General features: G+C 44.1%; 1 protein-coding gene across 1 annotated transcript; it reads right to left on the bottom strand.

The window, feature by feature from the left end:
* Positions 1-1,835: 1,835 nt before the first annotated feature.
* LOC147098067 (dickkopf-related protein 4-like) lies at positions 1,836-31,868 on the bottom strand. Its single transcript, XM_085970811.1, has 4 exons — positions 31,746-31,868; positions 18,985-19,135; positions 6,981-7,139; positions 1,836-2,958 (listed from the first exon to the last, which is right to left on the bottom strand). Exons 1-4 carry the CDS (start codon positions 31,866-31,868, stop codon positions 2,705-2,707), a joined length of 687 nt encoding a protein of 228 aa, XP_085826937.1. The 3' UTR covers positions 1,836-2,704.
* Between the last annotated feature and the right edge of the window lie 29,080 nt (positions 31,869-60,948).

The following is a 60,948-nucleotide window of genomic DNA, read 5'->3' as shown; positions in this document are numbered from 1 at the left end:
GTTTGTGTAGGGAGGAGGGTCTCGAATTTCATTGAAACTGACTGGAATAACTGAATAATTATGAGTTTGGGTGGCGAACTCCAGTAAACTTCTAGATTGTTGGTATACTGATAATTGCTTTGGTTTAAGTAGTTATTTGTCAGCACTTCTATAGAATTTGCCAAACTGGCTAGCTGGTAACCCAGTAATTTACTTGTATCTTTTACAGGCTTGTACACATTTTATCTCGCTTATAATATATACAGAAGTTTGTTCATACGAATCCAAACTTTCTCAAACATTTTAGAAATTAATGCAAAATGGTATGAAGAGGAGCTAGCCGGTGGGGAGAAGACTGTCCGTTATTACAGGAGATTGCTGCAAGACTTCCTTGGAGGTGGGACTAAATTGTATCTGTGCTAGTTTGAAATACAGAATGCTGACCTTGGCAAAGGTTAAAGGTTATACAATATTGGGACTGATCTGATGTCTGATGGATGGTTCATGTCCAGCATGGCAGTGGAGTTGGCACTTGAAATGGGAAAAGCTATTCTGTTTGTTGAGGTGTTTACTGCCTGCAGTCTCTAAACACAACCTAGCATTGCCTAACGTGTGCTGTTTTACTGCTGAGTCCAGAACTTTCACTGAGCTCTGTTTGCTTGTGTAGAAGATAAAACATCAACACTGCCTGCTGGTGCCGAATGGCCTCTTCCTATGTTGTAACATCCATGTACTTCTATGTTTAAGGTCCTCTACCTGTGTAATATACAGCTTATATAATGCGTGTTACGACCATTTTGAAACATGTTACATATAATGTCATTCTACAATTAACAGGATATCGGATGATGTTGATGGTGGGGATTCTGTGCAAGTATTCTTACAAAAGGCTGCAACTTTCTGATTTTTAATTTTTAAATAGCATCTAACCTGTAAACCATGCAGGTCCCGCTCCTATCTGTTGCTGACTATTGCACTAAACAACCAAATCAAGAAATGTTGTTCCTGGAGCCTGCATAATGCTGCTCAGAAGTCAACTGATATTGAAAGATGCACTTAATACTGAGCTTTATATGAAATGTTATTTTGAATAGTGGATCATTCTAAATGTACATGCGGTGTGATAGAGCAAGTTGGTTGCAGAAATAAGCCTCCATTTGCCACGTAGTGATGTTAGGGGTGGGGAGGGGGTAGACTGCCAAGCACAGACCATGGAAAGACAGAAAGTTACAGGGCAAGACTTCTCGAGCAGCTCCATTGCACCTGCTATGGCTGGCTGTCTGGCAGGGAATGTGCGTGGTACAAAGGGAAGAGCCTGAAAAGGAAAGAACTGCAATGACATGAATACCTCTTAGACACTACAGCATCACAGAGGCTTGGGAGCAGATCACCATGTTAGCTCAGGGCTGGAGAATGCGGCAGTAGAAGGGTGGCATGAATTTAAAGATGGGAGTATGGGGGCGAGACCCACCGTGAAGGAAAGAACCTTTCTTGGTGTAATTATCCCTAATTGTTTTTGCTGCTGATGTCAGTCAAACGTTGTTAATGGAGTTAAAAAAATTAATAAGACAGTGTAAATCTTTTCTAAGTGTTACTGAATTTACACAATTAGATTTTTTTAAATTGCTGTGGCCTGTTTTGCCTTTGATACGGTAGCTATACTAATGTGAAGTGGATGCTAAACATGGAGATGATGGCAGTAGAGCACTTTAACAGGCAATGGTCCAAAAAGCACAGTTAAAATCACATTCAGACCACCATGTGTTCCACAATCTCACTGTTTTCTCAATTGTAGAACACTTCCCAAAATAAACCTCAATTAAGTTTAATTTCTTACCAACAGGAGAATTTGCTCTGCTAGTTCATTTAGTTACTGAGATCTTGGTATGCCCAGCTTTAACCCTTTGTTTACTGCCTGTTTGGGAGCCTTGACTACACAGCTATCTATCGGCTCTCTTACAGTCGAGGAACGAAAAGCAGCCAGTGCTGGAGATGTGAAACACAGCAGGCCGGTGAACATCTGAAAGAGACTGGTTAATGCTTCACCTGTAGACCCTTCACCAATTCTGACAAAAATTAACGTGGCGTTTCTCAATGCAGATGCTGACTGACCTGCTGAATATTTCCAACAATTTCTGCTATTATTTTAACACTTGTAATTGAAAGCATTCTTTGCTCCCCCTCCCCTTCCCCAAGTTAGGTTTATTTTGTTCAGTCACAAGCCTGTGCCCATTTGTACTTTATCCTCGTGTTATTTGGTTCAAATTGCTTTCTGCAGACACAGCCCAAGTTTGGAATGGCACAATGTCGAATTGTACTACAGGATGTTTTTCACAGTTCAATTGGCCATAGTAAGAAACTTTCACGTACTCGCCATTACTGAAATCCAAGTGAGCAATACTGCATCCGTTGGTTCTGCCATAAACCTGTGTTCTCTGCTACTTGTTCGCGAGACTGCTGCCTACTGGGACACCATCTTTGGTCATCAAATACTTTCATCTATTGATTCAATTTGACACAATCAGCTAACATTTTTCACACACATTATGCTGCACTTCAAGTGCTTCACCTCACAGAGTTTGTTTTAATACTTTTTGTGTCCATTTTGATGCACAGGGTTTGGCATTTTCTGCTTTGTTTCATGATTTTATTTTATTTTAACTGGTGCAATAGCTGAACCTGTTAATTTTTGACGCGGTTAATGCAAGAATGCAGGCTGGGATCTCTAGGCACGTTGGCAGACCCGTAACCTGGAGTTAGGTTGTGAAGTGCCTTGGTTTTGGTTATGGCAGGCTAATCCTGGTCCACAGTCGCATCGTTGGAAGATCTCCGGCCCCTGCGGGCCCTCCTTACGTCCCCGTTTCGAGCAGACTTGTCCCTCTTTCAGGACAGGCCGACAGATCTTCGACCAGAAGTGACGAGCACAGCACAATCCAGTGGAACAGTCTGATGTTCGCAAGCATGTCTCTCCTTCCAGTCCTGCAACATATAGAGAGCATTTCTTATCTACTGTATATGCTGACTAAAATAAAACAATTCATTGTCACCTGATACAGTACGATAATTCTGTATCTGTATTGTGCAGACTGAGCAAAAGGGAATGAGTCTCAACCCCTCACATACTGTACGGGAGTGGGCCTTTGGCGTAGCGGTAGCATCCCCGCCGCTGGGCCAGAAGGCGTAGGGTTTCGAACCCCGCTCCAGACAGTCCCGGCAAGTGGAGTCGGAACTCCGGCTCAATTCTGGGTTGACATCCAGCGGGATACTTGCGTATGGGTTGTGGGAGCCCGTAAAACCCTCCCGCCATAGGACTAACCACCCTAATGGCTGGTACGAAGATGGTTACGGTCACGGAAGGAGCGTTAATCGCGGCCAGAAATCCTTCCACCACTTCATACAGTTCCCCAAAGGGAACAGTGTGAAGACACGTACGACGACGACATACTGTACAGCTCATATATCCATCAATGTTAGCTTCTATATATGTACAGTACACAACAGGATAAAGGAAATATTCATTTGGATATGGTATTGTATAGCTTGCGTGTGTCTGCACCAACTCCTGTATCAAGTAAACGAGAACAATTCGATGCTGCCTGGCCCCATTTGGCACATTTGTACATGCATATATGTGTTCCAGTGTCCGCTTCTGAATGTTTACAGTACCCCCTCTGAAGCCGAGGAATATTGATGTGTTAGCTCACTATTCTTTTTCTTGGAGTATGAATCTAGCCAACAAAGTCACCTCTCATGCTAAAGTATATTTTGTTGATCTATTTTGAGTGATACACAAGACAAAATGTCTTCCAATCCTCCCAGATGACACTCCCAATAGTTCACATTTCTCCGCTCCACTCCCACTCTGACCTCTTTCTCCTCGCCCTCTTACACTGTTCCAACAAAGCTCAATGGAAGCTCGAGGAACAGCACCTCATCTTTCTATTAGGCACTTTACAGCCTTCTGGACTTAACATTGAGTTCAACAATTTCAGATCATAACCTCTGCCCCTATTTTTTCAGATAGCAGCTGTTGATGATTCTGCTATACCCATTTACACCTCTTCTAAACTCATCTTTTGTTTTTTGTTTTTTACTTGTCCCATTACCATCTCCTTTTGCTTTGTATAATTGTACCATTTGTCATTTAATCACTCCTGCCTTCCACCCAATCACAGACCTTCCCATTTGTTCTTTCCTCCCCTCCCCACTTTCCCTGCCCCTGCACTTGTTTAAAATCTGTTACAACTCTAACTTTTTCCAGTTCTGACGAAGGGTCATCGACCTGAAACGTTAACTCTGTTTCTCTCTCCACAGACGCTGCCTGACCTGCTGAGTGTTTCCAGCATTTTCTGTTGTTGTTTCAGATTTCCTGGATCGGCAGTATTTTGCTATTTTTAAATTTTCGTCCTTGTTTTCAAATCCCTCCATGGCCTATCTTTGTAACCTCCTACAACCCTCTAAGATAGTGTTCCTCCAATTCAGGCCTCTTGTGCATCCCCGATTTCCTTTGTCCCACCATTGGCTGCCATGCCTTCAGCTATCTAGGCCCCACGCTCTGGAATTCCCTCCCTAAATCTCTCTACTCCTCTTCTCCTTTAAGACGCTCCTTAAAACTGACCTCTTTGACCAAGCTCCTGTCCTAATATCTCCTTCTGCACAGCATCAAATTACATCTGACAATGCTCCTGTGAAGTGCCTTGGGACATTTTACTATGTTAAAGGTTCTATATAAACACAAGTTATTGTTGGTAGGTGTGTACAATGCAGGTGCATCAAGCAGGGAATATATTGTGGAGCTTTATTGCTTCACAGTATTATTTAGCAGGCTCTATGCAACATTTCAGCAAAGCGTAACACAGAAAATATCTCCGCAATGTCCCAATTGTTTGTGACCATGATTGACCTACAAATTGGAGTATTACATATTGGAGAGTCTTAAATATCAACACTCGAGTTTCACATCTCTAGAATACTCTCAATAGCCCCATGGGCAGTGAAATTGCCTTTTACAAACCTTGAAATCATTGCTTTGTTCAAGCCAAGCATGCATTGCTTAGTAATAACATTGCCAAATGCTAATTGCAGGAATTATCTTTTATTTAGTCAACCAAAACATGCCAGATTGAGCCCAGTTGGCAATAAACTTTGTAACAGAGCAATGATGCAACTTGGACTTTATATAAAAACGTTTTTCCAACCTCTCTGGAAATTAACCAACTTTTGTTCACCTTGTAGTTCTATCTAACTTGGGACTGAGCCATTCTTACCCCCCAAAATCATCACAGGTTCTGTTTGTGCTGAGTTGGATGGAGAAAGAGAGGTGCTACAATTGGCCTAAATGCTCGTGTACTAGGGAGTGGCAGAATGAGGGTTCCCGTTAGTGATCATGATCCAGTGGCCGGTGCTGGGTGAGAACAGGATCAGACTTGGCCGTGGTGCCTCCTGCAGCGCGCTACTCTGCCGACATTGCAAATGGGCACTTGGATGAATACCAGAAGGCAACTGTTGCTCGTGAAACAGTACCTTAGCAAAAGACAGTAGAATTTCCACACAGGTACTTCCGATCTCCCGCTGTAACTTCAGCAGAAGATCAGAGGAAACCCGAGAAATGCCGCATGGAAACTTCCATGTGTAAATTCTTCCCTGTGTCTTCAGGAGGCGAGGGAAGAGAATTGGCTGTGATTTGGGGTGGGCAGGACAGGAAAGCTTTCTTTTAGAAAAAAAAGTATCTGATTCAGCCAAACAGAAACATTCCCACTTCTGGTTAAATGTACAAGAAGGTATTGGTCAGGATTGGCATTGATTCCCTATCTATAGCATGCCTTTACCTACCCAATATCTAGATAACCAATAGTGAGACCCAGGGATTGATCATAGAACTCTTGTCACTGTACACTGGTTTACTGGAATGTATTTGTCCACGAATCTGCACCATCACCAAGACTGCCTACTTCCACCTCCATAACATCGCCCGACACCGCCCCGCCTCAGCTCATATGCTGCTGAAACCCTCATCAATGCCTATATTAATTATAGACTTGACTATTCCAACACTCTCCAGGCTGGCCTCCCATCTTCAACCCTCCGACAGGACTGAGATCAATCCTTGCTGCAAAAACTGAAGCAAATGTGAATATAGGACAGTGTAACTTTCAATAATAACTAGGGATCAGTTGCACAGTTGGGCTCTGAACATGAAAGAGTGCGTGATTCAGTTAAAAGGACACAATCAACAATTTCTGGCATGAAACCCAAATTTCCGTTTAACTCCCATATTTTATCACAACTTTACCCCAAGCACTGAATGCTTGTTTATATCAAATTACTCAGTCCCCTATTTTAATGGAGATATTAAACTGTTTATCTTGAGCAGGATTATAGCACACCCCAGTGTGGCTACTGAAATGTGTCCAGATACAAGTGTCTGCTGTGGCTGAGTGGGTAGCACCCTCTGAGTCAGAAGTGGGTTCAAGTTCCACTCCAGGGACTTGAGCACAAAAATCTAGGCTGACACTCCAGTGCAGTACTGAGAGAGCACTGCACTGTCGGAGGTGCCGTCTTTCAGATGAGACGTTAAACCCAAGGCCCCGTCTGCTCTCCCAGGTGGATGTAAAAGATTCCATGGCACTATTTTGAAGAAGAGCAGGGGAGTTATCCCCAGTGTCCTGACCAATATTTATCCCTCAATCAACGTCACTTAAAAACAGATTATCTGGTCATTATCACATTGCTGTTTGTGGGAGCTTGCTGTGCGCAAATTGGCTGCCATGTTTCCTACATTACAACAGGGACTACACTTCAAAAAGTACTTAATTGGCTGTAAAGCGCTTTGGGACACCTGGTGGTAATGAAAGGAGCTTTATAAGTGCAAGTCTTTTTTTTTCCATGAGCTCCAATATAATATGATTATTGGTGCCGCAGTGTGAATCTAGTGTTGAAATGAAGGCAATGTGGATGTAGCACAAATCAGAAATGGGCAACGAGTTGGCAACACGTAATACCTTTTCTTGTTTGTGGCCTGTCGGGCTTTTCCTTTGGATTCTTCCGCCGTGTTTCCTTTATATTGGGTTTCTTGGTCTTCTTGCTACCCTTTGTTTTCCGTGACCCTGCAGCCTTGGCTGGCTTCTCCGCAGTCTGCCCTTCCGACCGTGTGCATACATCTAAAAGAGTGAGAACAAAACACACACCTGTCAGAAAGTGCCAACGGCCCCTCTTCCCAGCACTACAATTCACTCGCCTTCTCCAGGGATCAATCTTCTCAAATGATTTCAGTACTTTACCATGAATTGTGTTCACAAGATGGGAAGGCTTTTAAAATGAACTTTATTGTGTGAAACTTAACAACGGTAAGTGTAGATTTACGCCGGATGCAGCTGTATAAAAGCATTGCCTTGGGGTAGTTGAGAGTGAGGGGAGGGAGTTAAGATTAAAGATACTTTTCAAAGCTATGTTTCCAAGCAGATTTCTGATGAAATGTCAGTGGCGTTAAAGATTCTCAATTTATACAGGACTCAACTTCACAAGAGGAGACAGCCAATTTCCTGTTGGGTGAATAACCAGGTTTGCCGCAAAATTTGCATTGTTATCACAAGTGTTCACTCGCAATCATTTGCAGGAAGATCCTGTGCACATTTATTCATCAAGGGAGATTTTTCATGTTGAAGTGTTTTTTTTCCCTTGTTGCAGATCCATTTTTCAATACGTACTCTTCCCCCCCCAGTCAGAAAACAGCTGCCCTCTTCACAAACCTCAGTTAATATAGCCAATGGTAATTATGGTCATTGCTCCTCTGAATTTTCCTTTCTCGTTCATCCCAAGCTCTTAATAACTTAATCCTATAAACTCTTCCTCCTCCCTCTATCCTTCCTGTGCAAGACCCAAGCTCCATCCTCTTCTCTAAATCATTGGTTCCCAAGAGTTCCAGATTGTCAAACACCTTATCTGAGGAAGGATGTTCTTGCCATGGAGGGAGTGCAGTGAAGATTCACCAGACTGATACCTGGGATGGCAGGAATGATGTATGAGGAGAGATTGGGTCGATTGGGCTTACTCACTGGAGTTTAGAAGAATGAGAGGGGATCTCATTGAAACTTATAAAATTCTAACAGGACTAGACAGACTTGATGCAGGAAGGCTGTTCCCGATGGCGGGGAGTCCAGAACCAGGGGTCACAGTCTAAAGATAAGGGGTAAGCCATTTAGGACTGAGATGAGGAGGAATTTCTTCACCCAGAGAGTGGTGAACCTGTGGAATTCGCCACCACAGAAGGCAGTGGAGGCCAATTCATTAAATATATTCAAGAAGGAGTTAGATATATTTCTTAAGGCTAAAGGGATCAAGGGATATGGGGAGAAGGAAGGAACAGGGTACTGAATTTGGATGATCAGCCATGATCTCATTGAATGGCGGAGCAGGCTCGAGGGGCCGAATGGCCTACTCCTGCTCCTATCTTCTATGTTTAACTTCCTCACACCTTCCTTCCCCCAACAATAATTGGCTTCTCCAGCTTAGCCATGATTTTCACAGAGAAGCCTCTGATTTTATCTTGCTCCTTCTGGGGAAGCTGCGCTCTGTACCTTCCCCTAAAGGCACAGGTGTGACCGGGGACTTGCCATGTAATAATTAACCGCATGGCCCCTTGTTCTGCCAAATTCTGACACACTACTTTGCCATGCACTATACCATCTTTACTCGCAACTTGCTGCACTTTGTAGGAATATAGGAACAGGAGTAGGCCATTCAGTCCATCAAGCTTGTTCTGAATTGATCATGACTGATCTGAATTGTATAGAATTCTCAAACCAATTAACAACAGTAATCTCCATTTTGTAGTAGCTTTAACATAAAAACAAGACCAAACATGGAGGGACAGATTGGAGGAAATGAACCCCTGGCTGAAAAGATAGTTTTTGAGAGTGATTTTAAAAGAGGAGAGAGAAATGGAGGAGTTTAGCGAGGGGAGTCTAGGCAGCTGAAAGCTCTGCCAGCTATGGGGAGGTGAAATGAAGGCTTGACGCTCAAAAAAGGTCAGAGTCAGAGAACTGAATGGTGTGGGGATATGTGTAGTTGGAGGGGGTTGTGGAGCTAGTGTGGGGATATGTGTAGTTGGAGGGGGTTGTGGAGCTAGTGTGGGGATATGTGTAGTTGGAGGGGGTTGTGGAGCTAGTGTGGGGATATGTGTAGTTGGAGGGGGTTGTGGAGCTAGTGTGGGAAAGGCCATGGAAGGATTTGAAGGCACAAATGAGGAGTTTAAATTGGATACGCTGGGGGTCAGAGAGTCAGTGAGTATGGGGGTGACGCGGGAGTGGGACTTAGAGTAAGACAGGATACAGAGCGCTGTGCTTTGGATAAGAAGGAGTTTGTGGAGGGCAAAGGATGAGAGGCCAGGAAGGAAGGCATTGCAGTCATGAAGTCTAAAGGTGACAAAAGCACAGTTAAGGGTTTCAACATCAATGGGGCTAAGGTAAAAAGAGGCATTACCAAATTGTAAAGTTCCACCCAGTTAATTGTATCAATGGGACTCTGGGCAGCAAACCAAATTGAGAAGTAAATCAGTGGATGAGGACAATTCAGTAATGTTGGTTAGATTTTTAGAAGGCATGTGATAAAGTTCCATATGTAAGGCTTTTAATACACTCAAGACATATATGAAAGGAAAATTTGCTAGTCATATTAAAAAGCTGGTACAGTAGCAGAGGGTGACAATAAAAGGAAAATAGCTCTATCTGGGAGCAGTGACTAGTGAATTTTTTGAATTTTTCTGTTTCCCCTGTTGTTTCATAACAGATATGGAGATGAGTACTTATGATATGTTGGTGTGTACAGGTTGCTTAGTCAAGAATCTGACCCAGCATTGTCTCAGTAGATGGTAAGTCAAGACATACTAGATATGCTAGTAATTCAAAGCATAGTTTCAAAACCAAATGGTATGATTGGAAAAAAGAAATACCCTCTGCTGCATTGAGGCACAATACAATTTTTCAAGTAAAATTTTTAATAAACAACATTTCATATTTAATACCTTCTGTATGGTGCATGTAATGTATAGTAAGTGTAAAGCAGCCTGTCTGATTGCTCAAACACCACATTGTCCTAGAGGCTGGCAAATTCTCACTGATTGGAGTTTCTAACCATGCTCCCAATGGCATCTGCTTGAGGTTTTTAGCACTGTAATTTGATGTGTGTGTGTGTGGACACGCATAATTGATTCGAAGTGTAGGGAATCCCCAACTGCAGGTGCAAATAAGGGTACTGCATCACCCAGTGCATTTTTTCCTTGCTTTCAGGAACACAACTACAGGGTACAAGGGTCCAACATTATTGTATCTGGGGAATGGCTTGGTGGAACAACATGGAGCACCATGAGGGTTACAAGAATTTGAGATCCCACAGTTCTTGATTTTGGCTAGTTTGCCTGGGAGGCCTGTAACTTTCTCAAGGGGAGGTCCTGCTGTATCTGGCTAGTTGCTTGGATGGGAAGATTTTCATAGCTTGAAGTTGGGAGAAGGGAAGAAAGAGTCAAAATAACTAAAGAATGGGAAAATAAGATGATAAATATGCTCACAAGTGTAACTAGCTTATTATCCTGGAATTATAGGTTAACACCACAAGGCACTGCTGATTTAATGTTCCCTCTGAAAGTGGATGTGGTTCTTTACTACATGAACTTTCAGTGTTGTGAGTTATTTTTTGTGCAAAAGGCAATAAAACTGAGAAATTCCTCAAGATATGGGTGGGATCAGTGGTGGGAAATAAACTATCTGCATGATTCAACTATAATAGTTTTTAAAGTCCAAATTTGATGATTGCCAAAATCCCAGGCAAAGTGCACCAGCAGAAATGGAGAAACCAGCAATACTGCAAGGTAAATCAGCATCTTGTAATTACACCCCTACTAGAGGTGGTGGTGCTGCAATGCCTCCATTGGCAGGAGTATAATTGTGATAAGTTTACATAGGCATTTTCCATTATAGATATGGATCTAGGAATTTATAATGGAAAAGTTGCCAAGGAGTGTGTGCAGATGTAAGATTTTCAATATATTACAGATATATGACTCTCATCCCCCAATATATATGTTAAATATGCTTAGAAGTTTCAAAATGCACGCAGTTAATACATTTTGCATGATATCTTTGCAAAACTTGACTTTACCTGCCAATTACTGACTTCTCCGTGGCTTCATTTGCCAATTGCATTGGCAAGTGAAAAATTGCAACAGTTTCAGGCACTATCTCCTGGCAACATGTGGGCACAGTGCTAGCAAAGTGGTCCTAAGAAGCAATTGCCCCAGCCCATGTACTTGACTAAAGGTGAGCGAAAACAGCTGTCTGAATTTAGCAAGCTAAGATTGACATCGTTTAAAAGATGAATTAGACCCTTGCTGCATAGCTTTTTACAGGTTTACAGTTTTTACAGTCCCCATCACTCTGCCTATAGCACAATGACTACTTCAGCAGCACTCCCAGAGGTTGGTTTTTCCATCCAGCAGGTTTTATTAATATACCACTACATTTTTACCTCAGCTATTTTCTCCCCTCTTGAAAGCTTTGACTCCTTGCTGCGATGCAGTACAATGGGAGCCAGTAAGCCTCTAGTACTTTGCTCAAGTAACTATTTCACCGTAGAAGGAATTACAGCCAAGAGCGACCCTGTCCTGATCCAGTGCCCACAAGTATACTACATAGCGATCTAGAGCGGGAACCACTACTGATTGTTCCATTGCCTAACCCAAAGAGCTGTGGCCAACTGCAATATTACCACTGTACCCTGGCTGAGATGAGCTAGCTCACCAGGGATCAAAGCTGGCACCTTCCCAGTATGTATAATTATCTCTGCTTTCAGCCTGAAGTCTATTCAAAAGAGACACTGACCGCATGACCCCTGGAATGTGCACGGTTTCCAGCTCTATGTTGGATAAAGATTCTTTACTGCTTGCTGAGGAGTATGTTTGTTTTTGCAAAACTCACCTTAATTTTGCTTTTCGCTTGACTAAAACTATTTCTGGGTCTTTAAGCATAACAAATGAATCCACTAAAAAGGAATAGGATACCTCTTCTTTGGAGGTGAATTGATTAGGGAAGAGCTGCATGCACTACCACGAATGAGGAGAGCAGAGACTGAAAGAACAAAGGATCTGGAATTGCCAATTGCTTTGTTTTTTGAGTCAGCAAAGCTGGGAATATAAATAACAGAATGAGAAAAAGCCGCGCAGCCCACAAGCTCACTCCTTCCCCTAAACTAGCTTGGCGAGTGCCATTTCCAACCCTGTATGTAACAACTTTATGGTCCAACATCGGGATAGTCTGGCACTCTGCCCATGTAGCAGCCAGTTAAACTGTGTCTTTCAGAGACATGAGCATGTAATCCAGGCTGATAAATCAGTGTAATACTGAGGGAGCGCCCCTCTGTCGGAGGGGCAGTACTGAGGGAGCGCCCCTCTGTCGGAGGGGCAGTACTGAGGGAGCGCTGCACTGTCACAGGGGCAGTACTGAGGGAGCGTTGCACTGTCGGAGGGTCAGTACTGAGGGAGTGCTGAACTGTCACGGGGCAGTACTGAGGGAGCGCTGCACTGTCGGAGGGGCAGTACTGAGGGAATGCTGCACTGTCAGAGGGGCAGTACTGAGGGAGTGCTGCACTGTCACGGGCAGTACTGAGGGAGCGCTGCACCGTCAGATGGGCAGTACTGAGGCAGCCCTGCACTGTCAGAGGGGCAGTACTGTGGGAGTGCTACACTGTCAGAGGGGCAGTACTGGCCACTGCACTGTCGGAGGAGCAGTACTGACGGAGTGCTGCACTGTCGGAGGGGCTGTACTGAGGGAGTGCTGCACTGTCGGAGGGACAGTACTGAGGGAGTGCTGCACTGTCGGAGGGGCATTATTGAGGGAGTGCGGCACTGTCGAAGGGGCAGTACTGAGGGAGTGCTGCACTGTCGGAGGGGCAGTACTGAGGGAGTGCTGCACTGTCGGAGGGGCAGTACTGAGGGAGTGCTGTACCGTCAGAAGTGCCATCTCTGGGATGAGATATTAAACCGAGGCCCCGTTAGGCAGATCATATGGCCTTATTCAAGTTCTTGCCGCTGTCCTGGGCCAATATTTATCCCTCATCTAACATCACTAAAACAGATTATCTGGTCATTTTTTTCATTGCTGTTTGTGGAATCATCTTGTGTGCAATTTGGCTGGCATGTTTACTGACTATAACAGTGACTATACTAAAAATAAGTGACTGTAAAAATCTTCGTGACATCCTGAGGTGCTAAATAAATGAAAGTTATTTGTTTTATTATGTGAATGACAGTTTATGTATGCCTCAGTTTCATTAAGTATTTGTGTTTCATTAAACCCTTGGTCTAAAATATTAAGTATGATTGGCTGAACTGTCACACAAATTTTCTTTGGGTAGCAACAACGAGGACAGTAGAAAGTGGAACCAAAGCCAATGGTCATTGAGGTCAAAAAGCAGTCTCTCTAACTTTGTCTAAATGGCTTCTCATTCTAAAATCACATCTAGTTTATACGCCTCATAACCACAAGCACAATGCGGGACAGAGTATAAATCTGGAAATTAGTGGAGCATGTAACAAGGGTAATGTGATAATTCTGGGGGACTTTAATCTCCCTATAGACTGGGAAAACCAAATTGGCAAAAGTAGCTTGGATGACGAGTTCATGGAATACATTCGCGAGAGTTTTCTGGAATGATATGTTGAGGAACCAACTAAGGAACAGACTATTTTAGATATAGTGTTGTGTAATGAGACCGGATTAATTAGTAATCTTATAGTAAAGGATCCTCTGGAGAAGAGTGATCATAATATGATAGAATTTCATATTAAGTTTGAGAGTGATGTGGTTAAATCCGAAAATAGGGTCTTAAATTTAAACAAAGCCAATTACGGAGGCATGAGGGGTGAGTTGGCTGAGGTAGATTGGAAATTAGATTAAAAGATATGATGGCACATAGAAACATAGGAGCAGGAGTCGGCCATTCAGCCCTTCGAGCCTGCTCCACCATTCAATATGAACATGGCTGATCCTCTATCTCAGCACCATATTCCCGCTCTCTCCCCATACCCCTTGATGCCTTTTGTGTCTAGAAACCTATCTGTCTTCTTCTTAAATATAGTTAGTGACTTGGCCTCCACAGCCTTCTGTGGTAGAGAATTCCACAGGTGCACTACCCTCTGAGTGAAGAAATTTCTCCTCATCTCAGTCCTAAATGTCCTACCCCGTATCCTGAGATTGTGACTCCTCCTTCTAGACAGCCCCCCCGCCCTCCCAGCCAGGGGAAACATCCTCCCTGCATCCAGTCTGTCTAGCCGGTCAGAATTTTATACGTTACAATGAGATCCCCTCTCATTCTTCTAAACTCTTGTGAATACAGGCCTAGTTGACCCAATCTTTCCTCATACGACAGTCCTGCCATCCCAGGAATCAGTCTGGTGAACCTTCGCTGCACTCCCTCTATGGCAAGTATATCCTTTCTTAGGTAAGGAGACCAAAACTGTACACACTACTCCAGGTGTGGTCTCACCAAGGCCCTGTAGAATTGTAGTAAGACATCCTTGCTCCTGGACTCAAATCCCCTTGCAATGAAGGCCAACATACCATTTGCCTTCCTAACTGCTTGCTGCATCTGCATGTTTGCTTTCAGTGACTGGTGTACAAGGACACCAAGGTCCCTTTGTACATCAACATTTCCCAATCTATCACCATAATACTCTGCCTTTCTGTTTTTCCTACCGAAGTGGATAACTTCACATTGATCCACGTTATACTGCATCTGCCATGTATTTGCCCACTCACTCAACTTGTCTAAATCGCCTTGAAGCCTCTTTGCATCCTCCTCACAACTCACAATTCCACCTAGATTTGTGTCGTCAGCAAACTTGGAAATATTACATTTGGTTCCCTCATCCAAATCATTGATATATATTGTGAATAGCTGGGGCCCCAGCACTGATCCCTGCGGTATCCCACTAGTCACCGCCTGCCACCCTGAAAAAGACCCATTTATTCCTACTCTCTGTTTCCTGTCTGTTAACCAATTTTCAATCCATGCCAGTATATTACCCCCAATCCCATGTGCTTTAATTTTGCACACTAACCTCTTATGTGGGACTTTATCAAAGGCCTTCTGAAAATCCAAATACACCATATCCACTGGTTCTCCCTTATCTATTCTACCAGTTACATCCTCAAAAAACTCCAGTAGGTTTGTCAAACAAGATTTCCCCTTCATAAATCCATATTGACTTTGTCTAATCCCGTTGATATTTTCTAAGTGTCCTGTTATCACATCCTTTATAATAGACTCTAGCATTTTCCCTACTACTGATGATAGGCTAACCGGTCTGTGGTTCCCTGTTTTCTCTCTCCCTCCTTTTTTAAACATAAGCAATGACAAACATTTAAAGAAATAATTCATGAGTCTCAACGAATATACGTTCCCTTACGGAATAAAAAAAACACTGGAAAATTGGTACAGTTATGGCTAACTAGCGAAGTTAAGGATAGCATTAGATTAAAAGAGGAAGCTTACAGTGTTGCCAAAAAGAGGAGTAAGCCTGAAGATTGGAGGGTTTTAAAAATCAACAAAGGATGATGAAGAAATTGATGAAGAGGGAGAAAATAGAATGAGAGTAAACTAGCAATAAATATAAAAACAGATTGTAAGAGTTTTTACAAGTATGTAAAAAGAAAGAGATTAGTGAAATAAAAGTGGGTCCCTTGGAGGCAGAGACAGGAGACATTATAATGGGGAATAAGGCAATGGCAAAGACGTTAAACAAATATTTTCCATCTGTCTTCATAGTAGAGGATACAAAGAAAATATAAGAAATTGTGGGGAACCAAGGGTCTAATGAGAGTGAGGAACTTAAAGTAATTAATATTAAAGAAAAATTACTGGAAAAATTAATGGGACTAAAAGCTGACAAATCCTTTGGACCTGATGGTCTACACCCTTTTAAAAGAGGTGGCTGCAGAGATAGTGGACACATTGGTTTTGATCTTCCAAAATTCCCTAGATTCTAGACGGTCCCCACGGATTGGAAGGTAGCAAATGTAACCCTGCTATTCAAGAACAGAGGGAGAGAGACAACAGGGAACTATAGGCAAGGTAGCCTGATCTCAGTGGTGGGGAAAATGCTAGAATCTATTATTTGGGACATGGTAGCAGGGCACTTAGAAAATCATAATATGATTAGGCAGAGTCAACACAGTTTTATGCAAGGGAAATAGTGTTTGATAAATCTATTAGTTTTTTGAGGGTATAACTAGCAGGGTAGATAAGGGGGGAACCAGAGGATGGTAGTATCTTTGGATTTTCAGAAGGCATTCGATAAGGTGCCACACAAGAGGTTGTTACACAATATTAGGACTCATGGGATTGGGATAATGGACTGGGATTGAGAATTGGTTAATGGACAGAAAACAGAGACTAGGAATAAATGGGTCTTTTTCGGGATGGCAGCGTATAACTAACAGAGTTCCGCAAAGATCAATGCTTGGGCCTCAGCTATTTACAATCTATATCAATGACTTAGATGACGGGATCGAGTGTAACGTATCCAAGTTTTCTGACAACACAAAGCTAGGTGGGAAAGTAAGCTGTGAGGAGGACACAGGAGGCTACAAAGAGATATAGGCAGGCCAAGTGATTGGACAAGAAGGCAGATGGAGTATAATGTGGGGAAGTGTGAAATTATCCACTTTAGTAGGAAGAATAGAAAAGCCGAATATTTTTTAGGTGAGGGACTGGAAATATTTGGATTCCAAGGGATTTGGGGGTCCTTGTACACAAATCACAGAAAGTTAACATGAAGGTACAGCAAGCAATTAGGAAGGCAAATGGTATGTTGGCCTTTATTGCAAAGGGTTTGGAGTATAAGAGTAAGGATGTCTTGCTGCAATTCTATAGGGCTTTGGTGGGATCATACCTGGAGTACTGTGCACAGTTTTGTTCTCCTTAGCTAAGGAAGGATCTATTTGCCTTAGAGAGGGGTGCAACGAAGGTTCACTAGATTGATTCCTGGGATGAGAGGGCTGTCCTATGAGGAGAGATTGTGTAGAATGGGCCTATACTCTCTGGAGTTTAGAAGAATGAGAGGTGATCTCATTGAAATGTATAAAATTCTTAGAGGGCTTGACAGGGTAGATGCTGAGAGGCTGTTTCCCCCTGGCTGGAGATTCTAGAACCAGGGGTCATAGTCTCAGGATGATGTGGCGGCCACTTAGAACTGAGATGAGAAACTTCTCCATTCAGAGGGTGGTGAATCTTTAGAATTCTCTACCCCAGAGGGCTGTGGAGGCTCAGTCGATGAGTATATTCAAGACTGAGAGCGATAGATTTTTGGGCACTAAGGGAATCAGGGGATGTGGGGATAGGGCGGGAAAGTGGAGTTGATGTAGAAGTTCAGCGATTATCTTATTGAATGGCAGAGCAGGCTTGATGGGCCGTATGGGCTGCTCCTATTTCTTATGGTCTTGTCTTCTGCTTTTGATGTCTGAAGTATTATCTACAAGAAATGCTTGTGCAAGGAAATAAGTGACTGGGACGACATCGACCATGAGTAATTAAAGTATAACTTTTGTGGCTAGTGTAATAAACATGGGCAGAGGGATCCATTAACTATAGTATAGAAAGATAAGCGGTTAATAAATCTATTTCTCAAAGGATTCAAGAACAGTTAAGTCAGGAAGAATTGTTTGAGAGAAGTAGCTCTGAAGTTAAGAACTACAACTGTTTGAATAGACTGTTTTCAAAGGATTTAGGAATAGATAGACCATGAGGTCCTATCTATGATGTTTACCTTTGATGTAGGCAAAATAAGTTGCACCTTGGAAAGCCTGTTGCTCCAAGATACAAGAAAGTTTGGTTATTAACCCAGAACTCTCCAAGATGTCCCAACGTACAACTCTCCTAAGGTGTCCAACAATGGTCACTTGGATCCCGTCAGCCTGAAAGGCAGATTTCACAAGGCGTCAATGTTCCCCTTAAGCTGCGCTGCCGCGCAGGCGCGCTGCACCTTCGCCCTCCTGCGCAGCCGGATCACCGGCTTTTCAATGGGAAAAACCGCGCCTGCGCAGTATTTTGAATGGGCCACACACCCAAAAAAAAAATGATTAAATCGAACTTTGCTCAGCATTGAGTGTTAAACCAAAGAGGTTAGATTACAGCCGTGCTATCATGATTCAGCCCAGGGGCTGTTTCCAGCCCATCTCCCCTTCACCTGTTGTTAGAGGCAGACTTGCTGCTCTATGTACCTCGAACCTCCTTTCACCTTCTGCCAGCTATGGGTTGTTTACTGAGCTGGCATTTAGTGCCATTCCTTCTCATTTCTTTGCTCCCAATGAATTCTGTTAAAAGGCAGCATTATCCCAGTGTCCATAGTGCAAGTGAAAGGGCTCTGTGAAAATAGAACCAGTCCTGTGCTCGGCGGGAGATGGAGTGTGGGATCAGTGAATTTATCCTATTCATTCTATGGGTCTTTCTCCTCCCGCAGGGGAACTTGGCCTCCAGTCAGTATGATGAAAGGGCACGGATCCCGTCCCCTCATTCTGTGGTGCGTCATATCAAAAGTGGACCTTGAGCAAGACATTGGTTGGGATTGTGGGCCTCAGCAAACAATGCGAGGGTAACGCCAGGCAACATACCTCGACTTTCCAACCTGTGTTCGGACGCTAGACGGAAATGGGTTCAAAATAATGGCAATCAGAAAATCCAGAGGTTCGATTTCCCAGTGATGACCTAAAGCATCAGGTTAGTATTTGGTGCCCCACATGCGCTCACATTTCTGAGTGGCTTGTTAAAGAGTGGAATTAGCAGAGACCTGGACTCATCCAGCTTCACCACACACAACCTGATGTACAAAAACAGTTGGAGCCAGCTTGACCTGGAGTCCCTTCGGGCTATAATGCAAGGTGAGACGACTTTACTTGAACGTGGCACACCGACAGTGCTGTTTGGTGCAACATCAGACTGCTGCTGTTGAATTCTTACCATTTAAACAGTGGCTTCCTGAGCAGCACATCTCATCCCGTTGGCACCGTCTCCTCAGCCGTCTGCAAGCAGTGCAGATGGGTTCTTCGTGGCGAGAAGTAAGGCAGAATTTCCTAGGGCCGCACTCAGGATCTGCCAAGCAACGAGGCACCTGAAAAATCCATCAAAAACAGCATTTCAGCGAAGAATTAGACCCACGCTCCAAATACAGCACAGAAATAACCCGTGTGGGGAGTAATGCAATGTAAGAGAGGGAGTGGGAATTCTGCAGTGTAATGTTAGTGAGGGAATGGAAAGCCACTCACTTTCATCCGTTCTCCAAATACACCCAATCTATACTTTGGGAAGCTTCCAGGGAAGTTGTAATCATCTGTCTTGGTTCCCAACTCCCCTTATTGCAAACCAACCTGACCTGCTTGATGAACACCTCTCTTTCCTGATTGCCATTGACTTTAAGCTAAATCATTTAGCCATCCTCCCTCGAATGCCATTCCTTGGGTTTGGATGAACTATTTGATGGGACAGTGTAGAGGGAGCTTTACTCTGTATCTAACCCGTGCTGTACCTGCCCTGGGAGTGTTTGATGGGACAGTGAAGAGGGAGCTTTACTCTGTATCTAACCCCGTGCTGTACCTGCCCTGGGAGTGTTTGATGGGGCAGTGTAGAGGGAGCTTTACTCTGTATCTAACCTCGTGCTGTACCTGCCCTGGGAGTGTTTGATGGGGCAGTGTAGAGGGAGCTTTACTCTGTATCTAACCCGTGCTGTACCTGCCCTGGGAGCGTTTGATGGGGCAGTGTAGAGGGAGCTTTACTCTGTATCTAACCCGTACTGTACCTGCCCTGGGAGTGTTTGATGGATTAACTGATGAGTAAATGAGTAAAGCTCCCTCTACACTGCCCCATCAAATGCTCCCAGGGCAGGTACAGCACGGGTTAGATACAGAGTAAAGCTCCCTCTACACTGTCCCATCAAACACTCCCAGGGCAGGTACAGCACGGGTTAGATACAGAGTAAAGCTCCCTCGACACTGTCCCATCAAACACTCCCAGGGCAATAATTGAAGAGCAGCCTTTTTGTTGAATGTTTCTCTGTGCAGCCACTAGGTGGTGCTATTTGGGCTTCTTCAAACTCAGGATTGGCTCCAGTACAGTGACTCAGGCACTGATCAAAACCCACTGCTTCCTGTCTAACCCCAGTAACCAAACCTATTTAGCTCTTTAGCCCTGTTCAGTAAAAGCTCCTGAAATTACACAGAATCAGTCAACTGTTGCATGAATTCTGCTATTCCAACAGTTTAACAAATTACAGTGTGTGATCAGAGGTGACACTAAGCGTACATTTTTCAGAGACTGCACAGTTGTGAAGCTGAACCTCACCTGCTGGGAGCACATATCAGCAAGTTGCGTGTGTGCAGCCAGAAATAAATGGGAATTGGGAGGCGATTTCCTAGTGCAGACCCCCAACAGGTGAGGCTCTGAACAGGAGCGTGCCCTAGAAAACTTCACCTTCAATCTCAGGCAATTTTCCACGAGGGAGAACTGCTCGAGGTTCCCAGCAGGTCAGTCAGTAACAACCTCCAATGAAGGCTCTCCACCTGAAGTGTCACTTTTTCAGACGCAGTCTGAACCACTGTCCATTCACAGCTTTTTCTGTTCTTATTTCAGCATTCCCTCCATGGCCTCGCCCCTCCCTATCTCTATAACCTCCTCCAGCTCCACAACTCTCCGAGATCTCTGCGCTCCTCTACTTCTGGCCTCTTGAGAATCCCTGATTTTAATCGCTCCACCATTGGCGGCTGTGCCTTCAGCTATCAAGGCCCTAAGCTCTGGAATTCCCTCCCTAAGCCTCTCCACCTCACTACCTCTCTCTCCTCCTTTAAGACGGCTCTTAAAACCTCCCTCTTTAACCAAGCTTTTGGTCATCGGCCTTAAATCTCCTTATGTGGCTTGGTGTCAAATTTTGTTTTATAAAGCTCCTGTGAAACGCCTTGGGGCGTTTTATTACGTTAAAAGTGCTATATAAGTACACGTTGTTGTTGTTGCATTTATAGTTTTCTTTTACTCTCCAGTTACAGAGCATGAGCTGCACAAATCCACTGAACATACCCTCAATTGAGCACAACTCTGTCCCAAACAATGACTACACAACGGTACCAATTGAAGACAGTACCACGCATTCTGTTCCCACCTGCTCAGGTACTGAAGTTTGGATGATCAGCCATGATCTCATTGAATGGCGGAGCAGGCTCGAGGGGCCGAGTGGCCTCCTCCTGCTCCTATCTTCTATGTTTCTATGTCACCGCTCACCACCACCATTCTGACCAGGAGGGATGGAGGTAGAGATACGTCCATTGGCAAACCCCGAGTTATTTTTGAGATCTCCTAACAAATCCTTCGAAATCTTACACCAGCTGCGCCGTAATGTGGATTGCTGCCTGAGTGCATCAATTGCACATCTGTTCTGGAGACGCGAACACTGGAGACGATCTGGTAACAAACCACATGTTGACGGGGTGAGATGAAGAAGGGTGGGAGGAGGCTGGTGTGGAGCCCAAACACCAGCACAGACCAGTTGGGCCGAATGGCCTGTTTCTGTGCTGCACATTCTATGTAACACTCTGTAAACCGGTTGCTTTACCCATTCACGAAGATCCATCCACTCCCCGAGCGCCTGGCTGAGCTCAGGAGCTGGGGCCTGAGGACGTGACTCAGTGCGCACCTTTGGCCTCTTCTTGGACCTCTGTTTCGCTCCCCAAGTAGCAGGGGAGGTGAGAGGGGGCAGCCTACCTCGAGCAAAGCTGACGCTGCCCCGCCCTGTGACCAAGGCCAGCAGCTCACTGAGCACTCGAGGCTGGCTGACAGCTTTTTAATTGAGAAAGCTGAATAAAGGTGAACGATGCACGTCAGACAGAATGGAAGTGACACATGGGTGCAAGAGGGAGGAAGGCGAGGAGATTCATAGTTTATGTGTCAGCCGTGGCTCAGTGGGCAGCACACTCGCCTCTGAGTCAGAAGGTTGTGGGTTCAAGTCCCACTCCAGAGACTTGACCACAGAAATCTAGGCTGACACTCCAGTGCAGTACTGAGGAAGCGCTGCACTGTCGGAGGGGCAGTACTGAGGGAGCGCCGCACTGTTGGAGGGGCAGTACTGAGGGAGCGCCGCACTGTCAGAGGGGCAGTACTGAGGGAGCCCGCACTGTCAGAGGGGCAGTACTGAGGGAGCGCTGCACTGTCGGAGGGGTAGTATTGAGGGAGTGCTTCACTGTCGGAGGGACAGTACTGAGGGAGCGCTGCACTGTCGGAGGGACAGTACTGAGGGAGCGCTGCACTGTCGGAGGGACAGTACTGAGGGAGCGCTGCATTGTCGGAGGGACAGTACTGAGGGAGCGCTGCATTGTCGGAGGGACAGTACTGAGGGAGCGCTGCACTGTCGGAGGGGTAGTATTGAGGGAGTGCTGCACTGTCGGAGGGGCAGTACTGAGGGAGCGCTGCACTGTCGGAGGGGCAGTACTGAGGGAGTGCTGTACTGTTGGAGGGGCAGTAATGAGGGAGTGCTGCACTGTCGGAGGTGCCGTCTTACAGGTGAGACGTTAAACTGAGGCCCCGTCTGCTCCCTCGGGAGGATGTCAAAATCCCATGGCACTATTTCAAAGAAGAGCAGGGGAGTTCGCCCCGGTGTCCTGGCCAATATTTATCCCTCAATCAACATCACTAAAAACAGATTATCTGGTAATTATCACATTGCTGTTTGTGGGAGCTTGCTGTGCGCAAATTGGCTGCTGCGTTTCCTACATTACAACAGCGACTACACTTCAAAAAGTACTTCATTGGCTGTGAAGCGCTTTGGGACGCCTGTAGTCGCGAAAGGCGCTATAGAAATGCAAGTCTTTTTTTAAGGTTAGAGCGGGAGATGGGACGATAGCTCTTGATTTTTACACCCAGTTTAGCTTGTTGCCAGGGAAGGGACTAACCAGTGGCAATGCTCTCGTCTGCTGTTCACTTTTAACACTTTCTGGGTTGTTTCATGTTTCTAAAGAATGTGTTTCGCGATTTCACTAGAAATTACGATGGAAGGAAATCTTCCAGCTGGATCCACATTGCAAAACGACTCTGCCCCACCTGCTTCCAGAGAGAAATAGAACTGGCTGAGCAGGTAGGAGATTGGGATGAGCAGGTAGGAGATTGGGGATGAGCAGGTAGGAGATTGGGGATGAGCAGGTAGGAGATTGGGGATGAGCAGGTAGGAGATTGGGGATGAGCAGGTAGGAGATTGGGGATGAGCAGGTAGGAGATTGGGATGAGCAGGTAGGAGATTGGGATGAGCAGGTAGGAGATTGGGATGAGCAGGTTGGAGATTGGGATGAGCAGGTTGGGGATTGGGATGAGCAAGTAGGAGATTGGGATGAGCAGGTTGGAGATTGGGATGAGCAGGTTGGAGATTGGGATGAGCAGGTTGGAGATTGGGATGAGCAGGTTGGAGATTGGGATGAGCAGGTTGGAGATTGGGATGAGCCGGCAGAATTCCCATTCTCTAAGATTTTTTGTGTTCCTTTTATCTTTGCCATGACAGATCTGAAACAGGTACTGGTTACACGATGGAGATCCTGCTCTCTCACCCTGCCTGTAGAGGGGAATGTATTTTATGCACCAACCCTGTAAAAATAGCTTCGGTGAAGTGTGGCTGAGTGGGCAGCTGACTGATCTAAAACTGCAAATAACACGATTCCAGAAATACAGCTTCATTGTAGCTTTACTGAGACTGGACCAAATCTCAGACAACATTGACAACTCGTGAGCGAACCCCTGCTCCAGCTCACAATTCATAGGGATTATTTAAAGGATAATAAATCTCGGCAGATGGCTGCAAACGGATCTATTCAAGGTGCTTGGCTGTTGTACAGAACTAACCAGGAACAGCTGACTGGAATCTGTCTGAATTGCACTACCTTCCTCTACATCTCTATTCTCTCTGTCTGTCACTATTTCCAGACTACATCGGATATACAGCACAGGAACAGGCCATTCGGCCCAACCAGTCCGTGCTGGTGTTTATGCTCCACTCGAGCCTCCTCCCGTCTTTCCTCATCTAACTCTATCAGCATAACCCTCTATTCCCTTCTCCCTCATATGCTTGTCTAGCCTCCCCTTAAATGCATCTATACTATTCGCTTCAACCACTCCCTGTGGCAGCGAGTTCCACATTCTCCCCACTCTCTGGGTAAAGAAGTTTCTTCTGAATTCCCTATTGGATTTCTTGGTGACTATCTTATATTGATGGGCTCTAGTTATGCTCTTCCCCACAAGTGGAAACATTCTCTCTGTATCCACTCGATCAAAACCTTTCATAATTTTAAAGACCTCTATTAGGTCACCCCTCAGCCTTCTTTTTTCAAGCGAAGAGACCCAGCCTGTTCATCCTTTCCTGATATGTATACCCTCGCGTTTCTGGTATTATCCTTGTAAATCTTCTCTGCACCCTCTCCAGTGTCTCTATATGGTGACCAGAACAGTACGCAGTACTCTAAGTGTGGTCTAACCAAGGTTCGAGTGTGGTCTAACCAAGGTTCGAGTGCGGTCTAACCAAGGTTCGAGTGTGGTCTAACCAAGACTGTTGCAAACTCTCTAGCGTGGTTTTATTCTTTCCTTTTTTCTCATGTTGTCTCACATTCTCTTTCCCACACTCTCTCGGTCTCTCGCTGGTTTTTTCTCTCTTTCTTGATCCCGCTCTCTCTTTCCTCTCGTTCTTTCTTTTGCTCTCTCTCTCTCTCTCTCTCTCTTGTGTTGCTCCCTCATTCTGTCTCTCACTCTCTGTCTCTGTGTGTTCTTCCTCTCTGTGTCTCATTCTCTGGCTCTCTCTGTGTCTGTTTCTCATTCAGGCTCTGCTACAACCAAACACACTCTTCATTTAAACAAACAGACACTACAATCAAATGCATGGTGAATTCTAAATCTCCAAAGACAACCACATGCTCCAGCATCCAATATACACTCCAACCGCACTACAACACCACCAACAACTTGCATTTATATAGCGCCTTTAATGTCGTAAAACATCCCAAGGTGCTTCACAGGAGCGATTATCAAACAAAATTTGGCAGCGAGCCACATAAAAGACGATACTAGGACAGATGACCAAAAGCTTGGTCAAAGAGGTAGGTTTTAAGGAGCGTCTTAAAGGGGGGGCGGGGGGGGGAGAGAGAGGTAGAGAGCCAGAGAGGTAGAGAGCCAGAGAGGTTTAGGAAGGTAATTCCAGAACTTGGGCCTCCGCAGCTGAAGGTACGGCCACTAATGGTAAAGCTCTACGGTAAACATAAAGCTGGCAGCTTTAAAACATAAAGTGGCAAAATCCCTCCCGTGCCTACTGGGTCACAGAATGTTGGAACCATGTTACTGTCATTTTTCAAATTGATGCCTGCACATTTTTTATCGTGTGGTTTACATTATTGTAACCCTGCCCGGGGATGGGATGATGCCAGTAACCAGCTTTAATAGTTCATGATTCTTTCTGCGCCCACAGACCCAATTACTGCCCTCATATATTTCTTCACGCAGAGGGTTGTTATGATCTGGAACGCACGACTTGAAAGGGTGGTGGAATCAGATTCCACAGGAACCTTCAAAAGGCAATTGGACATGTACTTGAAGAGGACTAATTAGCAGGATTATGGGGGAAAAGCTGGGGTGTGGGACTGAATGGGACAGTTCTTTCAAAATAGCTGGCACAGGTGTGATGGGCCGAATGGCCTCATTCTTTTTTTAAATTCGTTTATGGGTCGTAAATGCGTCGCCGGCAAGGCCAGCATTTATTGCCCATCCCTAATTGCCCTTGAGAAGGTGGTGGTGAGCCACCTTCTTGAACCGCTGCAGTCCCTGCGGTGAAGGTGCTCCCACAGTGCTGGTAGGGAGGGAGTTCCAGGATTTTGACCCAGCGACGATGAAGGAACGGCCGATATACTTCTAAGTCAGGATGGTGTGTGACTTGGAGGGGAACTTGGATGTGGTGGTGTTCCCATGCACCTGCTGCCCTTGTCTTTCTAGGTGGAAGAGGTCGTGGGTTTGGGAGGTGCTGCTGAAGAAGCCTTGGTGAGTTGCTGCAGTGCATCTTGTAGATGGTACACACTGCAGCCACGGTGCGCCGATGGTGGAGGGAGTGAATGTTTAAGGTGGTGGATGGGGTGCCAATCAAGCGGGCTGCTTTGTCCTGGATGGTGTCGAGCTTCTTGAGTGTTGTAGGATTCTATGATTCTATATATTCATATTCCACTGAAAATTCATGGTGTTTTCTACCTTTTCTGGTGTGTTCGTTTAATGTTCTTGGCAGTTTGTTCACGTGTCACTATAGATTAATTGAGGAGAAATTCACGCTATTTTTGGGGTGATTATTTTTTTTGAGGGTGGGGCAAAGGTGGGAAAAGAGAACCGGTCATAGGATTTCCATGACATTTGGTGTCTTATTAATTACAGCCTGTTTCTCACCTCACATCAGGGTAGAAAGTACTTGGTTAATGCACTAATGTAAAATTCATGCATGCACTATTTTATCAAGGTTAAAACTTCAATAAGTTAGCACATGTACACTTTTTACACACACAAGACAATAGCAGGAGAAAATTTCCATCTCGTACAAGTCCACAGTGCTGATTGGACAGAAAACTATATCAGGGGTACTTGATGTACCTGATGATATTTGGGTCACTTGAAGGGACTTGCACTATAATTATGGAGCTTTTTCTATTAGATTAGAGCGAGATGATCAGAACTAGGAATGCCACTGCCTGATCTAGTGGCCCGGAATTTATGGTCACCGGCAAAGCGAAGTCGCTCGCCGCTGGCCCCCGAAGAAAGCGGCCCACAAAGATCGAGCGATCTCTGTGGCGTCGATTTCAGCTCTCCCGACCTTTGTTGAATCTGGCGCCAAATCAAGCGAATCTCCAGCGTCCAGCAACAGTGATGTCATCAAGCAGGCTGAGCAGCCAATCAGATTGAAGAATTCTCACAGACAGCAAACCAAGAAGTAAAATGCACAGATTCTAATATTTATAATTTTACAGACAGCGAAATAAAGACTGGGACTTACACTTAGGATTAAGGTAAAAGCTGAAATATTGTAAACAAACTTTCAAAAAAATATTTATAGAAACATGTAATTCTTAATCATATTAATGGAAAAATTTGACACTCCACAAATACAAAATTAGTTTTTTCAGGGCCAGAACGGTTGTTCAGTCATTAAAAACCCAGTTTCAACAAGGATTTTTCAGGGGGGGGGGGGGTGGGGGTGCGGGAATGGGTTAACAGCGATATTCCAGTGTAATAAGGGAAGTTTTTGTCCCTATGTGTGATTTCAATTGATTGCCGGCTGTAGGGAATTCCACAGCGTAACCTGCGGCAGAGCAGTGAATGACTGACCGCAACTTCAGGATTTCTGCGTTTAGTTGCACATGTGCTAAATCCTAAAGTTGCGGTCAGTTTCAGAGGGGTAATGACGGTAAACGCTGACAGTTTCACCATCAAACTCCAGTCCCTAATATGGGACGGATTTTCTATAGCTATAGATGCAGTATATTTTATGCGGCATAGTCATGGCATGGTATGTATTGTGTGTGTATATATAAACTAGAGACTATGGAAATGTACAGTACAGGTAATGTGTGGAATGGATAGAGTTTTGTACATATATGAAATAGCCACTGACACACTAGAAGGGATGGTTAGTGGCTGATGTATGTGAAGTGCAAAGTGTCACTTAAGTACTACAGCGGATGGTGTAGCTAATTGGAAGTAAGGAGGATAGGAGGTGGGCTTTGGTGTGATCGCACAATTATACAGAGAGTGAACTTGACCACATGGCACACAAGTGACAAACTTTAGTCCAGAAGTTTACCCATTGGAACTGGCTTGACCGACTGTTGGTTTTTTTCTTTGTCTTGAAATCTCAGTGACACCAGCAGTCCGATACTGCCTCACACAGTACAAACTACCTGCAGAATCATTTGGTCTGATTGTCAAATGTCCCACAGGTGCTTTGCCCATGTGTTTGTTGTGGTGGATGTATAACTCTGCAGAACTCTAGAGCCCGCATGGTATGTATCTGCGAGTTACATACTACCTCGAATGTAGCGTATATTCTGCATATACTGTGACCTGAGAACGTGCATGCAATTTGTACAATGTAATTAAAAGAAAATCCTGTGGGGGGAAAAAATGGCATGACACTGGTGCTAGTGGGGGTGATACTTGAAGATGAGGAACTCACAGGGTTACGGACAAAAAGCGGGGGGGTGGGACTAAACACGAAGGCTCTTTCAAAGAGCCAGCACAGGCCCGACGGGCCGAATGGCCTCCCTCTGTGCTGTCAGTTTCTATAATTTTATGAAATCATTTAATTGAATGTTACAATGTGTGTGTGTGTGTGTGGGGAGGGGGGGGGGGTGGTGTGGGGAGAATTATAATCTCTGGATAAATTAAAATGGGTTAACTGTGCTTCCTCATTAGACATTATACTGACAAACAACAGAGGGATCTGTCTTCCCTCCCTGGGCCACAGACTGAGGAAAAGCTCCAGCATTGGGGGTAACTTCAGAGCCGCGAGGGGATGGAATCTTCTGACTCATTTGTACAAAATCTCAATTTTATAAAAAGTGAATACTTGAGGATGAGCAACTTGCAGGGTTACGGACAAAAAACATGACTGCTCCTTCAAAGAGCCAGCACAGGCCTGACGGGCCGAATGGCCTCCCTCTGGTGCTGTAAGCTCCTAAGGTGCTGTGGCGCACGCTCGCTTGGACACTAGCCAGCGTGAGCATGCCGTCACATGGGACTGAGCGACAGGAGACTGCAAAGCCCACTGGCACCACACTGGGTGGGAGGGCTGACCTCTTTGCCTCCACAGTGCACCACCTTCATGGCTTTTCTCTGCTTCACTCAGAACTTAATTCACTGGCATCTGGAACTGGTTGCAGCAGCGGCTTCTGCGGGACACAACCCACTGATCCCTTGGCCAATATTTCATCCAGATGCTTTACTCCTTTCTGGCTTATTTCCACCCCCCGCCCAGCGTAACGGATCACCATTGTCTTGGCTGATGCCAACCAGCAGAGTCTTGTTAGTCAAACGAAGATAACAGAGTTCTCGCAATGAGTTGGATGGCAGAGAGTGGGATGTTGAGTGTTTTTTACCTCTGATCCACACAATCTCACCGTCACATTCCAGCCACCTTGCTAGGTAGCTCCTTCCCTCCAGCTCTGGGTAAGTGGAGGGGTGGAATAACAACAGTCTGTCTCTCCTAGTTCATTGGAGTGCACCTTGCAGCAGACACGATCACTGCAGTGGCGGACAGTGAAAGCCACATGGCTCTTGGGAAGGTGAGAGAGCCGGTTCACATACTAAGGGAGATTTACCCATAAAACGGGGCTTTGATTTGACAACTGATGACGGGCAAATTTCTGGTTCACACCAACCAATCTGTGATTGCAAAAAATTATGGGGAACAACTTCTGGTAATTCGCAGCTAAATGGTTTGGGATCGCATTGCATTTTTAATAATTAACAACAGCAGACTTGGCATTCAGCGGCGAGGAGGCTGCAAGTCTCCCTGGCCAGAAACCAACAGGTGTTGCAAACTATCAGAATGGATTAGAGACCCAATGCATCCCTCTCATTGTCACCCTGACCCGGTGCAACTTCCATTTGATTCAAGTAATTTAGCATGATTGATTCTGAGATGTGGCCTCAGTGCAAACTATTAAAGCATCACAATCAATGTTACTTTCCTCTCCCCTCTCTTTCCCCCCCCCCCCCCCCCCCCCCCCGCCGCCACCACACACACACTCAGCATAGTTTTTTCCCAACACAGAACAATTTGGGGAGACAGTACAGCTCTTGGTGAGTTCCAAATTAACACACAACGCAACTCCTCTATAATTACCCAGACTCACAGAACCACCTCCTTGATGTTAAATTAGAGATTAATTTTCTGGTTGTAAATATCTAGCAGTGCACATTTAAACAGTTGCTTCATAATCCTGTTTGTTCTCTACAAATTTCCAGACTTTGAAAGAGGCTGAAAATGATTCCAGAAGATAGCTTACTTTTTGTAAGTGAATTTGATATTGGTGGGGCTGCTATTTCATTGGGCTAGAGACCCAGTTGTACTGTTGCCATTATCATAAGGCTAAGGATTCGTCAAAAGGACAGCGTTATCTTTGGAGTTAGGGTTAGGATTAAGAGACAGGATAGTCATATCATCGTCAAGATGCAACACATGCCCTTATACCTTCCCCCTTCCCACTGTCCAGGGCCCCGAACACCCCTTCCAGGTGAAACAGCGATTTACTTGTACTTCTTGCAATCTAGTATACTGTATTCGCTGCTCACGATGTGGTCTCCTCTACATTGGGGAGACCAAACGCAGATTGGGTGACCGCTTTGCAGAACACCTCCGCTCAGTCCGTAAGGGGGACCCCGAGCTTCTGGTCACCTGTCACTTTAATTCTCCGCTCCACTCCCACTCAGACCTCACCGTCCTCGGCCTCTTGCATTGTTCCACTGAAGCTCAGCGTAAGCTCGAGGAACAGCATCTCATCTTTCGATCAGGCACTTTACAGCCTTCTGGACTCAACATCGAGTTCAACAATTTCAGATCATAACCTCGGCCCCTATCATATATATATTTTTTATCCACACTTTTTGTTTGTGTCTTTTCTTCTCTCCCACAGGGCAGCTGTCCTTCATTCTGCCAGCGCAATTCACACTTCATCTCGAGCCATCCTTTGTTTCTTACCTGTCCCATTACCATCTCCTCTCGCCTTGAATATCTCTTAATGTCTCTTAACCTCTCCTGCCTTCTATCCTATCACAGACCTTCCCTTTTGTTCTTTCCTCCCCTCCCCCCTTTCCCAGCCCCTGCACTTGCTTAAAAATCTGTTCCATTTCCTGTTTTTTTCCAGTTCTGACGAAAGGTCATCGACCTGAAACGTTAACTCTGTTTCTCTCTCCACAGATGCTGCTCTGACCTGCTGAGTATCTCCAGCATTTTCTGTTTTTAGTTCAGATTTCCAGCATCTGCAGTATTTTCTTTTTGTTTGAGGATAGTCATATCATTGGGATTGGGATAGGATTAGTAAAAAGGAGAATTGCGCAATTTGGATTGGGGTTAGAATGAGCAGAACAGCCAATCATTCGCCAGGGTTTGGACAGCTTTTCTTCCCTCTTTTTGCTGAGCTCCTGCCCAACTTTTAGTCATGGATTATCTGTGTCGGGTAGCTCTGTATTTACCGGCACCGCTTTACAATCCCTGCACACCCTGACTGCCCGTCCTTTTCTCAGACTGCCTCTTGTCTCTGAGCTACTTTGAGAGCGGTGGGAGGGAGGTGACAATCACTGAATCTCAGTGGTGCCCATCTCTTGGACTCGTCTTTACCCGAAATACCTTCCGAATCCCTGCCTCACACCCTGGATCGTTGAGGTCTCCTATTCCCAGAGGCAGAACTGCGGGCCACCTCAGCTTGGGGGGTGAGGAGCTGAACTCTAAGGGGCGTCTTTTGCTGAACTTCCCACCGCCTGAATTCTATGGAAAAGCAAGGGTAACTGGCTGCTTCCTCACTCACATTCTCCCTCCCCACAATCATTTTTTGGGGAGGGAATAACACTAGGCTGAGTCTCTTTCCCACATTTGCAGCACCTGTCCCAGATACCCCCCATGCCTCTGGATTTCGGGAGGTTCTCGGAGCTGCAGCCCTCCCTGCTAACCCTGGACTCACCTGCGGGGTGGGATCCTGCCCAACCTCGGCTGAACTTCTGATGGTGTTGGAATCCAGGACCAAAGCACTGATGTGAGAGACGAGACAGCACAGCAGCAGGAGGAGGAACACCCCACCACTCATGGTTCAAGGTGGTTACAGGGATCACATAAAACACGGATGCCAGATTGCAAAAGGCAGCTCACTGCAGTTGGGAGACTCGCCCCTTCTGAAATGCTGCCTATCTCTTTGCACAGATTCTCTCCGTCTCTCCCTGTAACCGAGATAACCGTTTACTGAATGTGCTGGTGTTTCTTATAGTCCCGCTGCTCCCTCCCCCTCTGACGTCTCTCTCTGTACCTTCTCACAGGCCCGGACTCGAGGAGGGACAAGGATGTGTTTAAACTCTTGTTTCATTTCAAACAAAGCGTTTCCGAATAGAGGAGGCTGCAGGCACTTCTCACCCACGCGCACATCACAACACTACTAATTATTCACCATTTCCCCTTTCTCTGCGTTTCCTTTTTGTGTGTCTGAGACAGCAGCCAGCCGGATAGAAGTCAACCTGCAACTTCAAACACTCCCCACAACACCTTGTAATTAGTTGGCAGGTAGCTGAGGATGCCGTTCCAAATACACAGCTTGATCCTGATCACTTAAAAAAAAAAGGACCTTGCGTTCCTGAAGGGATAGAGGTGTTGGGGTGGAAGTCATCCTCGGTTCCCAGGGACTGCCTAAGAGAAAGAAGAAGAGGAATCCTTTCCATTTCAGACACCCCAGGGGCTCTACCGGAAAGTTAAAAGCAAACAGAAATGACTGGAACTACTCAGCGGGCCAGGCAGCACCTGTGGAGCCAGAGAAGCAGAAAAGCCTTGTACTTTTTATAACATCTCACAGAAATGTCCCCAAACCCTTCACCTGCAATAATTGACTTTCCAGGTCCAAAGTGCTCGAGGTTGTCCTGCAAGGCCATCTGCAGTCTCCCCCACTGGAAGTCAGCAGCCTTCCACCAACCATGCTGCAGCCACTGGGGTAGCACTGCGTAGGAGCACTAGGACAGGCAAAGGCAAGACAGGCACTGAGGGAATGCACAAGGGTGATTACTTGACTTTGTTATGTAATATTGGATGGGTTGATCTATAAAGTTGGATTGGAAGATTTATTTTGTGGCGACTTTTATTTCAGCATTGTGACCAAGAGGACGTTGTGATGGTCACTAACAGAGGGAAGGTATGGTTTGGGACTGTTGTTGAAATGGGAATTGGGGTTGTGTTCACTGGTACCACAGTCGGACAGCCCTGGGAGAAAGTGGCTGTCTGGGTTGCCTCCTTCCATCCGCTTCACCCTCTTCCGCTTTCTCCTCCACTTCTTCCTCTGCCGCCTCTTCCTCTGCTTCCTCCTACTCATCCTCAGCAGCTCGCCATATGCCTGGTAGCAAGGGCTGTGCCCTCATGATGGCGTGGTTGTGGAGCATGCAGCAGACCACGATGAATCTTGAGACACACTCTGCTGAGTACTGCAGGGCTCCTACAGAGCGGTCCAGGCAGCAGGAGCATTGTTTAAGGATAACAATGGTCTGCTCTATCAGATTCTGTGTGGGAGCATTGCTCTCATTTTATGCATGCTGCCCACGTGTGGTTGGGTTGCGGAGCGGAGTCATGAGCCAGGTGGTCAGCGTATAGCCCTTGTCGCACAGTAGCAACCCTCTGGTTTGTCGTGGTGGCTCAAAGAATGAGGGAACAGTGGACTGGCACAGAATAAAAGCATCATGACAGCTGCCAGGATACCAGGCATTCACCATCACGGTGTGTTGAACTGTCCTTTACCCAATTGTTAATGAATTGAGATGTGCAGGCTCCTCCATACACTAATTATTGGCTGAATTTATACCCTCCAGAACATATGCTTTCCATTCATGATGAGAATATTAATTAGTCATTTCATAAACAATTTGATTCATGCCAGAGTCTCAAGTCACTTGTCATCTTCAACAACAACAACAACAACTTATATTTATATAGCACCTTTAACGTAGACAAATGCCCCAAGGTGCTTAACAGGAGCGTTATAAAACAAAATTGGACACCGAGCCCCATAAGGAGATATTAGAGCAGATGACCAGAAGCTTGGTCAAACAAGTAGGTTTTAAGGAGCATCTTAAAGGAGGTAGAGAGGTAGAAGGGTTTAGGGAGGTAGTTCCAGAGCTTAGGGCCTTGGCAGCTGAAGGCACGGCCGCCAATGGTGGAGCGAAAGAAATCAGGGATGTACAAGAGGCCAGAGTTGGAGGAGTTCAGATATCTTGGAGGGTTGTGGGGCTGGAGGAGATTACAGAGATAGGGAGGGGTGAGGCTATGGAGGGATTTGAAAACAAGGATAAGAATTTTAAAGGTTGAGGCGTTGCTGGGAGCCAATGTAGGTTAGGAGCACAGAGGTGAAAGGTGAACGGGACTTGGTGCGAGTTAGGACAAGGACAGCAGAGTTTTAGATGACCTCAGGTTTACGGAGGAGTACAGAAGTGCAACATTACTCCTTCATGTTCTCAGCGATGGAACACCTGATGTTAATCTACAGCTGGGGATGTCGAGTGTCTCACTGACGGGTTGTCCACACTAACATGATGCAGCTGTCAGTTCAGTTACTTCACCGAATCACAGGTCCAGCAGAGAATACCACTCGACCTGCAACAAAACACTGAAAGTGCTGGAAAGACGCAGCAGATCCGTGAGCACCTGGAAGAGAAAGAGAGGCGAATGTTTCAGCTGGACATCTTTATTAGATCTGTACCTGCCACGGTGAAGGGGTCTTTCCCATTGCATGCACTGATTGACCTCCTGTTCATTTCCAGCACTTTCTGTTTCTATTTCAGATTTCCAACATATCTGTTCATTAATGTGAGGCGAGGGGAATTAATGGGGAGTGTGATTGGAGGATACCCGTCCTGAATCAGCACCGTTTGAGAGGTTTTCGGACTGACAGCGGGGCGAATCACATTCCATGTCAGCCTGCTGCCCTTCAGCCTTGTCTGATTACTCTCCCCTAAATGTCCCTCTCCTGCCGGCACCAATCGCAGCTTCTGGTTCTGTTGCAAGTTGGGTGACGGTGTGAGTAATATCGCGATGGTCAGGAGAAAGTAAATGTACGAACAGACAGACTATCAATGTTTCAATTCCCCCCGCTCCCTCTTCCCAGACCCGTGCTTGACTGCACAGTGCAGTCCATGGAATACAGCGGGATACGGTTTCCTGTCACTGAGAAACCTGGAGGCAGGGTCCAGTGTAGGACACCGACAGGGAAGGGAAGTGGGAGAAGAGCGGGAGGAGTACAGGTGAAGCTCAACTAGGGTTTTTTACAAAGTTGCAGGTGGAAGACGGAGGGAGGTGAGCAGTTCCAGAGTTTCCACAATGAGCCTTAATCAGAAACAGAATAATTATTAATTCCAGAACTGTGAAGATTGAGCAGGCTGGAATATGTGGAGTTTAGGAGGAGCAAAAGAGGAAAGTACACAGTCGCAATGGAAGCATCTAATTTGTATGGGAATGACACAGCATCTTTATTTCAGCATTACCAAAGTACTATTAGATAAAGAGCCGCGGTGTAGATTATCCACTTACACTGTCCCTTGTGTAGATTATCCTGTTACACTGTCCCTTGTGTAGATTATCCTGCTACACTGTCCCTTGTGTAGTTTATCCTGTTACACTGTCCCTTGTGTAGATTATCCTGCTACACTGTCCCTTGTGTAGATTATCCACTTACACTGTCCCTTGTGTAGATTATCCTGTTACACTGTCCCTTGTGTAGATTATCCTGTTACACTGTCCCTTGTGTAGATTATCCACTTACACTGTCCCTTGTGTAGATTATCCTGTTACACTGTCCCTTGTGCAGATTATCCTGCTACACTGTCCCTTGTGTAGATTATCCTGTTACACTGTCCCTTGTGCAGATTATCCTGTTGCACTGTCCCTTGTGTAGTTTATCCTGTTAAACTGTCCCTTGTGTAGATTATCCACTTACACTGTCCCTTGTGTAGATTATCCACTTACACTGTCCCTTGTGTAGATTATCCACTTACACTGTCCCTTGTGTAGATTATCCACTTACACTGTCACTTGTGTAGATTATCCACTTACACTGTCCCTTGTGTAGATTATCCTGTTACACTGTCCATTGTGTAGATTATCCAGTTACACTGCCCCTTGTGTAGATTATCCTGTTACACTGTCCCTTGTGCAGATTATCCACTTACACTGTCCCTTGTGTAGATTATCCACTGACACGGTCCCTTGTGTAGATTATCCACTTACACTGTCACTTGTGTAGATTATCCACTTACACTGTCCCTTGTGTAGATTATCCTGTTACACTGTCCCTGGTGTAGATTATCCTGTTACACTGTCCATTGTGTAGATTATCCAGTTACACTGTCCATTGTGTAGATTATCCAGTTACACTGTCCCTTGTGTAGATTATCCACTTACACTGTCCCTTGTGTAGATTATCCTGTTACACTGTCCCTTGTGTAGATTATCCTGTTACACTGTCCCTTGTTAAGATTAACCACTTACACTGTCCCTTGCGTAGATTATCCACTTACACTGTCCCTTGTGTAGATTATCCTGTTACACTGTCCCTTGTGTAGATTATCCTGTTACACTGTCCCTTGTTAAGATTATCCACTTACACTGTCCCTTGTGTAGATTATCCACTGACACTGTCCCTTGTGTAGATTATCCTGTTACACTGTCCCTTGTGTAGATTATCCTGTTACACTGTCCCTTGTTAAGATTATTCACTTACACTGTCCCTTGTGTAGATTATCCACTTACACTGTCCCTTGTGTAGATTATCCTGTTACACTGTCCCTTGTGTAGATTATCCTGTTACACTGTCCCTTGTTAAGATTATCCACTTACACTATCCCTTGTGTAGATTATCCACTTACACTGTCCCTGGTGTAGATTATCCTGTTACACTGTCCCTTGTGTAGATTATCCTGTTACACTGTCCCTTGTGTAGATTATTCACTTACACTGTCCCTTGTGTAGATTATCCTCTTACACTGTCCCTTGTGTAGATTATCCTGTTACACTGTCCCTTGTGTAGATTATCCTGTTACACTGTCCCTTGTTAAGATTAACCACTTACACTGTCCCTTGTGTAGATTATCCACTTACACTGTCCCTTGTGTAGATTATCCTGTTACACTGTCCCTTGTGTAGATTATCCAATTACACTGTCCCTTGTTAAGATTATCCACTTACACTGTCCCTTGTGTAGATTATCCTGTTACACTGTCCCTTGTGTAGATTATTCACTTACACTGTCCCTGGTGTAGATTATCCTGTTACACTGTCTCTTGTGTAGATTATCCTGTTACACTGTCCCTTGTGTAGATTATTCACTTACACTGTCCCTGGTGTAGATTATCCTGTTACACTGTCCCTTGTGTAGATTATCCTGTTACACTGTCCCTTGTTAAGATTATCCACTTACACTATCCCTTGTGTAGATTATCCACTTACACTGTCCCTGGTGTAGATTATCCTGTTACACTGTCCCTTGTGTAGATTATCCTGTTACACTGTCCCTTGTGTAGATTATTCACTTACACTGTCCCTTGTGTGGATTATCCTCTTACACTGTCCCTTGTGTAGATTATCCTGTTACACTGTCCCTTGTGTAGATTATCCTGTTACACTGTCCCTTGTTAAGATTAACCACTTACACTGTCCCTTCTGTAGATTATCCACTTACACTGTCCCTTGTGTAGATTATCCTGTTACACTGTCCCTTGTGTAGATTATCCAATTACACTGTCCCTTGTTAAGATTATCCACTTACACTGTCCCTTGTGTAGATTATCCTGTTACACTGTCCCTTGTGTAGATTATTCACTTACACTGTCCCTGGTGTAGATTATCCTGTTACACTGTCTCTTGTGTAGATTATCCTGTTACACTGTCCCTTGTGTAGATTATTCACTTACACTGTCCCTGGTGTAGATTATCCTGTTACACAGTCTCTTGTGTAGATTATCGTGTTACACTGTCCCTTGTGTGGATTATCCACTTACACTGTCCCTTGTGTTTATTATCCTGTTACACTGTCCCTTGTGTAGATTATCCACTTACACTGTCCCTTGTGTAGATTCACAACTTACATTGTCCCTTCTGTAGATTATCCTGTTACACTGTCCCTTGTGTGGATTATCCACTTACACTGTCCCTTGTGTAGATTATCCACTTACACTGTCCCTTGTGTAGATTATCCTGTTACACTGTCCCTTGTGTAGATTATCCACTTACACTGTCCCTTGGTTAGATTATCCTCTTACACTGTCCCTTGTGTAGATTATCCTCTTACACTGTCCCTTCTGTAGATTATCCTGTTACACTGTCCCTTGTGTAGATTATCCTGTTACACTGTCCCTTGTGTAGATTATCCAGTTACACTGTCCCTTGTGTAGATTATCCACTTACACTGTCCCTTGTGTAGATTATCCTGTTACACTGTCCCTTGTGTAGATTATCCACTTACACTGTCCCTTGTTAAGATTAACCACTTACACTGTCCCTTGTGTAGATTATCCACTTACACTGTCCCTTGTGTAGATTATCCTGTTACACTGTCCCTTGTGTAGATTATTCACTTACACTGTCCCTGGTGTAGATTATCCTGTCACACAGTCTCTTCTGTAGATTATCCTGTTACACTGTCCCTTGTGTGGATTATTCACTTACACTGTCCCTGGTGTAGATTATCCTGTCACACAGTCTCTTCTGTAGATTATCCTGTTACACTGTCCCTTGTGTAGATTATTCACTTACACTGTCCCTGGTGTAGATTATCCTGTCACACAGTCTCTTCTGTAGATTATCCTGTTACACTGTCCCTTGTGTGGATTATCCACTTATACTGTCCCTTGTGTAGATTATCCTGTTACACTGTCCCTTGTGTAGATTATCCACTTACACTGTCCCTTGTGTAGATTATCCTGTTACACAGTCTCTTGTGTAGATTATCCTGTTACACTGTCCCTTGTGTGGATTATCCACTTACACTGTCCCGTGTGTTTATTATCCTGTTACACTGTCCCTTGTGTAGATTATCCACTTACACTGTCCCTTGTGTAGATTCACAACTTACATTGTCCCTTCTGTAGATTATCCTGTTACACTGTCCCTTGTGTGGATTATCCACTTACACTGTCCCTTGTGTAGATTATCCACTTACACTGTCCCTTGTGTAGATTATCCTGTTACACTGTCCCTTGTGTAGATTATCCTCTTACACTGTCCCTTCTGTAGATTATCCTGTTAGACTGTCCCTTGTGTAGATTATCCAGTTACACTGTCCCTTGTGTAGATTATCCAGTTACACTGTCCCTTGTGTAGATTATCCACTTACACTGTCCCTTGTGTAGATTATCCACTTACACTGTCCCTTGTGTAGATTATCCACTTACACTGTCCCTTGTGTAGATTATCCTGTTACACTGTCCTTTGTGTAGATTATCATGTTACACTGTCCCTTGTGTAGATTATCCACTTACACTGTCCCTTGTGTAGATTATCCACTTACACTGTCCCTTGTGTAGATTATCCACTTACACTGTCCCTTGTGTAGATTATCCTGTTACACTGTCCCTTGTGTAGATTATACACATCCACTCTCCCTTGTGCAGATTATCATGTTACACTGTCCCTTGTGTAGATTATCCACTTACACTGTCCCTTGTGTAGATTATCCACTTACACTGTCCCTTGTGTAGATTATCCACTTACACTGTCCCTTGTGTAGATTATCCACTTACACTGTCCCTTGTGTAGATTATCCACTTACACTGTCCCTTGTGTAGATTATCCACTTACACTGTCCCTTGTGTAGATTATCCACTTACACTGTCCCTTGTGTAGATTATCCACTTACACTGTCCCTTGTGTAGATTATCCACTTACACTGTCCCTTGTGTAGATTATCCTCTTACAATGTCCCTCGTGTAGATTATCCTGTAACACTGTCCCTTGTGTAGATAATCATGTTACACTGTCCCTTGTGTTGATTATCCTGTTACAGTGTCCCTTGTGTAGTTTATCCACTTAAACTGTCCCTTGTGTAGATTATCCTGTTACACTGTCCATTGTGTAGATTATCCACTTACACTGTCCCTTGTGTAGATTATCCACTTACACTGTCCCTTGTGTAGATTATCCACTTACTCTGTCCCTTGTGTAGATTATCCTGTTCCACTGTCCCTTTTGCAGATTATCCACTTACACTGTCCCTTGTGTAGATTATCCACATACACTGTCCCTTGTGTAGATTATCATGTTACACGGTCCCTTGTGTAGATTATCCACTTACACTGTCCCTTGTGTAGATTATCCACTTACACTGTCCCTTGTGTAGATTATCCACTTACTCTGTCCCTTGTGTAGATTATCCTGTTACACTGTCCCTTTTGCAGATTATCCACTTACACTGTCCCTTGTGTAGATTATCCACTTACACTGTCCCTTGTGTAGATTATCATGTTACACGGTCCCTTGTGTAGATTATCCACTTACACTGTCCCTTGTGTAGATTATCCTCTTACACTGTCCCTCGTGTAGATTATCCTGTAACACTGTCCCTTGTGTAGATAATCATGTTACACTGTCCCTTGTGTAGATTATCCTGTTGCACTGTCCCTTGTGTAGATTATCCACTTACACTGTCCCTTGTGTAGATTATCCACTTACACTGTCCCTTGTGTAGATTATCCTGTTACACTGTCCCTTGTGTAGATTATTCACTTACACTGTCCCTTGTGTAGATTATCCACTTACACTGTCCCTTGTGCAGATTATCCTGTTACACTGTCCTTTGTGTAGATTATCCTGTTACACTGTCCCGTGTGTTTGTTATCCTGTTACACTGTCCCTTGTGTAGATTATCCACTTACACTGTCCCTTGTGTAGATTCACAACTTACATTGTCTCTTGTGTAGATTATCCTGTTACACTGTCCCTTGTGTGGATTATCCAGTTACACTGTCCATTGTGTAGATAATCATGTTACACTGTCCATTGTGTAGATTATCCTGTTACACTGTCCCTTGTGTAGATTATCCACTTACACTATCCCTTGTGTAGATTATCCTGTTACACTGTCCCTTGTGTAGATTATCCACTTACACTGTCCCTTGTGTCGATTATCCACTTACACTGTGCCTTGTGTAGATTATCCTGTTACACTGTCCCTTGTGTAGATTATCCACTTACACTGTACCTTGTGTAGATTATCCTCTTACACTGTCCCTCGTGTAGATTATCCTGTTACACTGTCCCTTGTGTAGATAATCATGTTGCACTGTCCCTTGTGTAGATTATCCTGTTACACTGTCCCTTGTGTAGATTATCCACTTACACTGTCGCTTGTGTAGATTATCCACTTATACTGTCCCCTGTGTAGATTATCCTGTTACACTGTCCCTTGTGTAGATTATCCTGTTACACTGTCCCTTGTGTAGATTATCCAGTTACACTGTCCCTTGTGTAGATTATCCTGTTACACTGTCCCTTGTGTAGATAATCATGTTACACTGTCCCTTGTGTAGATTATCCACTTACACTGTCCCTTGTGTACATTGTCCACTTACACTGTCCCTTGTGTAGATTATCCACTTACACTGTCCCTTGTGTAGATTATCCTGTTACACTGTCCCTTGTGTAGATTATCCACTTACACTGCCCCTTGTGCAGATTATCCACTTACACTGTCCCTTGTGTAGATTATCCACTTACACTGTCCCTTGTGTAGATTATCCACTTACACTGTCCATTGTGTAGATTATCCACTTACGCTGTCCCTTGTGTAGATTATCCACTTACACTGTCCCTTGTGTAGATTATCCACTTACACTGTCCCTTGTGTAGATTATCCACTTACACTGTCCCTTGTGTCGATTATCCTGTTACACTGTCCCTTGTGTAGATTATCCAGTTACACTGCCCCTTGTGTAGATTATCCACTTACACTGTCCTTTGTGTAGATTATCCTGTTACACTGTCCCTTGTGTAGGTTATCCACTTACACTGTCCCTTGTGTAGATTATCCACTTACACTGTCCCTTGTGTAGATTATCCTGTTACACTGTCCCTTGTGTAGATTATCATGTTACACTGTCCCTTGTGTAGATTATCCTGTTACACTGTCCCTTGTGTAGATTATCCACTTACACTGTCCCTTGTGTAGATTATCCACTTACTCTGTCCCTTGTGCAGATTATCCACTTACACTGTCCCTTGTGTAGATTATCCACTTACACTGTACCTTGTGTAGATTATCCTCTTACACTGTCCCTTGTGTAGATTATCCTGTTACACTGTCCCTTGTGTAGATAATCATGTTGCACTGTCCCTTGTGTAGATTATCCTGTTACACTGTCCCTTGTGTAGATTATCCACTTACACTGTTGCTTGTGTAGATTATCCACTTATACTGTCCCCTGTGTAGATTATCCTGTTACACTGTCCCTTGTGTAGATTATCCACTTACACTGTCCCTTGTGCAGATTATCCAGTTACACTGTCCCTTGTGTAGATTATCCACTTACACTGTCCCTTGTGTAGATTATCCACTTTCACTGTCCCTGGTGTAGATTTTCCTGTTACACAGTCTCTTGTGTAGATTATCCTGTTACACTGTCCCTTGTGTAGATTATCCACTTACACTGTCCCTTGTGTAGATTATCCTGTTACACTGTCCCTTGTGTAGATTATCATGTTACACTGTCCCTTGTGTAGATTATCCTGTTACACTGTCCCTTGTGTAGATTATCCACTTACACTGTCCCTTGTGTAGATTATCCACTTACTCTGTCCCTTGTGCAGATTATCCACTTACACTGTCCCTTGTGTAGATTATCCACTTGCACTGTCCCTTGTGTAGATTATCCTGTTACACTGTCCCTTGTGTAGATTATCCACTTACACTGTCCCTTGTGTAGATTATCCTGTTACACTGTCCCTTGTGTAGATTACCCTGTTACACTGTCCCTTGTGAGGATTATCCACTTACACTGTCCCTTGTGTAGATTATCCACTTACACTATCCCTTGTGTAGATTATCCTGTTACACTGTCCCTTGTGTAGATTATCCACTTACACTATCCCTTGTGTAGATTATCCTGTTACACTGTCCCTTGTGTAGATTATCCACTTACACTATCCCTTGTGTAGATTATCCTGTTACACTGTCCCTTGTGTAGATTATCCACTTACACTGTCCCTTGTGTCGATTATCCACTTACACTGTGCCTTGTGTAGATTATCCTGTTACACGGTCCCTTGTGTAGATTATCCTGTTACACTGTCCGTTGTGTAGATTATCCTGTTACACTGTCCCTTCTGTAGATTATCCACTTACACTGTCCCTTGTGTAGATTATCCACTTACACTGTCCATTGTGTAGATTATCCTTTTACACTGTCCCTTGTGTAGATTATCCACTTACACTGTCCCTTGTGTAGATTATCCTGTTACACTGTCCCTTGTGTAGATTATCCTGTTACACTGTCCCTTGTGTAGATTATCCACTTACACTGTCCTTTGTGTTGATTATCCACTTACACTGTCCCTTGTGTAGATTATCCTGTTACACTGTCCCTTGTGTAGATTATCCTGTTACACTGTCCCTTGTGTAGATTATCCAGTTACACTGTCCCTTGTGTAGATTATCCTGTTACACTGTCCCTTGTGTAGATAATCATGTTACACTGTCCCTTGTGTAGATTATCCACTTACACTGTCCCTTGTGTACATTGTCCACTTACACTGTCCATTGTGTAGATTATCCACTTACACTGTCCATTGTGTAGATTATCCACTTACACTGTCCCTTGTGTAGATTATCCTGTAACACTGTCCCTTGTGTAGATTATGCACTTACACTGTCCCTTGTGTCGATTAACCTGTTACACTGTCCCTTGTGTAGATTATCCACTTACACTGTCCATTGCGTAGATTATCTACTTACACTGTCCCTTGTGTAGATTATTCACTTACACTGTCCCTTGTGTAGATTATCCGCTTACACTTTCCCTTGTGTACATTGTCCACTTACACTGTCTATTGTGTAGATTATCCACTTACACTGTCCCTTGTGTAGATTATCCACTTACTCTGTCCCTTGTGTATATTATCCACTTACACTGTCCCTTGTGTAGATTATCCTCTTACACTGTCCCTTGTGTAGATTATCCTGTTACACTGTCCCTTGTGTAGATTATCCTGTTACGCTGTCCCTTGTGTAGATTATCCACTTACACTGTCCCTTGTGCAGATTATCCACTTGCACTGTCCCTTGTGTCGATTATCCTGTTACACTGTCCCTTGTGTAGATTATCCACTTACACTGTCCCTTGTGTAGATTATCCACTTACACTGTCCCTTGTGCAGATTATCCACTTACACTGTCCCTTGTGTAGATTATCCACTTACACTGTCCCTTGTGTCGATTATCCTGTTACACTGTCCCTTGTGTGGATTATCCTGTTACACTGTCCCTTGTGTAGATTATCCACTTACACTGTCCCTTGTGTAGATTATCCACTTACACTGTCCCCTGTGCAGATTATCCACTTACACTGTCCCTTGTGTAGATTATCCACTTACACTGTCCCTTGTGTAGATTATCCTGTTACACTGTCCCTTGTGTAGATTATCCACTTACACTGTCCCTTGTGTAGATTATCCTGTTACACTGTCCCTTGTGTAGATTATCCACTTACACTGTCCCTTGTGTAGATTAACCTGTTACACTGTCCCTTGTGTAGATTATCCACTTACACTGTCCATTGTGTAGATTATCAACTTACACTGTCCATTGTGTAGATTATCCACTTACACTGTCCCTTGTGTAGATTATCCACTTACACTGTCCCTTGTGTAGATTATCCTGTTAGTGTCCCTTGTGTAGATTATCCTGTTACACTGTTTTTTGTGTAGATTATCCACTTACACTATCCCTTGTGTAGATTAACAACTTAGACTGTCCCTTGTGTAGATTATCCTGTTACACTGTCCGTTGTGTAGATTATCCGCTTACACTCTCCCTTGTGTAGATTATCCACTTACACTGTCCCTTGTGTCGATTATCCTCTTACACTGTCCATTGTGTAGATTATCCTGTTACACTGTCCCTTGTGTAGATTATCCTGTTACTCTGTCCCTTCTGTCGATTATCCTGTTACACTGTCCCTTGTGTAGATTATCCACTTACACTGTCCCTTGTGTAGATTATCCACTTACACTGTCCCTTGTGCAGATTATCCACTTACACTGTCCCTTGTGTAGATTATCCACTTACACTGTCCCTTGTGTCGATTATCCTGTTACACTGTCCCTTGTGTGGATTATCCTGTTACACTGTCCCTTGTGTAGATTATCCACTTACACTGTCCCTTGTGTAGATTATCCACTTACACTGTCCCTTGTGCAGATTATCCACTTACACTGTCCCTTGTGTAGATTATCCACTTACACTGTCCCTTGTGTAGATTATCCTGTTACACTGTCCCTTGTGTAGATTATCCACTTACACTGTCCCTTGTGTAGATTATCCTGTTACACTGTCCCTTGTGTAGATTATCCACTTACACTGTCCCTTGTGTAGATTAACCTGTTACACTGTCCCTTGTGTAGATTATCCACTTACACTGTCCATTGTGTAGATTATCAACTTACACTGTCCATTGTGTAGATTATCCACTTACACTGTCCCTTGTGTAGATTATCCACTTACACTGTCCCTTGTGTAGATTATCCTGTTAGTGTCCCTTGTGTAGATTATCCACTTACACTATCCCTTGTGTAGATTAACAACTTAGACTGTCCCTTGTGTAGATTATCCTGTTACACTGTCCGTTGTGTAGATTATCCGCTTACACTCTCCCTTGTGTAGATTATCCACTTACACTGTCCCTTGTGTCGATTATCCTCTTACACTGTCCATTGTGTAGATTATCCTGTTACACTGTCCGTTGTGTAGATTATCCGCTTACACTCTCCATTGTGTAGATTATCTACTTACACTGTCCCTTGTGTAGATTATCCACTTACACCGACCCTTCTGTAGATTATCCACTTACACTGTCCCTTGTGTAGATTTTCTTGTTACACTGTCCCTTGTGTAGATTATCCACTTACTCTGTCCTTTGTGTAGATTATCCTGTTACACTGTCCCTTGTGTAGATTATCATGTTACACTGTCCCTTGTGTAGATGATCCACTTACACTGTCCCTTGTGTACATTGTCCACTTACACTGTCCATTGTGTAGATTATCCACTTACACTGTCCCTTGTGTAGATTATCCACTTACACTCTCCCTTGTGTAGATTATCCACTTACACTGTCCCTTGTGTAGATTATCCACTTACACTGTCCCTTGTGTAGATAATCCTCTTACACTGTCCCTTGTGTAGATTATCCACTTACACTGTCCCTTGTGTAGATTATCCACTTACACTGTCCCTTGTGCAGATTATCCTGTTACACTGCCCCTTTTGTAGATTATCCACTAACACTGGCCCTTGTGTAGATTATCCACTTAAACTGTCCCTTGTGTAGATTATCCACTTCCACTGTCCCTTGTGTAGATTATGCTGTTACACTGTCCCTTGTGTAGATTAACCTGTTACACTGTGCCTTGTGTAGATTATCCTGTTACACTGTCCCTTGTGTGGATTATCCTGTTACACTGTCCCTTGTGTAGATTATCCTGTTACACTGTCCCTTGTGTAGATTATCCTGTTACACTGTCCCTTGTGTAGATTAACCTGTTACACTGTCCCTTGTGTAGATTATCCTGTTACACTGTCCCTTGTGTAGATTAACCTGTTACACTGTCCCTTGTGTAGATTATCCTGTTACACTGATCCTTGTGTAGATTAACCTGTTGCACTGTCCCTTGTGTAGATTATCCTGTTACACTGTCCCTTGTGTAGATTATCCTGTTACACTGTCCCTTGTGTAGATTATCCTGTTACACTGTCCCTTGAGTAGATTAACCTGTTGCACTGTCCCGTGTGTAGATTATCCACTTGTTGAATCCCGAAAAGTGGACCTGGTGTTGTGTCAGGTTGACACTTAACCCTTTCCCCCTCAGAATGGACTAAGTGATATTCAAAGTCGATGCTTAGCTTTGGTACAGCTGACAGACTTCGAGTGAAGGATGGTTCAAAACAGTATTTATTCACATGCCTGGGGAGAACCTTCTAAGACCCCTCTCAGATCTGACTCCCCCGATTTCCTAGCAACAATCACAGTTATGCAAAAATCAAACCCCTGCCCTAGGGGCAGGGGTAAAGCTTATCAGCATATACAGAGTTATAGCTAAATGGCAATTATAAACCATGACATTTCATCTTCTTGCCACCCACAAATCCCACATTTCAGTTATCAGTTGGTCCCGTCACCACCTGTGACTGTGGGCCTCATCTTAATTGCTTTACAACCATCCTGTTGCCCGTAGCCAGGAGGTTTTGCTTGTTACATGTTTTCTTAAGATAACAGTCCTCGTTAAGGCGTGCAAAGCACAGACTTTTGGCCTCGTCTCGGGTTACCTCTGCAAAGCAAGCACATTCTCATTAGTCCCACCATACTTTGAAGAATGGAACCCTGTTGTGATTTACAACAAACAAATTCTTAGGTGCGTTATCTCGCATATGTGTTGCCTCGCCTGGCCGAACAGACCTCCTCCCCAATCTTCCCATGAGTTGTTCTGCAGTTTAATTTCTCAGCAGTTGAAGTCACTTAATCATGTTTTAAAACTTAGCTGGGTAAATGCAATATACAGACCTCTATATCGTTTAACTCAGGGTAGGGATTAACCCATTATCTCCACCTTGTACATTGGTGCTACATTATCCATATTCTAACATAAAAACTAAATTATACATATTCTAACATAAAAACGAAGGTATGATAGTAATTTGGCTACTTCAGTCCCCCCTTATGGCCCATTGGCCATTTTGACCCAATACGGCCAATATGCTGCAGTTTAAGATTGTTTGCTATGAGTACCGTCACCCTAGTGGTACCAAGCCAGGGTGTCTAGTACTCATACTTCCGCAATCCTAAACACAGTCTTCATAATAATTCTCCTCACGCCCTACCCCTTGCTTGTTGGTGGTTAGCAACAGTGTTTCTTTCTCTTCTTCCTTCATTATTCATTTGGTTACGGCCTGTGCTAGGTTGTGGTTCTTTCCCCATCGGCAATATCCACAAAGTAAGAACAAAAGGATCATTAATACAGCGCCTTGCACAACTACCAGCACGTGTGACATGATCCTGATCCAGGGGTGTATATCGACATTTAGCCCCCAAGTCCAGATCTTATTGTACCAAGGAGTTTCCGCTAATGTTGTACCAATGTCTTTTTGTTGTTTCTTTAAGTCTTCCTCTATTTTATGATAATACTTTAAAATTTCCTTCGTTTCCTGCCGTAATTTCTTCCAAGCTTCCTCTTCCTCTAACTTAGGAATTGCCTTGGGCTCTGGTATGACATAAGCTTCAACCTTTTTATTAAGTACCATATTATCAAGTGACCATGTTTTTGTTTCCTGTGGTATTGGTGGGTGCATATATTGATGTCCTATCTGTGTAGATAATTTTGGATCAAAACAAGAGTTTGGCTGGGGAATGGGACAAATCAGATCTTGATATTCATATTTCTGTGCAGTTGTGGTGACACAACATGTCCCGTTGTTTCTTGGTGCTACCCTTGTCCGGTGTATCCCCCTTGGGTGTATCTCAAGGGTGCAATTGGTGGTTTTTGTGAATCCGCACTCGGATGTGTCTCCCTCGGTGGGGGGGTTGTGTGCACGCCCATGTCCTTCCCTTGTGGTGGCACCCGTCCATTACCACCCCCCTTAAGGTTCCATTCTTCTGTTTATTATCTTCATCCCCTTCCCAAAGTGCCTTGGTAGGGACATCATGAAATTTAACCCAACTTTCCCTTTGTACCTCTCCTATATTAATCACGTCGTATAGGGGCTGTCCCTCTTCTGGGAGTTATGGGATGGCTAGTACAAAGCCAATCACCTTAGTCCATGGGGTCAGACAATTGCCTGCCCGGTATACTTGTCCCATTTTACGCCCCTTACATAGGCTTTTATTTGTGTCAATCCAAGGTTCCAGATCCTCTCTAGTAATCCAGTCAGGGATCTGTCCATTATTTATTTGCCTTATGTTATGCTGAGCATTTGACAATAGCCATGAGCCATACATGGCACATAGTAGTTCCTTATGGGTTTGGCGAGAAGCATTGTCAAGTCGATCAATAATTGTATTGATTGTTTCTGCATGGGGGGCTACTACCTCTTCCACCCCCAACAATTGCATTATTGTTTGTTTCCCTGCCAGTGCCAATTGCTGGCTATTTCCAGTGGCTTGTTTTCGTAACTTCTTTATTTTTGCTTGTAGTTCTTCTACTCCTTTGTTTACTCCTTCTATGCCCAGGCTATTAACTGTTGAGTAGATTGGGACTCTACTCATTGGAGTTCAGAATAATGAGAGGCGATCTTATTGAAACATATAAGATTGTGAAGGGGCTTGACCGGGTGGATGCGGCGAGGATGTTCCCAATGAAGGGTGAAACTAGAACTAGGGGGCATAATCTTAGAATAAGGGGCTGCTCTTTCAAAACTGAGATGAGGAGAAACTTCTTCACTCAGAGGGTGGTAGGTTTGTGGAATTTGCTGCCCCAGAAAGCTGTGGAAGCTACATCATTAAATAAATTTAAAACAGAAATAGATAGTTTCCTAGAAGTAAAGGGAATTAAGGGTTACGGGGAGCGGGCAGAAAATTGGACATGAGTCTAGGTTCGGAATGGTCATGGCCCTGTGGGTAGTGGAGCGGGCCCAGGGGCCGTGTAGCCTGGTTCTGCTCCTACTGTGTTCTAATTCTGTGTTAGATTTCAGGAGATGGTTTTATTCCTGTTCCTGGCTGGGGTGGCGATCGCCTTTACAGAAGGTAAGTACTGTAGAAAATATAGGGACAGAGTGATCTCCTGGAAGAATTTCGATCGCCTAGATGGGCCAGAGAGGAATTTCCCAGATTTTTTTCTCCCAAATTGGCCATTGGGTCTTTATCTGGTTTTTCGCCTCTCCCAGGAGATCACATGGGTTTGGGTGGATGCAGAGTGATAGAAGATTTGAGGTTAGGATCAGATCAGCCATGATCTTATTGAATGGTGGAGCAGGCTCGAGGGGCCGATTGGCCTACTCCTGCTCCTATTTCTTATATTCTTATGTTCTTATGTTGCTAACCCGGCCACATACCCTGCTCCGGCCATTTCCAATACTCCCCGTTTCTTACGTCTTTGTAAGAGAGATTTTCCCTGTGGACCCTCTAATTGTTTTACCCACAGGGAGTTCCATATTTGTTTTGTATGATTGTTACACATTGCGGGCATCTCTAAAGTACTCATATTAATGACAACCTTAATGACTCTACGTGCCACACTAAAATACACCTCATCCTGTGTTTTCCTTATTACTAATCCCCCTCGACAGCGGCAATACTTATGTTCATCCCTAGGATCAAGGTGAGGACGTTCCACCTCATTCTGGACGTCCAGTGTTCCTGTAATTACAAAAAGGGGGCTGGTCATCACCAGCCAATTAGAACGGATAAGAATAGAATAATTCTATCAGTTCAAACTGCTGTACATCTTGTTCATTTCTTGTTCTGTGGCTCTGTCTCCAGACATACCTGAAGATGCAAACTATGGCATATAACATTATCATCATACACAGCCCTATCATTGATATATGTAGAAACTCCCCTTCCCATTCTTTATACCTTCTAGCATACTCCTCACTCTGCTCAAAAGGCACCATCTCTGGATTACTCATTGTCTTTGTTATATATTTTTAACTGAGTCCAATGCTTCCACCTTCCTTTACCTGTTCCGAACTCATCTATACAAGCGCATGTGTCACTGTTCATTAATACTTCGTAAGGTCCTGACCATCTGGGTGCTAGCCCTGGTTTGGCTGGTATTATTCTTGCCATCACCTTGCTACCTATTGCTGGGACCTCCTTCTGGTCGTCCCGTGTATCCTGTTCTAGATCCCGTATAATCTGTTGGTCTTTGGCCTTGTTTAATAAATCTCCTAATTCTATCCTTCAGGGGCCCGACATCCTCACCCCCGGTAGCGACTCCTTCCGGCAGTGTCATTGCTCGACCGGTCATTAGTTCGAAAGGTGTCAGCCCCGTGGTTCTATTCGGAGTTGCTCTAAGTCTCATCAGTATACTTGGGAGTAACTCTGTCCATCCCTTCCCCGTGTCTTCTATTGCTTTAGCTAAGGATAATTTCAAAGTCTGGTTCATCCTTTCCACCATCCCTGAACTCTGAGGGTGGTATGGTATGTGGAACCTTTGTCTGATACCTAATGATGCACATGTTTCCTTTATAACCTTCCCTGTAAAGTATGTTCCCTGGTCTGAATCAATCTGCAGCGGGACCCCCATCGTGGTACAACCTCCTCTGCCATTATTCATGCTACGGTTGTTGCCGTGCAATCTCTAGTGGCGAATGCTTCAACCCATCTAGTAAATTGATGTATTATCACCAAACAGTACATTTTCCCCTTTGATTTCAGTAGAGGTCCAGTAAAGTCTATCTGCAACTTCTCCTATGGGCCTCTTGGTCTTGGCTGATGTCCCCACTTTACCTTGACAGGTTTCCCTATGTTATACTGCGCACATATGGGGCAGTGTCTACAGAATCTGTCCACAGCTTGTTTAATTCCGGGCCACCACCAGCATCGCTGGAGGTTGTTTAACATATTGGATATACCTGTGTGTTACCTGCCATGGTACATTTTCATTAATTCTTGCTGTATACAGCCTGGTGCACATATCTGCTGCTCTTTCCTCCATATTCCCCCCGCTCTTTCTCCTGCTCCCCCTCGTTCCCATAGCTGTTTCTCCTCCTGGGATACTTCCTTATGTAATTTGGATATATCTATATCTTCTGGCAATGCAGCTATAGCAGCTATGTCTCTGTGTTTCTGGTTCTGTGCTGCTCTTGTTTGCTGCTGCAATCTGTTGCTCCACCACTTTTCTGGCTGCACGATCTGTGGCTCTATTTCCCTTTTCTGTGGGGGAATTCCCTCGCTGATGGGCTTTTACCTTTACCAGTGCTGTTTCCATGGGTAGCCCCGAGGCGGCTACCAATTCCTTTACTAATTCCTCATGCTGTATGGGTATGCCACCTGAGGCAATATACCCCCTTCTACTCCAAGCTGCCATATAATCATGTACTAGCGGCTATTGGTATAAATATTCACCCGTTTCCCTGCTGCCAATTTTAATGCTTCTGTCAACGCTGTTAACTCGCCGACCTGTGCTGAAGTACCCCCTGGTAATCTTCCTTCCCTCTGGACGGTGCCATCTCCGGTCACCATGGCCCAACCTGTTCGTGGTGTTCCGTTAACATATTTACGGGACCCGTCCACATATAGCTCTAGGTCTGCCTTTATCAAAGGTAATTCCCTGATCTTGTCTACATACTCTAATTCCTCTTCACTGGTGCAACAGTGATCCTCTCCTTCCATTCCCATCATAGCTGCGGGGTTCTGACTCATGTCTCTAGCTATCTGTATAGATTCATCTTTGGGTAACAGGACAGCCTCCCAAGCAGCCTTCCGGCCATTTGAGACAGCGCTGCAATTAGTTTACAAGGTAACTTCCATTTATCAAATCATAATTTTCCTTCTATCACTCTGGGGAAATATTAACTTAACATTAAGAAACTTAAATTTAATAATGTCCAATATCTTTAAATTTTATTCAGTAGTACTGAAGTTGTTGCTTGGTGAACTTAAACAGCTGTCAGTGGAAAGGGTTAACTCCTTTGCAGGCTTTTGAAGGTGGAGCAAAACATTGCGTCACTTCACGTAAATAAAAAAAAACCATTCCTGATCGAAAAAGACAGTTGTGTTTTCACACTTTAACTAAACATGAACACTTGGGCTTCATTGGTCAGATTCCCTTTCTGAGCTGCCCGTGAAGTGCGTTCCTTGGTCGGGATCTATTTGTAAGGGTACCCGCCTTTGATCAAATCCTGTATAGGCTGGGCCATTTCTGCATATTCTGGGATAAAGTTCCGGCCATAATTAAATAGGCCTAGTACCTCCCCTCCCCTCTCTGGTGTGGTCCGTTCCTGCTGTTTTCTCCTGTGAGAAATTGACTGTGAGAAATCAAAGCACACAGCCAGTGATTGCGTGCAGCTCCGCTTGGTCCTAGTGCCCCTCCCATCTGTCTTCGGGCATTTGTCTCTTCCCTTGTGTGATTATGTATCCTAGGTAGATTTCTTCGTCCTTCCCTACCTGTACCTTTCTAGGGTTTAACTCTAGTCCCGCATTCTATAGGGCTCCCAGTACCGTAGTCAATTAAATATTGTAGAGGGACCTGCCACTATCGGACGTTCTTGCGGAGTGGAGTTATCTTATTCAATTTGGACTACACCAATTTACACCAACCAGAATTTCACTGTGGTCACAATGAAAGTCTGGTTTTAATAGGTTAATTTACCTCACAACTCCAATTCAATCCAAACCAGTCCCCCTTTCAACTAACCAGTGTCACTTGGAAAAGAAAGAAGGAAGCCATTTCAATGAAGAAACAATCACTCATGCCCTGCAAACATTCACATTCAAATTCATTTTCTTCCAGGCACACCGGCAACTGTAACGTCAAGGCCGAAGCCCATCCTTTGCATCAACAATGAACAGACAACACAAAACAAAATAGCACATTCCTGCAGAAAACAGTAAATTACGTCATATTTCTTATTGTCCTTTCTTCTGATGTCTTTCCAAAATACTATAAAAACATTGAATATGACTGTCCCTTGTCTAGCTGATCCACTTACACTGTCCCTTGTGTAGCTAATCCACTTACACTGTCCCTTGTGTAGCTAATCCACTTACACAGTCCCTTGTGTAGATTATCCTGTTACACTGTCCCTTGTGTAGATTATCCTGTTACATTGTCCCTTGTGTAGATTATCCTGTTACACTGTCCCTTGTGTAGATTATCCACTTACACTGTCCCTTGTGTAGATTATCCTGTTACACTGTCCCTTGTGTAGATTATCCTGTTACACTGTCCCTTGTGTAGATTGTCCACTTACACTGTCCATTGTGTAGATTATCCATTTACACTGTCCCTTGTGTAGATTATCCACTTACACTGTCCCTTGTGTAGATTATCCACTTACACTGTCCCTTGTGTAGATTATCCACTTACACTGTCCCTTGTGTAGATTATCCTGTTACACTGTCCCTTGTGTAGATTATCCACTTACACTGTCCCTTGTGTAGATTATCCACTTACACTGTCCCTTGTGTAGATTATCCACTTACACTGTCCCTTGTGTAGATTATCCACTTACACTGTCCCTTGTGTAGATTATCCACTTACACTGTCCCTTGTGTAGATTATCCTGTTACACTGTCCCTTGTGTAGATTATCCTGTTACACTGTCCTTTGTGTAGATTATCCTGTTACACTGTCCCTTGTGTAGATTATCCACTTACACTGTCCCTTGTGTAGATTATCCTGTTACACTGTCCCTTGTGTAGATTATCCTGTTACACTGTCCTTTGTGTAGATTATCCACTTACACTGTCCCTTGTGTAGATTATCCTTTTACACTGTCCCTTGTGTAGATTATCCTGTTACACTGTCCCTTGTGTAGATTATCCACTTACACTGTCCCTTGTGTAGGTTATCCACTTACACTGTCCCTTGTGTAGATTATCCACTTACACTGCCCCTGTGTAGATTATCCTGTTACACTGTCCCTTATGTAGATTATCCTGTTACACTGTGCCTATGTTGATTATCCAGAGTATAAATCATGAAATAATGGAGGCCTCTATATAAAAAAAAAGGTACAGTAATAATCATTGGTGATTTTAATCTCCATATTGATTGGACAAATCTAATTGGCCATTGTAGCCTTGAGGAGGAGTTCATCGAGTGTATTCAGGATTGTTTCCTGGAACAGTATGTAGTGGAACCAACCAGGGAGCAGGCTCCCTTGGATCTGGTACTGTGTAATGAGACAGAATTAATATATGATCTCATAGTAATAGTAATAGTAAAGCATCCTCTAGGTAAGAGTTATCATAACATGGTTGAATTTCAAATTCACTTGGAGGGTGAGAAGGTTGTATCTCAAATCAATGTCCTGATCTTAAACAAAGCCAATTACAATGGCATAAGGGCAGAGCTGGCTAACGTAGACTGGAAAAATAAATTAAATGTTAAGACAGTTGAAATGCAGTGGCGGACATTTAAGGAGATATTTCATAACTCTCAACAGAAATATATTCCAGTGAGAAAGAAAGATTTTAAGTGAAGGGAGCACCATCCGTGGCTAACTAAGGAAGTAAAGGATGTTATCAAACTGAAAACGAAGACATACAATGTTGCCAAGATTGGTGCGAGGCCAGAGGATTGGGAAATTTTAAAAAACCATCAACGGATGACTAAAAACATAAAGAGAGAGAAGATGAAATATGAGAGTAAACTGGCAAGACATGTTAAAACAGATAGTAACAGCTTCTACAGGTATATAAAAATGAAGAGAGTTTGTCCCTTAGAGGATGAGAATGGGGAATTAATAATGGGAAACGGGGAAATGGCAGAGACTCTGAACAAATATGTTGTATCTGTCTTCATGGTAGAAGACACTAACAACATCCCAATAATGAATAATCAAGGGGCCACAAGGAGGGGGGACCTAATCACTAAGGAAAAAGTACTTGGTAAAATAATGGGACTAAAAGATGACAAGTCCCTGGGACCAGATGGTTTGCATCTCAGGGTCTTAAAAGAAGTGGCTGCAGAGATAGTGGATGCATTGGTTGCAATATACCAAAATTCTCTGGACTATGGAGAGGTTCCAGTGGATTGGAAAACCGCAAATGTAACACCCCTATTTAGAAAAGGAGGGAGACAGAAAGCAGGAAACTATAGACCAGTTCGCCTAACATCTGTCATTGGGAAAGTGCTGGAGTCCTTCATTAAGGAAGCTGTAGCAGGGCATTTGGAAAATCATCATGCAGTCAAGCAGAATTAGCATGGTTTTATGAAAGGGAAATCATGTTTAACAAATTTGCTGGAGTTCTTTGAGGATGTAATGAGCAGGGTAGATAAAGGTGAGCCAGGGGATGTGGTGTATTTGGATTTCCAGAAGGCATTCGATAAGGTGCCACATAAAAGGTTACTGCATAAGATAAGAGCTCACGGAGTTGGGGGTAATATATTAGCATGGATAGAGAATTGGCTAACTAACAGAAAGCAGAGAGTCGGGATAAATGGTTCATTTTCCAGTTGGCAAATGGTAACTAGTGGGTCCCACAGGGATCGGTGCTGGGGCCTCAACTATTTACAATCTACATTAATGACTTGGATGAAGGGACCGAATGTAATGCAGCCAAGTTTGCAGATGATACAAAGATGGGTGGGAAAGCAAGTTATGCAGAAGACTCAAAGAATCTGCAAAGGGATATAGACAGGCTAAGTGAGTGGGCAAACATTTGGCAGATGGAGTATAATGTGGGAAAGTGCGAAGTTATCCACTTTGGCAGGAAAAATAAAAAAGCAAATTATTATTTAAATGGAGAGAGATTACAAAATGCTACAGTTCAGAAGGACCTGGGGGTCCTTGTGCGTGAAACACAAAAAGTTAGCATGCAGGTACAGCAAGTAATCAAAAAGGCAAATGGAATGTTGGCCTTTATTTCAAGGGGGTTGGAGTATAAAAGCAGGGAAGTCCTGCTACAGCTGTACAGGGTATTGGTGAGACCACACCTTGAGTACTGCATACAGTTTTGGTCTCCTTATTTAAGGAAGGATATACTTGCATTGGAGGCAGTTCAGAGACGGTTCACTAGGTTAATTCCAGAGATGAGGGGGTTGACTTATGAGGAACTGTTGAGCAGGTTGGGCCTATACTCATTGGAATTTAGAAGAATGAGAGGTGATCTTATCAAAACATATAAGATACTGAGGGAGCTCGACAAGGTAGATGCAGAGAGAATGTTTCCCCTCGTGGGGAAATCTAGAACTTGGGGGCATAGTTTCAGAATAAAGGGTCGTCCTTTTAGAACTGCGATGAGGAGGAATTTCTTCACTCAGAGCGTCGTAAATCTGTGGAATTCTCTGCCCCAGTGAGCGGTGCAGGCTGGGTCATTAAATACATTTAAGGTGGAAATAGACAGATTTTTGCAAGATAAGGGAGTGAAGGGTTATGGGGAGCGGGTGGGGAAGTGGCTTTGAGCCCAAGATCAGCCATGATCTTATTGAATGGTGGAGCAGGCTCAAGGGGCCAAGTGGCCTATTCCTGCTCCTATTTCTGATGTTATGTTCTTATCCTGTTACACTGTCCCTGTGTAGATTATCCTGTTACACTGTCCCTTGTGTAGGTTATATTCTTACACTGTCCTTTGTGTAGGTTACCCTGTTACACTGTCCCTTGTGTAGATTATATTCTTACACTGTCCCTTGTGTAGATTATCCTGTTACACTGTCCCTTGTGTAGATTATCCTGTTACACTGTCCTTTGTGTAGGTTATCCTGTTACACTGTCCCTTGTGTAGATTATATTCTTACACTGTCCCTTGTGTAGGTTATATTCTTACACTGTCTCTTGTGTAGATTATCCTGTTACACTGTCCCTTGTGTAGATTATCCTGTTACACTGTCCCTTGTGTAGATTATCCACTTACACTGTGCCTTGTGTAGATTATCCACTTACACTGTCCCTTGTGTAGATTATCCACTTACACTGTCCCTTGTGCAGATTATCCTGTTACACTGTCTCTTGTGTAGATTATCCTGTTACACTGTCCCTTGTGTAGATTATCCCGTTTAGCTGCCCCTGTATGCTGTGGTGTTCCCCAGGAACACTGCTCTTTTTGGTGAATCCGCAATAAGAACAGTAAATGCTGGACATGCACATCACATCAGTCAAAAAGAGAAAAGACTGATTAAATCATTTTCGCTGCCAACCCTTTATCAGAATTGCAAACTGAAAAGGAAGTTCCGATTTTGTTATGGTTGGAATAAATCGAACACAAGTTACTGAAAATACACAGCCGGCCAGTCAGCATCTGTAAAAAGACATGTTCATATTTTGGGTTTAAACACTTCTTCAGCCACATCATCATGGCTGGATTAGGATTCTGGCCTGTGGAACAGAATGGCCTAGAAATTCTGACTGCAATGGATCTAAATGTCCTGCGCTGCGTGGGGCGGGTGGCTGACACGATACCGTCCACTTTGCACCACCGCCCGAGACAAATTTCTAGGCCAAGATGTTTCCGCTTATGGGGGAGTCCAAAGCTAGGGACCATAAATATAAGGTCGTCAGCAATTAATGCAGTCGGGAGTTCAGGAGGAACTTCTTTACTCTGAGTGGTTAGAATGTGGAACTCGTTACCACAAGGAGACTTTGAGGCGAAGAGCAAAGTTGCCTTTAAAGAGAAGCGAGATAAACACGAAGGAGAAAGGAGTAGAAGGATATGCTCATCGGTTTGGAGGAGGCTCGTGTGGAGCATAATCATCGGCATAGACCAATCGGGCTGAATGGCCTGTTTCTGTGCTGTACATTCTATGTAATGACCTGGACTTGGGTATAGAGGACATAATTTCAAAGTTTGCCGATGACACAAAGCTTGGAAATATAGTAAACGGTAAGGAGGATAGAAACATAGGAACAGGAGGAGGCTATTCAGCCCCTCGAGCCTGTTCCGCCATTCAACGTGATCATGGCTGATATGTAACATAACTCTATATATCCACCTTTGCCCCATATTCCTTAATACCTTTGGTTAACAGAAATCTATCAATCTCAGCTTTAAAATTAACAATTGACCCAGCATCAACTGCCATTTGCAGAAGAGAGTTCCAAACTTCTACCACCCTTTGTGTGTAGAAGTGTTTCCTAACTTCACTCCTGAAAGGTCGGGCTCTAATTTTTAGACTATGTCCCCTAGTCCTAGAATCCCCAACCAGTGGAATAGTTTCTCTCTGTCTACCCTATCTGTTCCCCTTAATATCTTGAAAACTTCGATCAGATCACCCCTTAACCTTCTAAATTCCAGGGAATACAACCCTAGTTTGTGTAATCTCTCCTCGTAACTTAACCCCTGGAGTCCGGGTATCATTCTGGTAAACCTACGCTGCACTCCCTCCAAGGCCAATATACCCTTCCTAAGGTGTGGTGCCCAGAACTGCTCACAATACTCCAGGTGTGGTCTAACCAGGGCTTTGTACAGCTGCAGCACAACTTCTACCCCCTTGTATTCTAGTCCTCTAGATATAAAGGCCAGCATTCCATTAACCTTTTTGATTATTTTCTGTACCTGTCCATGACATGTTAATGATCTATGTACATGGACCCCCAAGTCTCTTTGGACATTCACTGTTTCTAGCTTTTCACCATTTAGAAAGTACTCTGATCTATCCTTTTTAGGCCCAATGTGGATGACCTCACACTTGCCTACTTTGAAATCCATTTGGCACAGTCTTCACTTAATCTATTAATAAATCTTTGTAATTTTACGCTTCCATCTACACTGCTTGTAATGCCGCCTATCTTTCTGTCGTCGGCATGCGCGGGAAACTGGAACTTCGGTTCCCTTCAAGGAAGGGGTTCACAGGTCGAACGCGTGCGCCGGAGAGGCAGCGCGTACGCCTGGAACTTCCGTTTTTTTTCCAGGTTTCTCCGGGAGGGTAAGTCTCCAGGAGCTATGCTTTTAAAAAGCAGTCGCAAGGCCTGCTTTTAACCAGGTAAGTGGTGAATTAAGTAAAATTAAAACATTTTTTCCACAGGTTAATTATTTTTAAATACTTTAAAGAAAGGTAAGTTTATTTTTAGTCCCGTTCAAAACTGTAATTAATTTTTTCAAACATTTAAATTATTGTTTAAAATTGTTATTTTATGTAATTTATAGTTATTTTTAAAATGTGATTTAAAAAAAAATGTATTTGAAGTTTTAGTTATGTTTTGGGGCCGAACTCTATTCATAAATTTGACAGGTCTGCCTGTCAAATTTATGAATAGAGATTCTCTGCTACCATTGGCTCTCCATGGCCCACGTGATCCCAGGGGACGCTTCGAACTAACTGCGCCCCTGGGATACGCAAGCACTGTGCGCCGGCAGTTGGAGGAGGCCCAGGATCGGAATCCCACGCGGGCCCACAGCACAACGGCCGGCGCGCTAGGTAAGTGCAGGTCGGGGGCTTGCACCCGCGGGAAGCCTCCGACCCGAATATCTGGGCCAATGTAAATTGCAAAGGAAGGGTTTCTACAATGTGGCCACAGCTGCTTTCTAGATCAGTATGTTGTTGTTCCAACAAGGAAGGAGGCAGGGCTGGATCTAGTTCTAAGAAATGAATTGGGGAAAGTAATTAACGTAAGGGTAGGGAAACATATTGGAAACAAAGACATAATTAGGTTCAATATAAAAATTGAAAAGGAGAGGGAACACTCAAAGACACAAAGCACTTGACTGGGGATAGAAGCCAAACTCACTGAGATGAAAGGGAACAAGTCCGGATAAATTAGAGAGAAAAATTGGCAATTAAGACATTGCAGAAACAATGACAAATGTTCAAACATAACTTGTGTGCGTAATAGATATATTGCCACAGGAAGTAAAGGCGGGGCAGTAAGCGCTGGAATTCCTGGAAAGAGTGTTGGAATTCCAAATGATAAATCTAGGGCTGGTAATGCAAAAGGAAAATCAAGCCGAGTACAGAAAATGTAGAGGGGAAGCAAAAAATGGAGATTACAACGGCTGAGAAAGGGTGTAAAGAAAGATTGGCAGGGAACATGAGGGGAAATGGTAAAAGATTTACTGGTAAATGGCATATTCAGTGTCTACATTGGAAATCCTTATTTTATTGTTGGAAAACCCAGGTGTAAGGGCAAGGCCTTCATTGAAGGGCAGCGTGGAGGAGAAAAAGTAGAAAAGTCACCTGGTCCGGATGGGTTGCATCCTCGGTTGCTGAGGGAAGTAATGGTGGAAATTGCGGAGGTTCTGGTCACAATCTTCCAATCCTCCTTTGATATGGGGGTGGTGCCAGAGGAGTGGAGGGTTGTAAATGTTACACCCCTGTTCAAAAAGGAGAGAGGGATAAACCCAGCA

This window comes from Somniosus microcephalus, chromosome 30 (genome assembly GCF_052327205.1).
Source record: "Somniosus microcephalus isolate GS21.2 chromosome 30, FLI_Smic_1.0, whole genome shotgun sequence".
NCBI classification, from domain to species: domain Eukaryota; kingdom Metazoa; phylum Chordata; class Chondrichthyes; order Squaliformes; family Somniosidae; genus Somniosus; species Somniosus microcephalus.
Note: the sequence above shows the minus strand (reverse complement) of the source record. Positions and strands in the feature narration are given on the sequence as shown.

Bases quoted from the DNA above. Each gene is read 5' to 3' on its own strand.
- LOC147098067 (XM_085970811.1), bottom strand. From the start codon at position 31,868: ATGAGTGGTGGGGTGTTCCTCCTCCTGCTGCTGTGCTGTCTCGTCTCT. The intron at 19,136-31,745 runs GTGAGTCCAGGG...TGGATTTTTCAG, and splicing joins GGCAGGATCCCACCCCGCAG to GTGCCTCGTTGCTTGGCAGA. The intron at 7,140-18,984 runs GTAAGAATTCAA...TCACTCTTTTAG, and splicing joins AGGAAGCCACTGTTTAAATG to ATGTATGCACACGGTCGGAA.